This window comes from Larimichthys crocea, chromosome VIII (assembly GCF_000972845.2).
Source record: "Larimichthys crocea isolate SSNF chromosome VIII, L_crocea_2.0, whole genome shotgun sequence".
In the NCBI taxonomy this organism is placed as follows: Eukaryota; Metazoa; Chordata; class Actinopteri; family Sciaenidae; genus Larimichthys; species Larimichthys crocea.
The window spans coordinates 30,409,911-30,481,386 of record NC_040018.1 but is presented as its reverse complement, the minus strand read 5'-3'; the positions used below and the strand labels follow the sequence as shown (position 1 = coordinate 30,481,386).

The window sequence follows — 71,476 nt, the reverse complement described above, 5'->3', positions numbered from 1 at the left end:
GGGTGGTGGTGTTGCTTTTTTCGGGGGCCGTGCCCAGCTAAGCCCGGTAGACTAAGGCCCTGCCACCAGACACTCGCCGCCAAGTTCCACGTCCAGGCCTGCCGCCAGAAGTGGATCCTAGTTTCCTTAATCTAGGCAAGGTGCTCCAGCTTCTTTCAGCCTGATTCATAAATTTATGGTGAATCACATTCAGTTCGATCCCTCCCCTGGGACCAATGTGGGAGACCCTACCAGGGACTATTGTCCTGGACAACACAGATCCAAGGATCCAAACCACCACTTTGGTGTTCAAAGTGCCATATAAAGGAAATAAACTTGAAATGGTGTGCACACAGCTCATTTTCAAGCAAAGAGCAACGTACTCTGGATGATAACTGGCTCCATGAATTATCTTGAGTCATGACAGTCCCATATACAGTGACCTGTACAGCTACAGTGTCTGTGTACCCACGATAGTTTACTGGACTGGCATGACTCAGCTGGGGTTGGCTACCTAATCTAGGAATCTTCATGCTGATCTGTGCTCTTAGCTTTTGTTTGTTAACAAGATATAATCTCTGCATATGAGAAAGGAAGCCATGAGTGAAGCAGATGCAACAAAATCACAAGCAGTGAAGTCGCAATACTGAATCAAAAATATTACAACATAATCCCAATTAAATATTTTACTATTAAATAGTGAAACCTCCACAGAGCGCTTGGCTTGAGGAGCTTCCAGGAACAGATGGTCAGTAGAAAGTGTTTGTTTTGTATGGAGAGTCCATGAGTTCGTGTGTGTTTTTTGAAGATGTTTGCATTCCTCGATCGCTGAACATGAACTTGGGTTCAGTCCCCTTCGGTTTAACCACACTCACTAACACCCACAGACCATCCTGGAGTTCAGGGACCTCCTGGAGGTATGCATGGGACTAAAGATGATGTGGAAGATGATGGATCTGTTCTAAAAACTCACACATGAGCATTGATGCCAAAAACAGTCCAAACATGTTGACTTTTCCTGCTCGAGTTTAGCTGGTTTGTCAACAGGAGGTTTTCAGATTCATTCAACATTTCTGTTCCCACCACCACAAGTGTAATCAAGCTGTAAAAATCAACATACTCAATTTTTCCTCTCTACTCTATAATATATATATACGAAGCTGTCATCATATGCAGTTAGTTTATGATGGCAAAGGGCCAAAGTGCCTAATAAATGACAGAATGACAAATTAATTCAGCGTTGCTGCTCCCTGTAAACTTCACAGCTGATGCGTTTCAGACAGAATTCACTAACTCGCTTGTACAGATGTGGAACAGCTGTTTTAGAGGTGAAACGCTGGTTTTACAGTAAGCAGCGAGGATCGAGGTGTTCTGGGAAATACAGCCATCATGCCACAAAGATCACCTACCAGCACCTCGAAATCTCAGTACTTAATACAGTACATCTTGTTTGTCTGTTTCTTGGCTCGGAAGTCTGGGACATAATGTTTGTACACTTCTGGTTTTGGTAGGGATTGATCAAATGAGATATAATGTGTTAAACAGTGAGCTTTAGACTGGCTGGAAGGTTGTGGTGGGTACCAAAACTCTGCATTAGACTTGCCCTGAGACCAAAGTATTAAAGACCGTAGTACATTATGTTTCTGCTGTCAGTATTGGAGAGTTTAAGACATTTATCTATGATGCATTTGCCCCATTTCCAATCCAGAATTGAGATTTACTGAAGCCTGTATAACTTTAAGCCTTAATATAATGTGAACAGGTGAGTTGTATATAAATTCACCCTCAGTACAGTTGTCATGAACGGGGAAATTAGCTACAGAGACCAAAACTGTTTTTTGTACCAGGCTGTAAACATCATCACAATTCTGTTTCTGTCTCATGAACGCTGGCTCCTGGTTTCATTTCCATTTAGTCCATTAAACATCTGAAGACATCCAAAAGCTACAGGATGGGCTTTGATCCAAAACAGGGCAGCAGACCGTCAGGCCTGAGCGCCAGAGAACAGGAGGACCGTTGAACAAGGGGAAAAGAGATGGAAGGAATGAAGCAGTAAAAGACTGAAAGACAAGAGAGAGTGAAGCCGGTGACGAGTCGAGTGTAGCTCATCAGAAACGTGGAATAAAGACAGACGTTTATGAGCAGACACAGCAGGGCAGCGAGGAAGAGGAGGAGGAATGATAGCACAACAACCCTGAGCATCTTCTGATGTGGTTTCTGTAACACGGCAACAAAACTCAGCCTGGAGGCCATGTGGAGCTGGTTTGTCAGGCTCATTTAAATGTGTGCACAAAATACAGATGCAGATAAACACACCGGCAGCAGAATGGATCACATCCACAACAGAGTCCTCCTACACCTCCACACCGCTTTGCATTGGAGTGCCGAGGCGTGGCTCTCTCACCACAAAGACTTAAAGCCCGGTCATTTCATCCCGTCAGGCTGCATTTTAAAGAAATAATCTGTCCTTTGAGTATCAAACACACCCAGACGTCTGATCAACGCTCACATCTCCAGAGTTCAGGTCGTTTTAAGTTGAGCCGTTGTTGGAAACTGTTTGGAAAAGAGCGGGAACTTTCAAAAGTGACTGAATGAACCTGTCTGCTCCGGTATATCATGGACGTACTTCAACCAATCAGATCAAGTGGTCAAAGTCTTACCGAAGACTGAAAACATCGAGAAAAGTCGCTCTTTGCTCTTTTTTTTTATTAAATAGCTCCTCTTAGGACGCCGATTGGTCCGTAGCCACTCCAACACATAGCTTGAAACCTTGTGAGTCTTGAATGCTTTCAAGATCTAACTTTGCAAGCTGGAAAAACAATTGAGCCAATCGGAGCTCCTGTAACAACTCTCAGATCTGCCTTTAATTCTAATAAAAGTACATGTTTAGCATGTTCACACGCTTATTTTAGCAAACTAACGGTGCCTCTTTAAAAAGGTCTTTGAGGGCGAGTCAGTCCTGCAGGTATTTGGTCAGAAACCAAAGATCTGATGATCTCCAACGACATTTCATGGCAATCTAATTGAATATAGAGATGTCCAGTCTGGACCAAACTGGTGGAGCAGCAGGTGGGAGATGGAGCCATGCTGCTAACATGGTTTCTTGCCATAACTCTGCAGGGCTCCAAGTTAAGAAGCTGTAAATTCACGTCTGATTTTGCAGACGTGAAACATTCAGAGAAAGATTTCCAATGTTTCTTTGCATCTGTTGTGTTTTTGCATTGAGTTTTAAAGACGTTCAGAGCTGAAGATCCTCAGTCCAAACTACCACAGCAAAGACGGTCACTTCTGTTCCCAACACAACTCTGAATTCTCCAACACGAGCAGATTCAGTCGTTTCCTCAATGCAAAGTACGATTCACTGTTTCTGTCTGAAACAAGCAGACGTGGATCAGACACATGGAGTCTGTTTAAATACACCATACAGAGATATCTGTGTCTAAATCAGGATGATGGTAGAGAGAGACAGGAGGAGATTCTGGTTGTTGGTTTATAGAGAAATGGGTCAAGCCAGTGAGGAGGAGGGGGAGGTCCAGACCTCATAAGCTCCACTGGAAAACTCACGGTCATTAATCTGATTAATGTACACCAACAGTTTCCCTGCGGCCGGGCTGCTACGCATGGAGCATGTGGAGGCCGACATGAGTATTAGAGTCTGTAAGCTGCTCTGCTGCTGTACGTCTGCATTCCTGCAGAGTTTGTGTAGGTCCACATCAGGCCGGCCCGAGGCTTCAAACATCTATAAACAGAAGCTTTTTTTTTTTTTACTCCAGCTGCTGTTAACTCTGCCAACAGCTGGCCTGAGAAACAGCTGTGCTGCACCGGAGTGTGCTGCTGTGCGTCTTCCCCCAAAATGAGAGAGCGACTGTTTGAAGAAAGAAAAGGATAACCGCGCTCGCGGCGATGATTGCTGCTGGCAAAAATAAACCACGTTATGGGTTTTCTCTGAGAGCCACCATCGTGCTGCGTCTTCATAAACAACCATCAGCCTCCTGAAACAGCAGCTGAGCAAAAAAATAAAAGAGTTTGTCCGTGTAAATGTGTTTTAGGATGAATCACTCCTCAACAAGTGGTTTTATTAGCCTTGTTTCCATTTACAACACACCACAGCAGTGTGTGGCTTCACTGCAGCTTCACTAAAATGCCTCCACCTCCTCCTCCACCACCACCTCCTCCACCTCCACCACCACCACCGCCTCGGTGTCGTCACAAATGTCAAGTTAGTCCACACATGCTGAGTGAAGAATGTAAGAAGGAAGAAGTCCGCGCTGACACTAAACAATGCACTGCTCACAAGGAGTGTAACTTTATATGGAGGTGACACAAAGACTGAAGAATGGATCGCCTCACTTTAACTAAATCTGATCCACTGACAGTACAAAGAACGGACGACGTATCCGTGACCCGCGAGTTTCTGATCGTCATGAAGTCCAGAGAGTGAAATGAAAAGTCTTCCTTTCACACTTTGAGCTCTCGGACTGCAGAGACCCGGTTAGCGTGAAGATTAAAGGAATAGTTCAGTCCACAGGTTGATATGTGCTGTCCGGGCTCAGAGCCGGAACCGACATATCACTGAGTTTCATTCAGATTACATTTTAACCAGTGACAGACTCAGTATCATTTCGCCTCTTTGCAGAAGCTCAGCTGTGTGCACACACCACCATACGATGAGGAGACACACGCACAGCTTGCATTAACCTAAAATCAGTCACTCTTTAATATCAGCAGACAGACGTGAGAGATAAAACATGTGAACACTCAGGTTTCTGATCCTTAAATTGGAGTTTGTGTCCAACCAAAGCGTGTGAAGAAAACAAAGCGCTCAGACATTCAGCATGCTGCAGTGCAGCTCTACCTAAAGACTGCTTGTTGAGTTCTGCAGATTTTTATACCTCAGACGGGAAAAATAACTAACTGTTATCATGATTACATCAAACTGTGTTGGCTGCTATAACAACAACGCCGACACTCACACTTTCTGTTTGTTAGACGCATGTTGGCTGAGTCACAGTGGAAACAGACTCATGTCACTAGAACCTGTTCTACGTATGTTTACTTCCATGGAAGTGAATCAGAAATGTTTGTCTGACGTGCCTTTGCACACTGCAGGTATGGACGGGTCGGCCTCAGTGTAAACTGTACGTAAAGGTGATGGACTCTCCACCCGGTCTACGTCTGACAGGACAAAAAAAACTCCCGACTTCCCCCAGACTAAACACCAAAACCTGAAATCTTAAACGTGCAGTGTTCAGGTGTGTTGACGGGTAATTAGCCTGAGAATCCTCTTACGTCTTCGGTCTGATCTAAGGCTCAGTTTGGAAGTATGTTTTTAGACTTCAGGAGATCTCATCTGGCTCGAATCAAGATACTGAGAGGATTATATGAAGCTGCAGGCGAAACATCTGTGTTAAATGTTATAAGACGACAGAAGCACAATAAGCATCATTATGAACAGTACATATGAAACACAGTGCAGCAGAGCAGAGCCCAGCGTGCCGGCAGAACTTACCTTATCAGAGACGAAAATAGAGACGGACAGAGGTCCAAACAGAAGACAGCCTTTGTCTCCTGGCGCCTGAGAGACAGAGATGGACAGACGGAGAAAGAGGAAGATCCCTCAGCAGCAGACGGACAGCAAACAAAAAAAGACACAGAGACAGGTTTAGTTAGCCGGACGAGCAGCATGCGGTTAGATGGACAGCGTTCACTCGAGCTGGGACGAGCCAGCCGCCCCGTTATAAGGCCCGGCGGAGGCTGGAAGGTGGCTGCAAGGTGGCACATTCTGGGCGTCGTGGTGAAATGTCTCACGTGGAGCCTGCAGTGAAAAGTCTAATGAAACAGTCAGAGAGCAGCGGCCCCGGGAAGAGGAGGTCACCGCAGGTAGCTCACACCTCTAAATTTGAGCTGAGACGAGAGTGTAACGTACCTTAAAATAATAATATCATTTAACTAACTTTAGATCATGTTTAAAGACTTATCACGATGTTTTTCCACCTTATAGACACTCAGAACATCTCAGTAATGAATGCTTTTATTTTGAAGGTTTATTACAGATTAGTATGAAATCAAAGAAATAAAATAAATACTATTATATAGGCTGCATATGTCCTTTATTCTAAGATAAAAAGATGAATAATCGTCTTTTTAACATGTTTTTTTAGCACAGTTAATGCAAAAATTATAAAAATACAATATTTAAATTGTTTAATTTGTTTTTATTCAGGTATTTAAAGCTTTTTGAAGTTTGGTCACAGATGTATGGAAGATTTAAAATGCCTAGAATCAAAGAAATAAGATAAATACTATTATATAGGCTGCAAATGTCCTTTATTCCTTTGCTTAATTTGTTTGTTTTTTTTAGGTATTTAAAGCTTTTTGAAGTTTTTTTATAGAAGATTTAAAATGCCTAAATAAAAACAAATGATAAAAAGTGTTACATAGGCTGTATATTTCCGATAAAAAGGTAAATAATTGTAATAATTGTTGGAATAATTGAAATTATGGCACATTAAATGAATTCGTTAAAATAGAAATGGATGTTACAATTCACGTTTAATTGTTTTTCTTTGTCTGATTTGTTTTTATTCAGGTATTTATCTTTAATTTAAGTTATGTAACAGATTATTATGGAAGATTTAAACTGACTAAAAACAAACAAACCAAAGGAACGGGATGAAAAGATAAATAATTGTCCTTTTAACATGTTATGCATTTAATTACGGCACAGTTAATTCACATTTAATTGTTTTTCTTTGTTTGATTTGAACGTTTAAAGCTTCCATAGTTTAAGTCTCCATCAGTCTCCACCTACATCTACACTTACACCATGATGAGGTAACTTTAACAGTAACTGTGAGGACTCCACCCACAACAAAGGAACTTAAATCAACATTAAATCATCCAACAGGGAAGCTGCTCTTTTGTTTTTTAATTTATGGCTTTAGAAATATTCAGGTTATGTTTGTAGGATCAAAAGCTCCACCACAGATTAAACATGCTGATGCATGATGATGATGATGATGATGATGATTGGATAACCGTCCTCAGTTTTGAATTTTGAACGTTTCTTTACTGGTTCGAACCAAACGAGGCGTTACATAACCAAAGCACAAACGAGCTGCTTCATGTCGTGAGGTTAGATATTAGTGAGAGTTGCAGATGAAGCGTGGCACAAAGACAGAGACCTGTTCAAGAAAACCAAAAGCAGCCGCTCGCCTTCATCATTCATACAAATATATATAGATATTATTTAAGGAGCAGCTTTGGCCAACAGTTACAGAATCACATGCTGAAAATAAGAAAATAAAACCAAATATTAGGAGAAGGTCTGCTCTGAGATACTGTTTGTTGTCGTGATGGACCGCTCTCAGATTATCATGAAGTATAAAGTTCAGACGGGGAATTAAACATGAAGTCTGTTGAGTTAAACCTGTTTTTAAGATGCAGCTCTTCAGACTTCCACTTCTGTTTGAGTTTGAACTTCACAGATGCAGACGGAGGTTTCCACGTGACGATAACTTACAGGAAAGGCATCGAATGGTCACGTCTGAGAAACTGGAACCACCGAATGTTTCGTTTACATCTTGAAAAACTTAAAATCTAAATAGATGTTGAGTAATTGTTCGCTTCATTAATCATTACAGCCCCGTTTTCCTTCGTAGAAATCTGAATAGAAGCCCTGTTGAGGATTCATGCAGTCGTGCTGGAGTCTAAATGTGAGCAGCAGAGGAAGCTTCAGGTTCTGGTTCTGGTTCTGGTTCTGGGTTTTTTTTTTAGCATTGCCTACGACGTGCACAGCCGATGCCAAGCCGGGCTGCACAGGCTGCAGAGCTGGGTGTAGAGCTTTGGAGGGAAGCTGGCGGCGTGGAGGCGTTTTAAGGCCCAGCGTGGCCTCAGTGATGTGGTCATGGTTAAAGATGAGCTGGGGAGAACAGCTGTGTGTGTGTGTGTGTGTGTGTGTGTGTGTGTGTGTGTGGGAACAAGGCTGAGTTGTCCTTTTCTTTCAGCCTCTCTCTGTGATCTGCTTTCGTTTTGTCTTCTGTCCTCGCCTCGCCTCCGTCACATGTCCTGCTGTCAGTTACCCGCCGAGCCTCGGGCTGTCAGACGTTACAGCGGTGAGATCATCGCTCACGAGTGCGAGTGTGAAACTTTGACTTAATTGCTGAAGACTTGCAATTACATGCGAGTCACGGCTCGGAGATCCTGAAGATCAAATGTCACCGCGTTGCTTCGTCAGACTTCAGTTATCATACAGATATGATCATAACGAAGGAGATAAAGACGCTAATTATTAATGTTTATGACTTATCAGAGATCCTTATTAATAATATCAGCGACTGCTTTATTTTCTTCATTCATTCTCTGAACGTACAGTTCAATTTCTTTAATCGTTCAGGACTGTAAAATGTCACAATCGTGTCTGAGTACACAGGTAATAATTAATAATTAATACTAATGTTGGCTGACAGATTATCACAGAGTATAAAGTTCAGTCTGACCTGCAGCTCTTCACGTTTTTCACGCCTGGTGTGACTTAATTTTTAAATAATGAGGCACGAGCCAATCAGAGGGGAGCTGACAGGCCGGCGAGGCGGGAGTTAACGGTCCGTGTTGACATATTTCACGTTTCCATGAAATTCCACTTGCATGGCTGGATTCAGAGCCTGAAGCTGGGGGAAGTTTCTACCTGCCTGCCTGCCACGCCTCCATCGATACTAAGGACGTCACGTGATCCCATGAAACCTTCACAGGTTGTTTAGTGAAGAACGTGCATCAGAAAATGATTTATACTTTAGATTTATTCTCCTTTTCCATGGTGCCGTTCAGCTCTGCACGCTCTGCAGGAGCTGCTTCAAACCTACAAATGTTTCCTGGAAATTAAAACGACGTCGCCATAATTATGTGACGCCACAAACATGGAAAATTAAAAACACGTCAGATGGATTTTTAAGTTCTTGAACATGGAACATTTTCCCTTACAGCTCTGACGTAGACTGGCAAACATCCTCGCTCTGCAGCGACGTACTTTAACGTAACTTTAAGCAGCTATATAAAACCCGCTGGTTGTTTATTACGTGGACGTACTCAGCATCAGATCATTTCCAGCAACGGTACGTCAGTATAAATAATGGACGTAGCTTCCAGAAGCTATCGCACAAGTCTTTTAAACCTGCATTCTTTCTAATGCCCAGCAGATCCATTGGCTACAACAATAAGATCTGATTATATAGAACCTTATGGAGAAATGAGCCGACCTCTCGGTTGATTTATGACCTCAGTAAACAGTTTTCACGTGAGTTTATGGGCCCGATCTCTAGTTTGAAGTCTCCTCCCACACAGCATGATGTTCATTTAGTAAATTATGGTTCAATTTAGAGTAAAACAGCAGGGTTTATTTCTACTGAGTCAAAACCAACTCTTGGTAACTGGCTCCAAAAAAACAAGATGGTGACGTCTAAAACACCAAATTTAGTTAAGTTTAGCTGTAATACAGGAACATTTTTAAGCAGACAGGTTTTCCTCCGAACCCTCAAGCTCCACCTTCTTGTCCAAATATGGTCACTTCCGGCTCCAAAAAACCAAGATGACAGCGTCAAAAAAACACCAAATTTGAGGCTTCCAAGCGGTTGTCAACAAAGTAACGTCTGATAGATTTTAGTCCCACATTTAGCTCTAATACAAGAACATTTTTAAACAGACAGGTCGCCATATTTTCCTCCAAACCCTCAAGCTCCACCTTCTTGTCCAAATATGGCATGTATGTCCAAATATGGTCACTTCTGGCTCCAAAAACCAAAACCCAAAACAAAGCCCCAAATTTGAGGCTTCAAAATGGTTAACCACAAAATAATGTGTGATGGATTTTAGTTACAGTTTAGCTGTAATACAAGAACGTCTTTATGCAGGCGGGTCACCGTGTTTCCTCAAAAGCTCCACCCTCTCGTCCAAATATGGTCACTTCTGGCTCCAAAAAACCCAACATGGCTGCATCCAAAACTTTCTCTAGCCCCCTACTGGTGAAAAATAACTTACTGCAGCTTTAAAGTCACACTGTAAAGATTTATATACCATAATAAAACATATGCAGAATCTTTAACAAGTTTTAGGTAACTAATGTTGAATATTGGTGAATTTAACTGATGCCGCATTGATTAAAACTTATTAAAATATTATATATATTGTTGGATTGTGGTGTATTCATGTGTATTAATACATGTTGTGTGTAAAACAGCATCACGGACATGTGCTGGCTGCAGACAGGTGAGCTCTCTTACCTGTTTTCTCTCCGACCTGGAGGAACACACCACAATAAAAACCAGCCCGGACCCTGCTGGAGCTGCAGCCGCTCTCCTCTGCTCTCACACGGACAGATTAAGTCTCAGGGGTCGGTTAAAAAACAAAAGCAGTCCTCGTTTAAAGCTCCACAAACTGCGACATCTTTAAGTTCACTCCGCCGCCAGCCGTCGGTCCCCCTCGGCCATTTGAAGCCCCTCACTCCTCGCAGATGTATCCGCCTCTCGGAGGCTTTTCTCGGGTAGATAAAGTTTTATTTCCCGGTGAAGCTGGTTGGAATAAAAACGTGTTATTCTCCGGCTGTTGGATAATAAGTGTCTTCCCCCTCCGATGCCTGCTGGCGTCTCCGTGTAATCAGATGCTGCTCACCACAATATCCATTCATCCTATTACAGGTTAACCCTTCACTGCCCGGCACGGCCCGGCACGGCTCTGCGCTGCGTTCAGGGCGCGGCGGAGAAACAAGCACCGGACTGTAAACAATAAAAAGTTACAGCTGTACATTGTAAATAAATAAATATTATGGATATTAAAACACAGTTATATTTATAGGATAAATTGGCTGTGAATTTATTTTAAAATAATATTTTACAAGCCAGTTAATCTTATAAATGAGCTTATAAGAGAATGTGAAGTGAAATCTGATTTATTTTAATTTTTAAACTTATTGCTTTACACTGTATTTACATTCTTTTACTTTTGACTGATTCAATTGCACTGTCCTATTGTAACCTGTTTTTAATGTCGTATTCTTGTAATTTGATACTTTTATGATTCTCCTTGTTTGTTTCTGTTATTTGCTGTCTACTTTTATTTATTGTAACGTGTCCTTGGGTGACAGAAAGGCGCCTATGAAATAAAATGTATTATTATTATTGTCATTATTATTATTATTGCCATTCTTTTTTACTTATACTGCAGTTTCTCAGTTTAAGTTAAAGTTCTTATCTTATCTAGAAGACGAACTATAGTTAGGATATATTTAGGTAATATGTGTGTGTGTATATTATAGATATATAATATATATAATATATATATATATATCTATATAGATATATAATTATAATATATATATATATAGTTAAAGATATATTCAAAGAAACATAAGTAATCTTTTACCAGCAAAAATAACAGCAGTTATTTTAAGTTGCAGTCTTTAAATCTTACAAAAGTGTCATCTATAAAGTTATTTCATGAAAAGAGGAAGTTTGTTTACCATGAATATTATTAAATCATTCTGGACTGGACTGAATTAAAAACTGTCAAACAGTAAAACTGTGTTCCTGGAGGTCCCATTTACACACACACACACACACACACACACACACACGCGTTAAAAAACACGTCATGATCTTGTGAAAATAAAGTATAAAAATATTAATTTATTTATTTCCAATAGAGCTCTTCACATCACTTTACTTTACAAACAGCGCCATCCTCAGGACGCCGGCGTACTCACAACAACACGGTGCGACTGGAGAACATGTTTGATTAGGTGAAGCAGAGTTAGTGAAATGACCTGAACTGATTTGAAGCATGTTTGGATATAAAGAAGCGGGTTGTTTTTTAAAGAAAGTCACATTAAAGCAGTTTCATCTCGTCAGTCTCTGCTGACAGCTGGACCTGTTAACAGTTTCAAAGATGATCTCTCTTCACGTGTGTTCCTCTAAGACCTTTCAGCAGGACTAAAGACAGGAGAGTCCATGTTGTTGGACGTCATCTCAGCATCGTCACCGCTCCTCGGCAAGCAGCGATCTGAAGTTCTTCAGTTCTCTGACGCTCGTGGAAATCCTGTGGGACATTTCACGAAGAGGTTCTGTAAATACAGCTCCTTAAATCTGACATAAACGTGTGATCATACACGCTGACAGACTGTCTCACCTTCCGAAGGCGTTGAGCAGGGAGACGATCTCCTGCCGGCTGAGCTGGAAACTGGGTCGCTGCTGGCTGGACGTGGGCAGAGCTTCAATCTGTCGCTCTGAGAACAAAATCTTGAGGGATGTTCCTAACCCCTGAGTCTGATGACGAGAGCGAGACAATACATATAATGACTGCATCACTTAACATGCACGCACAGATCACACAGCAAACTGTTGAATTAATGTTCTCGCCTGCAGTTTCCCCCACAGGCGACACTTGAAGCAGCCCACGCAGTCCATGATCCTGGAGATGTTGAGGAAGGCCAGTCTGACGTCCTCCTGACAGCGCAGAACACAACACACTCGTGAAATGTGATCAAACTGGATTATGGACCAGAGCATGCTCTCAGAGTTTATCAATATTCACGTTTCACTGCAGATTCAATATCTGTTTTACAAATCCAAGTAGAAGATGAAATCTACATTTGGCTCCAAAACACTTTATTAAATATGAATTCTGCATTTTTTTTGTAGCTATAAAAAGAATTAAAGTCAGTATTTGTATGACAGGTGAGGTAGATAATGACTGAACTCTAATTAGAGGGTGAGCTCGTCTTTCAGTTGCTTCTCTGTCTCTTGTTTTGTGGATCAAAGTGTGTTCGTGCAGTTTAAAGGCTGCCAACCTTCAGTTTGGCTGCTTCCTTCTCATCCCCGGCAAACAGAGACGTCTCATCGAAGTGCAGCGGGAACGACCTGCACGAAGAGAGGAAGGTCAATAAATACGACGACTAACGAGACATTTTAATGACATAATCTATATGCTGTTCCCTCTACAAGTGTCTTTATGAAGTGAACTGTTAAGCAAAGACTTCACAGTGTATACATCTATACATAAACCTGCTAGCAGCCCTGTTCTGGTTCACCATCAACTCTTAGACTGACCTGGCCAGCTCCAGGATGTCCAGCAGCAGCTCTTTGTGTTTCCGGTCCTCCTCGGGTCTGCCGGTGTACAGCTGGAAGGACGGCTGCTGGAAGACGGGCAGAGCTTTGGCCAGCGCTCGCAGCTCGATCAGGTACACGAAGTAAAGATTACGGAGCCTCTTGGGACCCTCGCCGGCCGTCAGCTCCGAATCAAAGCGCTGTCTGAACTCGGACACGTTGTGACCCCACTTCTTCTGAAACCAGCTGTCTGCAGGGCGGAAGGGGTTAATAAAGAGAGGGTCAGGGATGGGATCAGCCACAGGACGGGAAGAGCAGGCAGGAAACTGCTAGCCTGACTCTATCCAAAGCTCAGCAGGTAAACTGAGGTGACTTTAACTTGACTTCAGACAGAAACAAAGGCGAGTGTCTGAGTGTGTCTCACCGTCCAGCAGGTATCTGGCGCTCAGGTGTATGTTGATGCTGGAGTGAAGGCCGGAGATGAGGCGGTAGAAAGCTCTCTTCTCTACACACTGACCTGAGACACACAAACACAGAGTTAACACTCCTGTGCTCTCAATGCTGAGCCGACGTGACAGATAAAAAACTGAAGCGAGGCCTCAGCTCACCTTCCAGCCAGCTGTAGAACGTCTTCGCTGTAATGAAGAAAGTGAAACAGTCAGTCTGGATGAAGCGAGTCACATCAGCGTGATGATCAGTAAAGACCTCCTACCTTCACCTCCTGAGACGCTTTGGAACGGGTTGGGATATAGTGGTCGTTTGACAGTATACGGTCTGTGAGGGCCGACAAAAGGAGGAGTAAAGGAGGAGTAAAGGAGGAGTAAAGAAGGAGCAGGTTTACAGAGATGACAGTCTGACAGCTTTAGTAACTGATTACCATTCCTGTCCAATGAAAACCTCACACTGTATCTCCAGACTGAGTGATCTGAATGTTTGTGATGAACTGAAGGTTTAAGATAAATAAAGTCTCTCTTGAATTATCTGGAAAAATTGTCACAAAGTTTTTTGACTTTTTTTTAGAGATTTGTGGTTCTCACATATAATGATCTTATAGACCGTGATGCACTGCTGTAGATTAACTCTGTAGATTTATATGGCACCTTTCATGCAGAGCATGCATGCATCGCAGAGCAGAATAAAGACAGATAACTGTTTTAAGCAACAGGACAGCTGCATCAAAATTAAAAACTAAAACCAAAATAACAAACATAAAAAATTGCAACAATAAAACAGATAAATTGCTAAAACTAAATAAAACCTGTGAGGAAAATAAGCACAGGAGATAAAAACTAAAACAGGAAATGATCAGGAAGTAAAAGCCAGATTAAACCAGCCAATAGTGAAGAAAGTAAGTGAGCTCATGTTTTTTAATATAAAATTAGAATCTGCAAAGAAGTTAGTAAGTATTAAATATAGTGGAGTAAAATGTAGAATAAGTACAAAGCAGAAAATGTCAATTTATAAATAATCTTATAATTCTACTTAAATGAGGTTTTGAGTATCTGAATTTTTCTGACCTGTCAGACGCATTAATAACTACAGTGAGTTATGTTGTCATGTTAATGGATGATGCTAAAGCCACACTGGCTCCAAAGTGAAACATTTTCATACATATTTGATGCATGTGTTTTAAAGTTTAGATCTGTTATTGCTTCATAATGTGTGTGTTTACTTGAAGCAGTTCTCCTCATAGATGCTGTTCCAGATCTGCCAGGCCTCTGGTCCTTTGTAACCCGTGTAGCGCTCTGGGTTCAGCAGCAGGTCCACATACTGGGAGTCTGGTGACTCCTCGTCTGGGAAACAAGCCACACTTTTTAACAACATCCTGATCCAAAACAAACACATGTAAAAGGTGGAGGAAGGTGGATGTGAAGCGTTCATTCAGTAGTTTTATCGAACATTTACCGTCGACCACGCAGAAGCGCTCGGCCTCGTCATCGTGTTTGCTCCAGTTCAGCAGAGCCTCTCTGGTCTCCTCACTGGAAGTGAACACAGAGAAACTCACCACGTGCTGCACGTGTCGTCCCACTGCGTGGGTGCAGCCATAAAAATGATATTAATAACTCATCGGCTTATCTCTAGACTGTCTCCTGTTGAAGTTTTGGAGTCATTAGTTGATTAAATTTGTGTTAAATCCACATCAGTCTAGTTTCAGAGATAAACATAGTTAATGACACTGTTTCTGCTGTTGACTAAAGGAAATTGTGGTGACATGGTGCTACAGAGGCCACCTGATACTGGTCCTGATCAGAAGTCCTGTAAATGGTCTCAGGACGGTTCAAGTGATGCTAATGCTCAAAGTTCTGGTGGAAAACACTTGGAACTTTTTCTATCACACAATAAAACTTGCACATTTTTACCTATAGGTCAGTTTAAAACTGTGATTACAAACAACTTTTCTGTGTTCTCACTGTCTGCTTGTTTGTTTCCTTCTGAACATAAGTAAAGATGAGGAATCTAAATGTAAATATTGTTTAATGTTTAATAAACAACTATTTTTTTTATGCTCTATTTTTGTAACGTGCATGTACCTATCTATATTTATAAATAAATAACTATTGTCTGTCATCAGGTCAATGGTCAGGTAGGATGTTCAAACTTTTTACTCACAGCTGAGTCATAATATCATTTGAAGGTGTTGTCACATCTCTACATATTAACCAATATTAACTTTATTTGACCCTGCATGTTTCATAGAATCAGTGTGTGTGTATTGTGTTTCATGTTTTCACATTGATCTTTTCTTATATTGATTGACAAGACTCACCTTAAAGAGACATCTACAGCTCCGAGATGCTTCGCCTGCTCACAGTCATCCAGCTGCTCGTTTGCTTCTGCTGAATACTGAATACATAAACACACACACACATTTATAATTAAATAAACTTAATTTTCTCTCATGTCTGTGTCCAGATTCTCAGCAGGTGTCAGACCCCCCTGTGGCTGACAAACCCCAAACAGCCTTAAGCTGACCCTGAAGGACTCACCTTGTTGTGGGAGGGTGATCGGATCCCCTCTGGCACCTCATTCTGTGAACACACAGAGTTTTTAGTGTGAGTAAACAGTGTAAATGAAGAGGATTGGTTTATTTGCAGCAGGTAGAAGAGAGGAGGAACTCACAGGAGAGCAGGGCATCACAGCACAGTCCCTCAGACCACAGTGACTGTTCGCCGTCCAGAACGGACACGGCTTGTTCAGGTTCACCTGCGGAGGATCAACGAAGGATCCACAAAGTCTGGTTAACGTGTGTGTAAATAATGGTGTGTGTGTGCTGTCCATCTGTTCATTTACCTTGTAGAACCTGAAATAGTCGGACTCCAGAAGAGTTTGAAGTTTTGGGAAAAGCTGGTTGTTGTTAAAGCTGTCGATGGTCTCCACATCACAAGTGCAGTCGTCCAGGTCTCCTGTCACCTGAGTTAGATGGAATATTTATTAACATATTCATTAACGTTTAAACTTCATCTAAAAACTGGATGGTTTGTTGCGTCACTTCCAGTCAGAGGTGGTATTTTCCTGCACACTGATTGCACCGCAGCCTGACAACAGTAAAAAAAAAGAAAGTTGCAATAATGTAAGAGGTTTGCAATTAAAGCATGTATCCGCACATTTTTACCGTGTTTATTTTTGGAACAAAGCAACTTTAATTTGACATTTTAACACAACACATGGTGCTCGAGCAGGTGGATGTCTTCGAATATGTGTCAGTAAGTAAATAACAGCATGTTGAAACCAATAATCACACCCGAGGTCGTGCTGCGGGTGTGCCAATATTCAGTATAACAGCACGACCTCGGCTGTGCCGATATTCAGTATAACAGCACGACCTCGGCTGTGCCGATATTCAGTATAACAGCACGACCTCGGCTGTGCCGATATTCAGTATAACAGCACGACCTCGGCTGTGCCGATATTCAGTATAACAGCACGACCTCGGCTGTGCCGATATTCAGTATAACAGCACGACCTCGGCTGTGCCGATATTCAGTATAACAGCACGACCTCGGCTGTGCCGATACTCAGTATAACAGCACGACCTCGGCTGTGCCGATATTCAGTATAACAGCACGACCTCGGCTGTGCCGATATTCAGTATAACAGCACGACCTCGGGTGTGCCGATATTCAGTATAACAGCACGACCTCGGCTGTGCCGATATTCAGTATAACAGCACGACCTCGGCTGTGCCGATATTCAGTATAACAGCACGACCTCGGCTGTGCCGATATTCAGTATAACAGCACGACCTCGGCTGTGCCGATACTCAGTATAACAGCACGACCTCGGCTGTGCCGATATTCAGTATAACAGCACGACCTCGGCTGTGCCGATATTCAGTATAACAGCACGACCTCGGCTGTGCCGATATTCAGTATAACAGCACGACCTCGGCTGTGCCGATACTCAGTATAACAGCACGACCTCGGCTGTGATTATTGGTTTTATACGACAATTCTACAACCTCTACATCTGTTTGTTTATTTAGTCATTCATTTGGCTCCTCCAGCTTTCAGTAGCTCCACATTTGGACTGGGATTGCAACACATTTACATTTCCTGAGCTACTACACAGTTTACTACAGCTGCTTTGTACCACGTATGAACCAGTAAAATAGGAGTCTGCTGCTGACAGATACGATGTAAATATCTGTCTTTTTCTTGCCTTGAGGTTCTGATAAAATCTTAATATTATCAGCAGGTTTTTAGACTCTCTTCAGGACCAAACAGGAAACAGGAAATTGAGCTGATAAAACAGACACACAGATATCTTAATTCGGCATGTATCTGATCCACTAAGCAGCTCTTATTTAGAGAGAAATCAGTTGATCTTTCTTTATCTCTTGCACAGCAGGGAGCTTTAGTTTACTTTAAACTGCTAACATGTTTATTTTAGAACGTTCTATCAGCGCTACAGAAACATTAAAGTAACTGTCAAGTGTGATATGGTTACCTGACTGTTAGTTATTGGTTTGATTAAGGTTACTCTTACTACTATTATAGTCATCTGAACATGTGCTTAGTCCCAGTGCTGTTATTGTCTATATCGGCACTCCTGGACTCCTTGTCCAATCAGATGACTCGGTCTGAACTACCTGTTGTATAATATTATATAGCTTATATTGTCTTATCCTATGAAATTGAGTTAGTTACTTTGGTAACAGCTGATAAAATAGACACACACAGATATCTTAATTCGGCATGTATCTGATCCACTAAGCAGCTCTTATTTTAGAGAGAAATCTTTCTTTATCTCTTGCACAGCAGGGAGCTTTAGTTTACTTCAAACTGCTAATATGTTTATTTCGGAACGTTCTGTCAACGCTACAGAAACATTAAAGTAACTGTCAAGTGTGATACGGTTACCTGACTGTTAGTTATTGGTTTGATTAAGGTTACTCTTACTACTATTATAGTCATCTGAACATCTGTTAGGCGGAGTGATACATGTGCTTAGTCCCAGTGCTGTTATTGTCTATATCGGCACTCCTGGACTCCTTGTCCAATCAGATGACTCGGTCTGAACTACCTGTTGTATTATATTATATAGCTTATATTGTCTTATCCTATGAGTGACAGTCGCTCACCTGACAGAAGCACCTGCTGTCTGCAGACCCGAACATCTGGAGGAGGAGCAGGAGGAAGACCACCAGCTCCATGACGACCTCTTCTTCTTCTCCTCTGTTTGTAGATTATAAGAACACACACTGTCTTCCTACGTGTGTGTGTGTGAGGAGTGTGTACGTGTGTGTGAGGACGGCTTCACCCTGCTCTCTGTGGGCGGTGATCTGAAGTGAGCAATGCTTCCTTCCTCATATTTTGCTTCCTGTCGTTGCAGATCCGCGACGTGTGATACGTGACCAGCTGATCAGCTGCGCACGTGCTCACATGCAAACACATGTTGCACATAAATAAATCTTTATTATATATATATTTATTTTAATTCTTATGAACTGGAAGTGTTTTTTTCCCTTCCTGTTCGCTCACAAAACAATCCGACTGCAACATTCAGGATGTCCAGAACAGACTTTCAGCTCTCAGAGGGCTGTAACAGACTTTATATCATCTAAAATAAATGTCCACAAACATATTTTAAATGTAGTGTTTTATATATGTTTTATACTTTTTAACAAATACATGTTTTCACACTTATATATGGAATTATTCCACAGCAGGATAATGTGTCATTTTATTAAAATAAGTTCAATAAATGTGTACAAACGTGCTGCAAAGCAAACTCTGATTTCTGCTGTTTTAAGATGTTTCAATGTTTTATGTGTTTATGTGCAGTTTAAAGTCTCTGTGATGTAATAACACCAGATAGACACACGGTGGCGCTAATACACTTATTTGCGTTTATACTTTTAAAGGGACATTCAGATCAAATGAACTCATACAGTGAATACATATGTGTTTTAGGGAGTGTAGTGTAGTTTTTACAAACAAGCAGGGGTGATTTTATATCAGTAAAAACACTAATATTATATACAACATAGCAGATAATGTGTCGATATGATGAGTCAGGAGTTTAAAATCAAGAAAATACCCCATAAAATAAAGATATGACTGACATTATTATCACAGGGGATATTTTACCAGTTTGCAACAATAACAGGAAATGAAATAAATGATGTTATACACACATATGTACAAATAAAGTAAACTAAATAAATGCAAATAAAGATCTACTAATGGCAGGACGTGTCACATTATACAGGAGAGACATGGAGAGAGCAGATAAACTCTTAAAATAACAGATAAGAAGTTGGCAGTGATGGAATTTGATTTCTTTTTAAAATATGTGCATTGGACCTCAGTGTGCAGAACCTTCCTTTGTCCATATCTGGACATTAAAATGTGAAAGATTTTTATTTATTTCAATTATCATCCATAAAATAAGTGTTGCACACACTGAAGTAGAAAATAAAGGTTCTCTACAGAACATCTCTGTTATATCTGCACCTTTATTGGAGACAGTAGTGTGTAATATAGAGAACTAAAACTGAAAATAAAAGTAAAAGTAAATAAATAAATGTCTAAAGTGAAACAAAAAGTTGTGAGAACATGGAAAGGCGTGAGTCACTATTGAGTGAAAGAGCAGTTTACTGATCCATGAAACATCCACTGTGACTTTCTTTTCTCCAACAGAGACTTTCTTTCATTGGTTAACCCGTTTCCTCTGAGATATTTTGGTCATTCTGAGATCTTGTTTTGATTTTGAAGATGTTTATATGTGAGTGAAGAACAAGAATAAGAGGGACAGCGGGGAAGCTCATTGACTTGCATTAGAAGTCATTGAAAGATGATTTTGTGTGTGAAAGAAATCAACCCAGGACTGATACTGAGCGTGTTATCTCGGTATAATTAAGTAAAAATGAATTACAATTTCTGTATTAGATTTTTAGAACAAAGTTCAGAAGTACAAATATACTTAACGAAATATAACTAAAATAAATGAATTATGCATATGCAGCATTTAAAGTGATCCAGCTGGTTCTTATGAGCTCATTCAAATCTTAAAATGACTCAATTTGTCATCTACAGAGTAACTCATACAGCCAACAGTAAAACTGTCAACATTACCCTCTGAAAGGTATTCAGAGATGCCAGATTATAAAATACTTCATTACAAATAATACTTAAAGTAAGTGGTAAGTACCATCAGGCACTGCTTGTATAATGACTCCTTTTAGAGTTTATTATTATTATTATATATATAAATATTATAGGATTATTATTACTCAATGTTTTAATGTAGCTGATAGTGGTGGAGCTCTTTATTCATATATCTGTATATTCCATACAGTATACATATAAACAGTATATAAAGAAGTTTGAATTAATTCAACTTCAAACTTCTACAGCAGTAAAATGCAACATTTACATCCATACAGAAGTACGAAAACATCAGATATACTTTTACTGGAAAAGTACTTTCATTTGTGATCTTTGTGGGTGATATAATACTACTTATATATAAATTATAACAGAGGTTAAGTCCAGTTCCAGTCTGTACTCTTTATAATATTCATCTCAGAGACACACCAACAGGTCCCACCATGAGCAAGTACTCTGCGACAGTGGCAAGGAAAAACTTCCTTTATTTACTAGTTGATTTACTTGTGATGTAGTTTTTTTTTTTTTACAGTGTGGTATTAGTACTTTTACTTAAGTAAAAGATATAAACAAATGTAGTTGAGTAAAAAAGTAGCACAGAATATAAATAATGAAGTTAAAGTACCTCACAGAGTCTTTTTAACACAAACTGTGGAAACATTTGTGTGTGTGTGTGTGTGTGTGTGTGTGTGTGTGTGTGTGTGTGTCTCTATTTTGGTGCTTCCTCGCGCTGCCAAGCCCCTGACGTAATGCTCCACTGTTAATGATTAGCATGTGGAAACGAGCAGCGCGAGCCTCCCTGCGTCAAGGTGAGCGAAACATAGGCAGGGAATGGTCCGGCCCTGCCTCAAAATAAAACAAAAACGTATATATATAGATAAATCATATAAGATGTATTTATTATATATATTTTCAAATACAAATAATTTTAAATGACACCCATTCTCTAAGTTCTACTCACGATATTTTACAAAAAATAATAATGTAAATATTGTGATAAGTGGTGTGGTGCTTCTGCTTTGTGCTACAGAACAGTGTATATACATGATATTTGTTCTCAGGGCTCTCTTGTAAAAGAAATCTTGATCCTAATGAGACAACCTGAAGAATACAACTGCATTATTATTATCTAATGTCACATGAAATGAGCTTTGCAGTGGTTGATGGTAATGCCACAGCTGTATTTAGTAGCAGAGAAGTGTCATGATAGATCATTATTATAGGTGGTCATAGTTGGTCATGGTCATGTTTGACCATATTTAACCATATTTATTTTAGCATATAGCATATATGCACTATTGTCTTATTCTTATTCTGTCGACAAATGTTATTGTTGTATATATTTATGAATAGATGTACATAGGTATTTATGTTTACATGTCGAATGTATTGCAGTTTTAAGCTGTTTTTAGGTCCCTTCTTATAGTTACTCTGTCTACAAATGCTATTGTTCTGTGTTACATTGATACTATTTTATATATATTCTATACTATATATTACACTATTCATATTGTCTATTTCACTGTACAATACATCTCGCTGCTACATATCATTTTTCTTGACCTGCTACATTTCTGTAAATAAGTCACACTTCTATTCTGTTTCTGTTTCTTTTTATATTTTACTCTATTTTGTATTTCATATACTTTATATTTATACTGTTATTCTGTTTATCCATCCATCTATCCAGCCATCTTTCCATCCATCCATATTTCCATCCACCCATCTTTCCAGCCACCCATCTTTCCATCCATCCATCCATCCATCTTTCCAGCCACCCATCCATCCATCCATCCATCCATCCATCCATCCATCCATCCATATTTCCATCCACCTATCTTTCCAGCCACCCATCTTTCCATCCATCCATTCATCCATCCATCCATCCATCCATCTTTCCATCCATCCATCCATCTTTCCATCATCCATCCATCCATCCATCCATCTTTCCATCCATCCATCCATCCATCCATCCATCCATCCATCCATCCATCCACCCATCTTTCCATCCATCTTTCCATCCATCCATCCAACTGTCCATCTTTCCATCATCTATCTTTCCATCCATCCATCCATCCATCCATCATCTATCTTTCATCCATCCATCCATCCATCCATCCATCATCTATCTTTCCATCCATCCATCCATCCATCCATCATCTATCTTTCCATCCATCCATCCATCTTTCCATCATCCATCTTTCCATCCATCCATCCATCCATCCATCCATCCATCCATCCATCCATCCATCCATCTTTCCAGCCACCCATCTTTCCATCCATCCATCCATCCATCCATCCATCCATACACCCATCTTTCCATCTATCTTTCCATCCATCTTTCATCCATCTTTCATCCATCCATCCATCCATCCATCCATCCATCCATCCATCCAAAATGTTTTTTTTTATAGTGAGGGAAAGTCTCTGACTTTTATTCTGAAAGCTCGGAAACAGGAAGTTACGCAGCGCATTCCGCCCGGCTTGACCGTGCTGAGCAGAGAGAGAGAGAGAGAGAGAGAGCCGAGCCGAGCCGAGCCGAGCTCCGTCCGCCGAGGAAAAGTTAGTCAAGATGGCAAACCCCACAGACCCGGAGTGAAGGGGCACCGCTCCCCGGACAGAAAGCAAGAAAGACGGACACAGAGAGAGAGAGAGAGAGGTCAGCCTGTCGGCGATGCAGCGGTAAGAGCCGTTTGTCCGATAATACAAACACTCCAACTGAAGTTTAAAAAAATAATCAAACTTCATGTTGAATTATTATTATTATTATTATTTTAAAAAAACTAGTTAGCTCGCTTTTTTTGCTTCTTTCATGTTGAGTCAAAGCCAACGGCCAACCGTTAACCAACCGTTAACTGACCGTTAACTGCCGTTAAAGTCACGACGAAAGTTCTAGATGGAGAAAAAAAAAAGGGCGGCAGAAATAAGAGACGTGTTTATTATATTTATTCGGTTTTCTTTTGTACACACACACACATACACACACACTCTCACACACACACACACACACACGTACGTGTGTGTGTGAGAGTGTGTGTGTGTGTGCGTGTGTGTGTGAGTGTGTGTGTGTGCGCTGATGAAGCAAAGTGACAGTTTTAGACAGCGGGCTAACGCTCGGAACGACGCCGAGAAGAGCGCGCCTCTCCCGGCTTCACTTCGTGTGTGTGCTCGCTCGGTTAAAAACTCCTGTACTCGGGTGTTACTCGGCTTTTTTCGGAGTAACCTGTCATTAAAAAGACGGGGAATTAAACTAGGGTGGTGTTGGTGGTCGGTGCTAACGTCTGTCCCCTTTTTTTAATATATATTTTTAACCAACTGCTCGTCGTCGTCGTCGCCGTCGTCGGTGCTGTTAAACCCGGCGTTGGAAAATTCCTGGATGCGGAGCTACTACCGACAGCTGTATTTTTAGGGAATGGGTGGATACCAAAAAAAAAAAAATTTATTTTCGTCTCGGGCGGTGAATGCCACAAGCCTATGCAGCATAAGGAGGACCTATAAATGCATGTATGAGTTGTTTGAAGCAACAGGGAGGGACACTGTCGCATTTCTTTTCTGCATGAATATATATATATATATTTATATAATATAATAACTTGTGACATGCTCTCCCTTTGCAGGCTTAAGAGGGATTCCCTGAAGAAAAAGAGATGCAAGTGAAGCTGATGTGACACAGAGAGAGAGAGAGTGCTGGAAGAAGGCTGACTCATCAAATATCAATTCCTCCGGGAGCCGCTAAGCAGCAGAGAGCCGGCAGCTCATATCACCTAATGCCAAGCTAGAAGTACACACACACACACACACATAACACACACACACACGATAAGAAGCAGGATTGTGTCCCGCGAAGAATGGCATCACAGAGTTCGACCTGAACCTCGACGACTGACTCCAGCATCAACAACCCTCCATCAGTTCGCTTCTCCGCCGCTGTTGCCGCTGCCACCACAGAGTCAGACCCGCCGCCGCCATCTACCGCCTTCGCAGACCATGATGTTTCGTGATCAGGTGGGCGTGCTGGCCAGCTGGTTCAAAGGGTGGAACGAGTGCGAGCAGACGGTCGCTCTGCTGTCCCTGCTGAAGAGGGTGAGCCGGACCCAGGCCCGCTTCCTGCAGCTGTGCCTGGAGCACTCCCTCGCCGAGTGCACCGAGCTGCAGGTCCTGGAGGCGGAGGCCAACAACCCAGGTAAGGGCACGATCAGAAGAGAGCTCGCTCTGGGAGGATGGAGCTGTTTTTGAGTTTTTACGACTTTCATTGTTGTCGCCGTAGCTCGTGTCACATTACTGCTGCTCCAGGCATCAGAAGACCTCATCCTGGTCTTCTCGTGAGGGCGGCAAAGTGTGAAACAATCCGCTTACACTTCACATTCTCCAGTAAACACAGATTTCCCTGAACGTTTAGAGGATGGAGCTGTGTTATCGTGTCTTCTACGCCTCAGTAGTTGTAGTTCGAGTCGCATGCTGATCAGAAAGAGCGACACGGCGATAACATTCACAGATCTTACTACTTATCTCTCTCTCATTCAAAAAAAAATCCTGTGTTTTCCCACAGGAGCTTTGGTCCTTGACCCTGGAACACACACACACACACACACACACACAGGCTCCATACGAGCTTCCTGTCCAAAACATTCCTGCGGATCCATCAATAGTAACAAATCGCTGAATCACTGATGTTATGAAACGGTGCAAAGTGTTGTGCTGAGCTGTGGCCAGTCAGTGAAGTGACTGTGGAAGGAGGTGGAGGTTGTGTATAGTGTTAGCTCAGCTGGAGATGTCAGTCAGTCAGTCAGTGTGCCAGCCTATAGCGCTGGAGCTGGAGCTGGAGCTGGAGCTGGAGCGCTCCCCGGGTTGGTATCGCGCCAAAGGCACCCAAGGGGGGTTCTGGCTGGGTTTTGTTGCATCAGACTGCAGCGTGGCCATGGAAACAAAAACCCTGGCAACCAACCGGCTCATGAAAAATAGAAAGAAGCGCTGCCGCCGCTGCTGCTGCTGCTGCTGCTGCTGCTGCTGCTGCTGCTGCTGCTGCTGCTGGGATGGAGAGCAGGCGTCTGTGTGTACCTATGGCAACATCTGCATGCAGTAACACATGTGATGGGTGACATAATGGCCCTGCCCTGCAGTGACACACACACACACACACACACACACACACACACATGACATCGAGTTTCCATCATGGTTTACAATGGGCAGTGCCGCTCTTTGTTGTTTAATGTGAGACATCAAAGCTCAGTATATGAAGTTTACCAGAGTCAGCCTGCTTCATACTGTCAGATCAAAGCACAGTGATGACACAGGGAGGCGGTGGAGGGCGGAGGGTGGTGGTGGAGGGTGGGACAGGATGGGGGTGATGTCTTCTCATGACTCAACAACAGCTTTCTGTCCGTGTCACAGTCAGATCTCACTCTCAGTCTGTGTGATTTCCCCCAACGAGTGTGACAGACTCTTGATTTCACATTTAAGGTGGAGATGAAGCCTGTGGGTGGAGCAGGTGACAGGTTGGACATGCGGGCAGTTTCATGAGGGACACAGATGACACATTAAGATCTGAACTCCACCTCACGGTGTCCTGATTCTGATGATCTGCAGATCATTTAACGTTGAAAGATCAATGTGTTGCAGCACATCAGCAAACCTTCATGCCGTAAATGACGTGTCATCTTATCAGGCGTGTTTTCTTGTTGCTGGACACTCGGCACATCCTGTGACCTGACTTTATTTAAGACGATGAACCCGGACTCGCTTCTATAACCTATAAATAAGTTTTGAACTGTTTATACCGAAGTGGCTTCACCATAAATCCGATCATCGTTCGGTCTCGCTCAGCGTCACAGCTCGTGTTGTTTTCAGGAAGAATCTCCTCCAACACGACGATAACGGAGAAATGAAGCGATGACAGCGCGCTGTCTGTCTGTGTCATCAGGTCTGTGAGGTAACTGTGTGTTTTACAGTCATGAATGTTAGTCCTGACTCTACAAACTGTGTTTGGTAATCCCCCTATGAAAGTAAAGTCATCACAGTTCACGTCAGCTCGTCCTGATTTCTGTCTGTTGCTCCATGTTGAACTTTCCCGCCATGTCAAAGGAAACTGGTTATTCGAGAAGAGTCAAACAGTTCAGTTTCTGTGCTGGTGCTTTCACCTTCTTTTATTTCTACCTGTGGTGGGAGGGAGAGATAGTCCTCCATATGTTTTTGTCTGAGCATGAGTCGTGCTCGTGAGCCCGATACGAGGTGTCTTCCATGGCGTTACAACAACCTTTGCGAGGTTTATGTCTTCTCATATACTGTATGCTGGCCTCAGACATTCAGGGGATTCAGTCTTTACTACAGGAGCATTTAAGATGCCCACAGTATATGGAGAAGACTCTTTTGTCACATACGGTACAGCTGTTTTATCTATTTATTTCTTTAACACCCTCTGTCCTCAGACCCTCGGTTCAGGTGAGGATTTAGTGGTTTGGTCACATGACTTGTGTTTCTTGTTGCAGTGTTTTATTAAGCTTTAAAATATTCTTAATCCACGAGTCAACTAAGCAGACACACGATAATGAAGTAAGGATAGTTTCACGTGTCCATTTCATGTGTCCATGTTCTGTCTTTGTTGGCTCTGAACACTTGGTGCAGTGTCCCGTTCTGTCCCGGTGGGAGACTTTAACGAGCCCTCTGTACCTCCACGTCACATCTTTGGGCCACGCCCTCGACGTTTCTCCCACCTGTGTTGGCTCATGGTCGCTTCCCGTCTACGACAGGCCCCGCTGATCCCGCCTCGCTTCGCTGAATCAGCCGGGCCCGTCGTCGACGTCACACGGCCACGCTGCTGAAGAGAGCGAGATTGAAGAAGGTTGTCTGGTGACGTGATCCCTCTGGTATGTTGTGGTGGCTTGTGTTTGAGTGCGTATGTGCCAGAATGAGGCAGATCTATCGAGTCTGCTGTTTGACCGAGCCCAGGCTGGTCTGTCGATCACGGAGGATTCCTTCAGAGGAGTGTACCAATTAACTTCTAACATAATTAGTTCTCGCCTCGTGAAACGCTCTGCCACATCTCACCACATCAGAGTCTGTCCTCAGATTTAACACATCCAGCACACAGCTCTGATTTCAACAGAAAATCCATTTTAAAGCCGCTTCAACTTTGACTAAGTGAGAGATTTTCTGAAACACAGCGGGATCAGTCACACCGAGACCGAATCATGACGACGCACGCCGCATTAATCACAGCACGCGAGCTCCAACAGGACGAGTTGAGCACGTTAGTGTGTCGCTCACCGCACATCCTGTTTGTAACAGACCTGTCTCCCTCGTCTGGGTCTGAAAGGAGTGTTTACTGCAGACTGACTGACTGTCTGTTGTCGGGTGTACGTCTACTATTGGTGGAGCCGACCACCAACACTCATGGTGGAGGAAAGAAACTAGCACGGCCGTAAGAGACAGCAAACGGCAGTTTTGTGGTAATATTAGGTTGTTTTCATTCTTAAATCTGAGGCAGGTGGAGGTGGCTGACACAGCGTTGTAAGTGCAGCCTGAGCCGGTGCCGGCTGTTAAAGGGTTAACATGCAGCTGGAAGTCTCGGGGCCGAGTGGAAAAGCGCAACTATTTGGAAAGCGGTGTACAAATGAATGGAATCCTCAGTGACCTACTTCTGCGAGCGGCTGAGAGGCCGCCTTGTTTTGGGACTGATGCGACTTTATTTGAGACGCAGCCGCAGTCAAAGGGGGCCACTATCTGCCCGAGACACGGGACACACGAGTTATGTTCATTGTAGTTCTTCATGTTATTTTTAGATTGAGGGTTTGAGCACAGATGATAAACGCAGCGTTTACTGAGCCGAGCAGACCGAACCCTGAGTCAACAGGAGAGATGCCGTCCAGAATCACCCTGACCAGATCAGCTCACACGTTCTGTCTCCTTCTTCTTCTTCTGTGGTTTGTAGCCTGCAGCGTTTCACTTGTAGTTATTAAGGAATGTAACTTCCTGTTTTTCCTCCCCCCCCCCCTTCACGGAGAACAAAACTTCTTTTGAGACAATCCCAAGAGGGACAATATCGGATCGAGTTGAGAGGACATGAATAGCGAGCAGAGTACAGTCTGAAGGACGACACACACACACACACACACACACAGGGTGCAGGGTTAGTCTAAGGGGTGGGGTCAGGACAGGACAGTGGGCCTGGTGTTCTGAATGACTAACTTCATTTTGGCGTGGCGTGCGTGGTGGACTGCTGACCTGGCTCGGCTCGACGGCTGTTTGAGCTGGAAGGAGGCGGGCGGGGATTCGATATGTACGAGCAGCTGTGCTGAAGGTGACGGAGACGGAGCTGTGTGTGTGTGTGTGTGTGTGTGTGTGTGTGTGTGTGTGTGTGTGTGTGTGTGTTCGCCATGAGCGTCAGCAGTCGGTGTTTCATTCAGAACTCGTCTGGTTCAGTTTGTTGTTCTGAATCTGTTCAGCTCGGACACTTTTTGTTACACATGAATATAAAGACACTGTGTGTTTGTGTGTGTGTGTGTGTGTGTGTGGTTGACTAATATAGACTTTTACCAGTCGACACCAATGACAGTATAAAGAATGGACAGAGCATGAGTGACGTGGACCTGAGGCGAGCTGAATGAAGCCCGGTCCCTCAAACAAGTCACCTGTAACAGCCCCCACCTGTCAATCAAAGCGTCCATGCTCTTAACCCTGCATAACTTTAAGCCTTAATATAATGTGAACAGGTGAGTTGTATATAAATTCACCCTCAGTACAGTTGTCATGAACGGGGAAATTAGCTACAGAGACCAAAACTGTTTTTTGTACCAGGCTGTAAACATGTTTATTTCTGCTGTAACATGGGGACTTATGGAGACTGACTCACTGCTGGAGCCAGCTTCAACTAGTTACTTAAAATTCTTTGTGGAAAATGAATGAATGATTTATTTTGCAGACGTCCTGATATGACTTCATTCATCAGGATTATGTGTTGTCGATTAAAAGCTCTCGTCACCTGTTCCACATTTTAATATCAATGTTCATAAAAGCTGTTATCAGATTAAAATAAGAAGACTTTGTTTGGGATCATGTCGGGATTTAACGACACCAGCTCCTCAGACATGTCAGGATTATACAAAGGGTGGAGGTGGAGGTGGAGGTGGAGGGGTTTGAATCTAGGTCAGACTTCCAGCTTTTCATCGGAGCTGCCGGGGTTGCTTTGTGTCTTATATCGTGCAGAGAGAGAGAGAGGAAGCATTCTTGTGTGTTCGTCTGCGTGCAGGATGACTGACACAGAGGGAAAGTCTGCGTCGTGCGATGGCGAGTGTTACTCAGTGAATTCCTGCCTAAACTAGGTCCGATCCAAAACCTGGGCTAGAAATCAGCATTCCCGGCCGAGGCGGTAAACGGTTCCGGCGTTTGGGGGATACTGTCTAGGAATGCGGGCACGTCGGAGCGCACACTTTGAGTCAGGCGCTCAGGCGAGAGTTGGACGGGGGCTTTTCCAGCGTGGGGGGAAAAAGACACAGTGGAAAAGGAAAACTGATTCCACCTTCAGTGGAGCTAAGGTCTCCTGAGTACACCGCGGTATGGACGAGGGGAGGGAGGGAGGCTGGTTGGAGGGACGGGTGGGGCGGAGAAGGGAAAAGATGAAGACTCAGAGAATACTGGTGCCATTTACAGCTGAAAGTCATTCAGCACTCTCTGCCTGGGCTCGCTCTCCCCACCACTTGTATGTTTTAAATATTCTCTTATTTTATGGTGTCAGAGCGAGCTTGACATGACGAGTCATCCTGACCAACACCCTTTAAAAGAAAACGTGTTTTTGTGCTTCAGACGAGCACCAGGCGCCCGTTCAGTCTTCCAGCACAGCAGGTCGAGAGTGCGGTGAAGTGACGTGATCCGATTTTTTTGACTTGTCAACAATCCACTGTCTCTTTCTGTCAAAGAGGGAGAGACGGAGAGAAAACTGGTGTCTCCGTCCAAACTATTTCATCGCACCCACGCATGAGCAAACAGTTTATTTCTGGAAGTTGACGGCGTGTTCTGTGAACTCGTACTGAACCTCAGGAATGGGGACAGACGACCTGCCAAAAAAACGACCAGAGGGGAAATAAAGCTCGTCTTTTCCCCTCTCCGCCTCTACGGCAAAGACTTTTTTATTTTCAGCTCATGCTTCCAGGTGTGTGTGTGTGTGTGTGTGTGTGTGTGTGTGTGTGTGTGTGTGTGTGTGTCCATGCTGATGGAAGCTACTCGAAGCCTCAGACATGTCAGGATCTCGATGTAATCTCTGGAAGAAGGCAGACAAGGTTTCACTGCAACCAAGTCTCACCCAACGATCTTACAGCTCCGATCTTCCCCAGAAAGCCGGATTACTGCAGCATGTGCGTATCTGTGTGTGTTTACACCCGGCCTCCAACTAAAACACACACTATCATCACTTCTGATAGACTATCGCACTAACATTAGACAGAATACATCTTCAGCCGGCGTTCTGAGTCTGAAGGCAGCGAAGACAAACATTTTCTATTTATTTTGAAGCCTGAAACATTAAACGGTTGCTCCTGAGCCACAGAAACAAAACGCAAACGGTTGCCGAGTATTTAAATATAAAAAAACCACACACCTCACACTTGAAGGAACGTTATAGGAGAGCTCGACAACTCTGATCTGAGCATGCAGCTGTGAACACCCCCACGGTGTTGTCGTTGTTGGTTTGTCCCAGTCTGAATCTACAATGAGAGGCTCCAATCAGATCCGTCGCTCTTCATCCAGCACCGTCCAGTGTTGCTCCATCTTAAACACTCAACACTCCACAAACATTTAACGTGCTGAAGCAACAGCCCTGTCCGTAACCCTAGCATGGTTTATCAGCTAACATTACGGAGGATCGTTGACGAAACCAAAATCTGACGAAACACACCTTGAGAGCTTTCCAGGAAGACATTTTAACTTGTGCACGTTCTGAGACGTTCGCCCTGACCAGTCAGAGATTATTTGGCTCTCTCGTCACCAAAACAAGCTGCATGTCAGCCAGATGCCAGTGACAGTCAACACCCTCATGAATTCTGTGGTTAGAAGCCCGAGTACAAATATAAAGTGAGGTTGAAAACACGTCTTCATTTATATCCTCCGTTAGTAACAAGAGCAAACATAACAGATGTGTGTGTGTGTGAGAGAGAGAGAGGGTGAGAACAGGTGAGGTATACCAGTCTGTCTCATAGATGACCAGTCAGTCCTGTCCTGACCAGACCAGACATACAGACATATCATGTTTCCCCATATAGCCCTGCAGACCCTGGGCCCAGCCCTGTCCCCACCCAGCTCTCAGGCAGCTGTGCTCTGTGTCTCCACACTGCGCTTCTTGTGTTCAACAGGACTGTTGAAGCTCGCAGGCGGTCCGGTCCCAACTGCACAGACGAGACGGCACATAAAATAACACGGAACGAGGAAGACGCCGCCCGTTAGACTGAACTCTGTCACCCAGTCATTTATCTAATAATCGAGCTGTTGAGGCTCAGGACAGAAGAAGAAGAAGAAGAAGTTGAGTTGCTGTTACAGAAAGTAGACGGACATTTTTAGTTGCCAGCCCACGGCAGCAGAGCCAAAACCTTAATGTGTGACACTGCGAGAGTGTCCGCCGTGTCCCCGCCTGTCCTCTGTGTCCTCACATGAATGGGCGCTGACAGCAGAGACCCAGCAAGGCGCCGTTCGGTTGGTCCACACACTGTTGGCTGCGGCAGATGGAGTGACATCAGCAGCACCGGCCGGTGAGAGAAAGAGAGAGCCCCATGGCAACGGTTGCCGTGGCGGCCATACAACAGGGGTCTTTGAATGCCCGGTGGGTGGAAATGACCTCATCTCAACCGGACTGCTCCAGGAAGCTGTGTCCAGGGTCGGCTTCCAGACTCAGCAAGGTGCTCGCTTCAAGGCTTCGAGTCTGCGTGGAACTTATCAATCATACCTAAGTCTAAACTCGACTTTAAGACTCGTTTAAGACCGAGGAGAACTCATTTAGAGGTCTTAGGTTTGAATTTACATCACACCAGTTTACGACCACACATAAACAGTGTGTGTACACCAGGCCTGAAGACACAGCCACACACAGAAACAAAGAATCAAGTCGATTCTTCTGATTAACTGTGTTGTGTATATATAAATACTAACTAACACATAAACCAGAAAAATGACCAAATTTGAGGAAGTCAACAGAGTCTGGTGGGTTTGAAGTCACGTGACAGAGACGTGTCCAGTGGCGTTTCGAAGCCATGCAACAATTCTCTTTAGTTAACCGGTTAGATGAGCACGCACTCGTCTCACATTTAAAAAGCGTCCCACCTCCCCCCAAACAGGAGCGCTTTCCGTACACGGTTCAGGTCCAAACCCACAGCTCAGCTAACAATGAATGAGTCCTTACGTCAACAGAAAACTCTCGGGAAGCAAACAGAAGTCTTCAGTCTGAGAACAAAAATAAACCCGAGTGAAGCCTTGTGCGTCTAATATCCGAGCTCAGTGATTCTCCGACATCTCCTGAAGTCCGTCCCGCGTGCTCCATGCAGTAATGAAGTTAGAGGATGGAGGTGGAGGATAATCCGATTCTGTAGAACGGTAGAAACTATGAATTACAAAGTTCTTGGCGCGTTGCCTGGGCATGTTGGCGAGCTCGCCGATCAGTCTCGAGAGTAGAGGCGCCGTTTCTGGTCTAAAAGTCCGGCAGAGATATTTCCTGAGCCGGCTGGTGACCTGCTGCCATCTTCATCCAACCGCTGAACGTCGAGCGGAGCTGTCGTGGCCTCGGGCTGGTGTGCTCTCCTGTTTTTATGAATGGGCCTGTGTGTGTGTGTGTGTGTGTGTGTGTGTGTGTGTGTCCACTCACATGGTGCCGGATGCTGAAGCTTTACATCCCCCAGGCTGTGGACAGGCCCAGGAGGATGCTGGGTAAACCCGTCTGCCTCACAGCTCGCAGACGCACACTCCACATTCCACACGACACTTGAACATACAACATACATCACAAGCTGCAGCAAAATGCACACACACACACACACACACACACACACACACACACACAGTGGAAGACTCTGAGCGGGCTGACGTGGTCGAACCAGTTGGTTAAGCGCCGCGTGTGTCGGTAGCATTAGCTGCAGATCTGTCCATGAGTCAAAATGTTTCTGATTCACATGCAGCAGATTTTTTTATTCTTAAACGTTAACGGGTCCCAAACGTTTGCTCTTTAATTTGATGTCATGTTGGAAAAGACTTCCAAACTCCGCCGGGCAGGAAACCAAACGTTTGTCTCGTAAAACAAATCTGTCGCCCCGCAGCAGCTTTCCAGCGGCGTGGGTGAATAAATCAAGTGACTGTTGTGATGGAAGGAACGTGGACAATGTTGATGTCGGGATTTATTGCAAGCCAGGCGAGCGTTATTTGAATTTTATTTAGAATTTTTGAGATTAGAAAGAAAATGAGTGAAATCCTCGTTGGTGTAAAAGGTTAAAACCACTTCGTTATTTCATCACGTAGTGACGCCCACGACACGACACGCCTCCCGTGAACAGTCTGGAGGTGACAGACACGCAGACCCTCGTGTGTTAAATTCTACGTGTAGTTTCGTCGTGTACTCTTTTAGCTTTCTGGTTCAATAAATAAATGATTTTTAAAAAATGTGTCCGTAACTCTGCGCCTAACCTCCGCTGGCTAAAAGGACGAGGCTGAACAAAGGATTACTTCAACAGAGCTGTGTGTGTTTGAGCAGTCAGCAGTCAATCAGACCTGCATGTTCGTTACCGTGTCGGTAACTTTGAAACTTTCACTTCTTTCAGACTTTTACTGACTCGTTGTTATCGTTGTTAATTGGCAGACCGCAGCACTGAACTCATTTACAAAGACACATCCCTACCAGGCTCACAAATGTACCGGAAACAATTACCAAACCACACCACCAGTGCACTGCTGCAGTGTGTGTGTGTGTGTGTGTGTGTGTGTGTGTGTGTGTTCTCTGTCTTCCCAGCAGGTACGGAAATAAACCTTCCTTCTTCCACAAAGGAAAATAATTCTCATTCTTGTCTGAGGAAGGAAGGCAGGGGGCTCTGAGCAGAGCGGGAGGCAGACGGACAGAGACATGGAGAGGCAGAGCGAGCCGACGGGCCCCTGACTGCCATTTCCTTAAATAGAGTTGTGGGCTTCTCTGGTCCAGCCCTGGCAGAGCTGAGGCTCACATTCCCAGCATAGCTGCGACTGCCACATTCAGAGCCTTCCCAACACTGGAGCGCCGCTACGTACGCTTCCACAGGTAGACTGCAGATCCCCACCACCACTAGCACCACCCTGCTTCCTCCAGATCCTCCAACCAGCAGTTACTACTGCAGCAGGGGAGAAGAGGGGATGTTGATGAAAGACTGGAGAGGAAGTGGGAAGGGATGGGGGGTTGGAGTGAAGGATAGCAAAGGATTGTTCTCCATTCATACAGCAGCTAGGAAACCTCCCCCACTGCTGGGAAAAAGATGAGACAATAAAGAAGCGTCATCTGGCCTCTTCACTCCCCAGAACACACATTAAGGATGTCGTGTCTGCAAGTAGTCCTGAACCACGGGAGCACCTGTAGTTTTATTCACGCTGACTTCAAATGTAAACTCCAGTTATGGCAGAAACAATAGAATTCTTCCCGTGAGCGTAAAGTAAGATCGTCTCTGCTCCCTCTGTTACACAGGAAGTATTGTCTGTTTTGGTTTTTGTTCAAGTTTTTTGAGACAGTTCAGTGAGGCTCCTGCTTTATACAATAAATATAAGGCAACATATATATGCATATATACAGTGTAACTCTTTACGGCGATTACAGATTGAAAGGAAACGACAAGATCTCATCCCACGCATCGTTATCAGTCACACATTTGAGGATGTTCTCAGCCATGCGAGTCCAACCAAGTTCACACTTGTTGTGAATATTTACTTCTGCTTTTTGTGGCTCCAGCTGATGAGAACCGCTCAAAGGTTCCAGCGAGTTCTTGCACACGCAGTGTCTCACCTGTAGGTGTGTGTAGAAATCCTGGTTTGTTGTACTGTGCTGACCTCTCAGTGACTCGAATGTTCTCGTAAAGATCGCAGGCTCCTGTTTCCTGTGGTAATAACTCTGTTATCTCCCGGTGTTGTTTTTAAGTGGATGAGTGTTCTCGAGTTTGTGTTGTCGTTTAATCTTTGTAATTTACTGCTACTGTTGTTGGGTGACGTCCACGTGAAGTGCTGAGGTGTACACAGGCCTGCAGCGTAAGACTTCTTAAGATGTGGTGCACAAATCCATCGATAGCCTTCACTGTGGTCTGTGACGGAGGTTTGTGTTGACGCAGCGGCAGAGTTTGAAGTTGTCGACTTGGCTGACCCGGTTCTGAGCAGGCTGGACGTGGAGCGTGTACAGCAGCCGCCATGATGCTTTTCCTTTTCCTGTGGAAGGGAGACACGCACGCACACAGCTCATCGTCAGGCAGGTGCTTCCCACTTTAGAAGTACACACACACACACACACACACACACACACACACACACACACACACACACACACACACACTCATCTTGGCGGCTGTTTAAAACATTACCCAGTATAAATAAATAAGCACGCAAGCGGAAAAGACCTACTTTACACCTACTGTACAGCAGCACTGCTGCACACACACACACACACACACACACACACACACACACACACAATGTGAAAGCCAGATGAGAGCTGTGCTTTATATAATCTTGTATAAACTGAGCAGGTGTCCTGACTGTAATGATGTAAGGCTGCTATGAAAAGGTGTCCCTCTTCCTGTTTTATCTCAGCTCACATGAATCTGTGTGTGTGTGTGTGTGTGTGTGTTGAAGGAGACGCTGACTGACGTCTCTCTGATTTCATTCAGGATAAGTTTCCTCCCGTGACCCGAACGCGGGAGGCGCCGCGCTCGTCTTCACGTCAGAGATGATGTTTGTCGTGTTTTCTGAGTGTGTCCTGGTTTCCATGACGAGAGAGCAAAGCTCGGACTGACCAATAAAAACAGCTCATCATGTCATTGTTTCTTATTTCGTTATGTTTTCGCTCTGCCACCATACACACAGAGACGCAGTGAACCAAACAGTCTGTTTCCTTTTCTTAGCGCTGATATAATGTTTTCACACCTACGATGATCAGACGTTTGTTTGTTTGTTTTACAGAGTGCATGCTGGGAAATGAGCGCCAGCCACCGGCCAAATGCTGCTAAAATATGAAACCAAGAATATTTAAGATCGGACACACACGTCAGTGTATCGATTCATTAGAATGACACATGCACCAGTTAATGAGTCATTTATCCGGGTTAGTGTTTAAAGGTCCAGTGCGTCAGATTTAGGAGTGGAATACACTATATCAGTATTTAATCACCTGAAAATACGAATTGTGTGTTTGTTGTCTCAAAATGAGTTCTTTATATCGACAGTGAGAGCGGGTCCTCTCCCACGTAGTCCGCCTCCTTGAACTGCAATTTTTCTACAGTAGCCCAGAACAGACAAACCAAAAACTGGCAGAGAGGGTGAGGCGTGTGTATTCATTTGGTTGCAGTGTGTAACTTAAAACAAAGTTTGCTGTTGAGTGGTGAGTCGAACTGAACATCTGTCAGTGGATGGTAGATGACATTAGAGATTTTTTCCTGGGCTTTTATTTTGAAGTGACAGGAAGAGAGAGAGAGACACAGACAGACAGACAGAGGTTGGAATCGAACCCACGGGCCACTGGGACAAGGACAGGTCCATGGGGTGCATGCTCCACCAGGTGAGCTACCTGGGCACTCACTTCCTAAAGTCCATTTCCACCCTGCAGTCTGAATGTATCTGTTCAAATGTGACGACCTGGACTGTAGATGTAAAGAGGACGACCATAATAAACCACAATAACATATATAAAGCAGAACACAGGTGAAGCTGTCGACCTGTACTTTTGACAGAAACCAGATTTTTAGGAAATCAGCTGCACGCGTGTGCTGTCACTCACGGACGTGTGTCAGTCATGTTTGTCTAAGCCGTCCATTGTCCAAACATCAGGTGAGAGCGGCGTGTGAGCGAGGTAAATCACCTGCTGACTGCTTCCTGACAGCTTCACTGCCTGCTTCCTCTCAGCCAGCTTCACCTGTCTCACACGTTGACTGACACGTCCAGATCTCCTCTGTCTCACCAGCCCGCTCATCAAACTTTAAATACTTACAGCTCAGAACATTCAGCTGATCTCAGCAGAATAATTCACACACTAGTTAAAAATGTTTGTCCTGCTTGTATTTAGTCTGATGTGTCGATGTGGCTGAATGTCGCCTCCCTTTAAGACGTTTTGGGAAAAGTCTAAAGTGGGTCAGTTCTGTGTCAGTAGGTCAGACTGACTCTTTGGTGTTCTCCGTCATGTTTCTTGCTCGTGTGATTGTTTATTTTACTCTCTCTCTCTTCCTCCTCCTCCTCCTCCTCCGGTTGAAACCTGTTGACACTGCTGAACTTTTTGTCTCTCGTATCCTCCCCCTTTCTTTCCCTCCCCCGTCCGTCCACACAGGGCCCCAAAGCTTGTGTTAGGGCCTGTGGGAGCCTGCCTACACTTCTTGTCAGGACATGGACTCGTCCTCCCTCCCTCTCCGTCTCCCTCCTGGGTGGGGCGATGCAGTGTATAGCATTAGATCATATATTTTGTGAACCACACCTCTCTCTCGCTCTGGCTTCAGTTTTCCCCAGTTCATGGCTGCACTAAACTCTCATATCTGATGTTTCGTCCTTCCTCGTGCTCCAACGTCTCTCTCCATCATTTGATGCTGCTCCATCATAGCAGCATCTTTCTTTCTGAAAAAACAACCTGTGACACGTTTAATAACGGATTCAGAAAGTTTGTTTTTGCATTTTTCAGTGATGTGTTTGTGCTGTGTTTAGCAGATGTCATGGATAGTCTTCATCAGGGCGATGCTGCCCGGCGTCACGCTGCCCTCCGTTTCTGTCAGTTTGAAAAGTTTACAGCCGACCTGCTGATACTCGTGTTGCAGAGATTTGACTGAGGACTTGAATCACTGACTTTTAGAGGGCAGTCATATCTCTTTACCGTGTATACACACCGTCTTTTCTTACTTTGACTCTGTTTGTTCTTTCTCGTCGCCTTCTGTCTTTGCTTTCTATCACTTTCTTTGTTTTTCTTTGTCAGTTTAGACTTTTCTCTTTCACTTTCTTTGTTTTTCTTTGTCAGTTTAGACTTTTCTCTTTCACTTTCTTTGTTTTTCTGTCAGTTTAGACTTTTCTCTTTCACTTTCTTTGCTTTTCTTTGTCAGTTTGGACTTTTCTCTTTCACTTTCTTTGTTTTTCTGTCAGTTTAGACTTTTCTCTTTCACTTTCTTTGTCAGTTTAGACTTTTCTCTTTCACTTTCTTAGTTTTTCTGTCAGTTTAGACTTTTCTCTTTCACTTTCTTTGTTTTTCTGTCAGTTTAGACTTTTCTCTTTCACTTTCTTTGTTTTTCTGTCAGTTTAGACTTTTCTCTTTCACTTTCTTTGTTTTTCTTTGTCAGTTTAGACTTTTCTCTTTCACTTTCTTTGTTTTTCTGTCAGTTTAGACTTTTCTCTTTCACTTTCTTTGTTTTTCTTTGTCAGTTTAGACTTTTCTCTTTCACTTTCTTTGTTTTTCTGTCAGTTTAGACTTTTCTCTTTCACTTTCTTTGTTTTTCTTTGTCAGTTTAGACTTTTCTCTTTCACTTTCTTTGTTTTTCTGTCAGTTTAGACTTTTCTCTTTCACTTTCTTTGTTTTTCTTTGTCAGTTTAGACTTTTCTCTTTCACTTTCTTTGTTTTTCTGTCAGTTTAGACTTTTCTCTTTCACTTTCTTTGTTTTTCTTTGTCAGTTTAGACTTTTCTCTTTCACTTTCTTTGTTTTTCTGTCAGTTTAGACTTTTCTCTTTCACTTTCTTTGTTTTTCTTTGTCAGTTTAGACTTTTCTCTTTCACTTTCTTTGTTTTTCTGTCAGTTTAGACTTTTCTCTTTCACTTTCTTTGTTTTTCTTTGTCAGTTTAGACTTTTCTCTTTCACTTTCTTTGTTTTTCTGTCAGTTTAGACTTTTCTCTTTCACTTTCTTTGTTTTTCTTTGTCAGTTTAGACTTTTCTCTTTCACTTTCTTTGTTTTTCTGTCAGTTTAGACTTTTCTCTTTCACTTTCTTTGTTTTTCTTTGTCAGTTTAGACTTTTCTCTTTCACTTTCTTTGTTTTTCTGTCAGTTTAGACTTTTCTCTTTCACTTTCTTTGTTTTTCTTTGTCAGTTTAGACTTTTCTCTTTCACTTTCTTTGTTTTTCTGTCAGTTTAGACTTTTCTCTTTCACTTTCTTTGTTTTTCTTTGTCAGTTTAGACTTTTCTCTTTCACTTAATTTGTTTTTCCGTCAGTTTAGACTTTTCTCTTTCACTTTCTTTGTTTTTCTTTGTCAGTTTAGACTTTTCTCTTTCACTTTCTTTGTTTTTCTGTCAGTTTAGACTTTTCTCTTTCAGTTACTTTGTTTTACCTCCTTTTTTTCATTTTTGTCCTCATTCGTCTTTATTTGTATTTGTTCTTTCACTCTCTCACTTCGTTCTACTGCTGGAGGACAGACTTCATCCCCCCTCCGGTCTATATGAAGATGCTCCTAGAAAGTGTTACAACACGTTTGTGTTTCAGCTCTTCGGCTGTCGCACTCTGAGCAAGGCCACTGATGCCTGAGGAAGTGTTTGGTCTTGACTCAGCAACAAGTAATAATTAGTAATAAGGTAGAATAGCACTAAAACTTCACATGGTCCAGCTCTGGCAGGTACTTGATGGTCCAAGAGATCCTTGACGATCTGTCACTGCACATGAACCACATAACTCAGGAATCACTCACGTATCACTGACACTGAAACACTGAAATCAGTTTAATAATGCAGATATCTTGTATTAAATCACTTGGTAAACACAGTGAGTGTATTAACTCTGTATAAACTCCACAAACATCTGCTGACCTCACAGCATCAAGCCGAGTCCTCTTCCTCTGAACAGTGTCGGGAGATTTGTGCCGTTATATAATATAATGAAACTTTACTTATCGTGAGTCACAGTCCTTTAGTCTTTGTTCTTCTTATACTGGTGGAATTGAGGTGTAAGGTGTGAAACCTGTTGTTTCAGTCTCTGCAGTGTCACGATGTCGATGTTAACCACTCGTTTGCCGTGTCGGTGTTTTGCGTAAACGAGAGGACGTTTTGATGTTGTGGCTCATTACATGTGCTGTGGGACAGAGCCGTTTTACTGAGTGTTAAACAGAGCGTCAGTACAGAGCTGTGTGTGTGTGTGTGTGTCGGCTGTGGATCCGTTAGGAATCACTGCATTCTTCAGCAGCAGGCTCTGTGGTATGCCAGCACATTCCCCACTGCTGAGCTGGAGAATCCACTCGGAAAGCAGGAGCGGGAACTTTTCCTTTCTACCCCCTCCCACCTCGCACTCCACCCATCTACTACTCTCTGTCTTAACTCTCTTCTCCTCTCTCTACCCGGCCCAAATCTCCCTTTTCTTCTTCCACAACTTCTTCTACGTCGTCCAAACTGTTGGAACCGCAGCCTTGTTTTATGAACTCTTATCATTCCTCCCCTCCTGCCGTCTCTCCCTCTCTTAGTGTTTTTCAGCTCGCTCGTCTTAGCCTCTTTGTCAGCTCCTCTCTTGAATTAACCCCCCCGCCCTGTGTTCTGTCGGTCAGCTCTCTCTCGCTGTCCTCGGGTCGGTAAAGGGAACACGCCGTGTCGGACGTTGGTGTTGAATCAACAACAGCTATAGTGAGTTGGCGGCGGTGGGACAAAGTGAGCTGGCCTCATGTTTGTTTTGCTAACAGGAGGAGCACAGGACAGGGGTTTAAAGGACACACACACACACACACACACACACACACACACACACACAGACTCGTGAGGATTTTCCATGGACGACGTTCATTCTCTAACCCGAACTGTCCTCGTCACACCTCAGCTGAAAGTGAGCCAACCAACCTGACAACATTTATTTACTCTTTATTACTATAATAATACTGCTATTATGACTGATTACAGTGAATACATTAAACTGAACACACACACACACACACACACACACACAGACACACACACACAGGTTTGTAGCTGGGTAGTTGTAGTAGGTGTGAGTTGGGGTCAAGTGTACGTACACACCTTTCCAGACACACACTGTCTCGCCTCGTTTACATACTTTGTCTCCCTGTGACACACACACACACACACACACGGACAAAGCTGGTGTGTCATTGTCCGTGTGTGTGTGTGTGTGTGTGTGTGTGTGTCCCTTTGCTAACCACTAATATGGTCCTATCTGTTGTGCTAGCTGCCGTGTTGTGGCTTTGTGCTGTTGACCCGTCTATATTTAGAAACCAGAGGAATCATGTGTCTAACAAACACTCTCCACAAGTGTGTGTGTGTGTGTGTGTGTGTGTCTCCATCGGGGTGTGCTTGTGTTTGCACATAACCAATGTGTAACAAATGAGCTAAAACAATCACATTGTTTCCACCTCTGTCACTCGTGTCTTGTGATCGCGGTCGGATGTGAAGAGGACGCTCTCGCTCTCTCTGCAGCTCAGGGTCAGCGAGCGTCGACTGATCCTCACATTCACACGGAGTTCAAAGAGGCTACTGTGTGACAGTGAACACACACGTCTCGTGACATAGGACAGTAATTTAGAGTTAAAGGTCACTTCTTCTTTTCTTCTTCTTCCACATTTCATCATTTAAAATGGAGCCGATCAGTGTTTGTCAAACCTTTTAAACTGCGTACCACTTCGCTCTCCAGGTACCAACATCGTGACATAGGGTAAAATCCAGCAGCGCTGAATCCTGAATCCTGAACAGAGCAGAACTCCTGACCTGCACTTCACTGTCTGATGTTTCCTGTTTCGACCCGTTCCTTTCACCTCTGCCGACTATCTCTGCGCCACGTTTTAGCTGGGGACTCACTGTGAATGTATATATTTAATATATTGCAGTATGTTGATGGTATAATCCGTCCATCCGTTATCTGTGACCTCTTCTCCTCGTCAGGGTCGCCGTGGGGCTGCAGCCTATCCCAGCTGACTTTGGGCGAGAGGCGGGGTTTGATAGTACGATATGTTTTTTTGATTGTTTATTTAATTAATAAAATGATTTCAGAGATTCCAGAGAGTGCCACTTAGGTTGCAAAAGTTGGAAACTTTCCATGGGAATTAACTGGAATTTACAAAATTTAAGGTTGGCCCTTTAACAGTGAACGTAAATATAGTTGGTGAAAATATATTTTAGCATCATCTCGACTAAAACAACCAGATTTCATGCAGGTCCACTTAAATGTCTGCTGTCACATGCACACAGCACACTGCTTACTGCGGGGCTGTTGAGGCCACGCCCTCTACCTGCACAGGTGATTTCTGTACCTGGACCACACTTTAGAGCCCAGAGCACACAGAGACTGTTGAAGACACACATGTGAGCTGGTGGACTACATAATATTGTTCAATAAAAAAGTTCTACTTACAAATAAATCTGTTGAAATGTTTTTTAATTGTTTAATACTCCCCAGCGTAACTTCCCATTCTAAAGTTTCTGGAAATTTACCAGAAACTTTACACCCCTTAAACTTTCCTCCAATATTTTCTGTGTGATAAATGAAAAACCCAGTGAAATACAAGCAGCTGTGATGATCAGGTGATTTATTCAGCTGTCTGCTTTGCTCATCCACATTTTAAACAGTAATAGATTACTTTTAAGTTCATGTTACAGTGTGATGTTAATGTTTTATTTTATTCTCTTGACTTCCTTTGCTCCAGTTTGACTTCAGAGTCAGAGGACGAGAGGGAACACGTAGCTGGACCTGTGTTATATTGATAGATATTGCTGAGCAAGTCGTTTGAACATTTAGGGAAACATGAGTCACGCCTCTCACTCTCAGTTCAGCAGCGCCTCGTAGTTTAAGTGTACAGTGAGCAGCTGACTTCCCCCTCTGTCTGCCTGCCTGCCTTTGTGTTTCTGCTGAAGCGTCCTCGATGCTGAGAAACTCTCCAGGTTGTGGAGGAGCGGCGGGTGATGGGACGTGGACAGAGGGAGAATTCTCCTCGGAGAGGCAGGACTGTGCTGAAAGCAGCCGCCTTGTCTCAGAGTGTCAGAGGGCGGCGAGAGGGCAGCGAGAGGGCAGCATGGCACCGAGTTCACCAGCAGAGAAACGCTGCGTCAGCTCCCAAACAAATGACTCTCTCTGTCTGAGGTTTCACTGTTTGCGTACGTCTGACTTTCTTTTTCACCGTTTCTCAATGATGCTGATGTGATTCATCAGTTCCCAGCATGCCCCCTGTCTCTCTGCCTGGCATGAAAGAACAAGCCAAACACCCTTTGTCTCATTGAATAAAACCTCACTCTGGTTTGATTGTTTAGTCTGTTGAGGGTCTGCGTGTTAAAGGTCCAGTGTGGAGGATTTGTAGGAGTGTTTGAACTGGAGACACACAGACCAACACCACGCTGTGTAAATCAGAAATCCTCCACCTCAGCCTGTGGAGCTGCATGTCGTCTGACTTCAGACCAGAGCAGATGCCGATCACTGCGATCTGACAGCATGTTGCTTCACAGTGTGGACTCGATCTCCTCCAATAGTCGATTTAAGAAGAAGCAGCGAGCGGAAGTCCAAATCTGTGCATTTAAAAAAACGTTGTGTCGACATGAGACAGTTTGTGAAATAAATGAGTCAGAACACCAACGACGTGCTGACGAATGCTTCCTGAAACAGAAATATGATTGGATTGTTTTTTATTTGATTCCACAGTCAGTTGTTGAAGACATACAGACATCAGAGAGAGAACGTTTTCTCTGACTGGACATGTTTGAATTTTAGGTGAATCCCGGCCCTGCGCAGACACGAAGGTGAAGTGAACAAAAAGTAACTTTAATGGCCGAAAACATCAGAAAACTGAAACTCTAAATCCAAAACTAGTCGAACAAACTAAACCTATAACAGAGAACGAGAGGAGGAAACACGGGGAGGAGGTGAGACTAACGAGGGACAGGAGAAACCAATCAGGGAGGAAGACAGTCTCAACAAAGGCAGGAAGTAACGATACACAGGACACAGCAGAAAAGACTTCATTCATTCACTGTGACGCTCGTAGAGTTTAATAACAGGGCTCTTCTCAGCATGCAAGCTCACTGATTCACACCCCGCTGAGCCAACAGCACCAAATGCAGTCACCGTGAGTCAGAGGCTGCGAGGAAACGAGGAGGAAACAGTGTTTGACTGCTCCTCTGCTCCTCTTTACGTCAGACAGACGAGGTTAGGAGAGAAAGAAGGACTGAGCCTGACGTGTCCTCATCCTGTCTTGTTACTGTGTCTCCGTCCCTCTGGGATCATTCGTGTGCTCTGTAGTGTTTCTCTAGGCCGTGGGCATCGTGGGTCTCTCAGTCAGACCTTTGTCCAGCGCTAAAACAAAGTGTGGAGATAGATATAGTTGACCTTTGAACCCGTGCAGGGTACTATGACTGTGACCTCTCTCGGCGTGGCGACAGATGCTTCGTGTTTGCCCGCTGTGAGGGGAACTTCTTCGAGACAAACTCCTTGACCTTTTGACCTCGGAGCGAGAGGTCGATGAAGCCTGAAGTAGCTTCCTGAGGGGAAGACTCTTTGAATCTTCATGTCAGCTGTACGTCCTCCTCATCTCTGCGGGGAACTACAGCTACATCTGAGGTTTGAGGGGATACTTTTCTGCAGTTTGTTGTCAGAAATGTTGAGCTCAAACAGCCACGATCCGGGCCTGAGGTGTTCTAGAGACCAGTGCAGGACAGAGTCCAGACAAATGTGCTATAAACAGGTAATGATGTCGAGTTTTGACATATTCTGCCTGAAACATTTGATCTGCCGTTAGTTAATGAGTCCAGGACAACAAGTGATGATGAGTCAGGTCTTTTTATGGTCAACAAAACTTTTTTATAGACTGCCAAACAAAAGTTCAGAACATTTCACCGTCCAGAGTTGAAGCGATGTTTAAAAGTTGGCAGCGTGTCGCGGCGCTGCTTCTGTTGGAGCGTTCATCAGAGTTTCTGTGTTAACGTTTTCCAGTCCTCTTCAGAATTAAACGAGTTTTAATCACGGAACAGTTCGTGTTCTCGGACGGTCCGAGGCTCGCCTCACTCAGAGGAACCAAGCATTACATCATCCCTGGAGCAGAGTGGAGTAACTCCCCGGCTCCCCTCGCACACCTCCTCGCTCCCTCCGTTTAGTTCACCCTCTCCTCCTCCTCCTCCTCCTCCTCCACCTCCATGTAGTCTAATACCAAACCTGGCTGTTCAATCTTCAATCAGTCAGACTTTATTTGTACATGTAAAGTTTCCTCTTAAATACATGAGCACTCTGCCGTCTGCAGATCTTCAGGTTGTTCCTCAGACCACAGTGAGACGTGTTCTGACGTTAGGAAGACCTGAAGGTCCTCGAGGGTTCACAGGTTCAAAGTAAATCTGATAAATAGGTTTGACTAAGACCATGAAGAGATTCATAAACCAGTAAAAGAATGTTAAAATCAGAGGTAGCTCTTTGTATCAGCTGACTCTTCAAGGTGACACACACACACACACACACACACACCTGAATTCTCATAAAATGTCTGAACTTCAAATGAGAAGGCAAACAGTGAGAATATTTGTTTTTATGATATAAGATAGATGTACTGTTCTCATCTACATGAAACTGAAATAAACAAATAAAACCATCAAAATGACATCACAGGTAACTTCACAGGTAATATCACAGGTAACAGTCTAGCCACAGGTAATATGTGCTTAAATTAAACAAATATAACATTTACATAACATTTTAATTCTTCAGATTCATAAACTAATAAAATATAAATATTCACCGGCAACGCCACGAGAACAGAAAACAGATGGATGAGTTAACGCGTCCACATGACGACCAGGAGTTAGAATCCAACAGAAAGTTACCAAAATAAAAGCTACAACTTCAAAATAAAATTTCTTTTAACATCTTTTAATCTATGTTACATCACAACATGACGACTCAGTCAGGTTCACATCTTCTAGACAGACACACACACACACACACACACACACACACACACATACACATGCTGTGAGCAGAAAGCCATTGGATTGTGTAAAAGTGTGTGAGTTCCACGTTGTGCGTAGGCTCAAGTCTGAATGATTTAATCCCAGCGTGCTGGTCATCTTTCACAGATTAAATGAATGAACCGTGTTTGGAGGCTTCGGGGGGTCTGCGCTCTTCATCCGCCTGCTCAGAGCTGCAGCTGTCCGCTCGACAGGGCGGGCGGAGCTGTACATCACCACCGAGCTCGCCGTGACATTGGGATATCTTTGGACGGCAGCACATGTATTTTCTAGTTTCACCTCATACGTCGGATTTAGAGACGAGATCCGCGGGGTTAAGAATGACCGCCGTGGTCAAACTCAACACACACACACACACACACCAAACATCTCCCAAGCAGGAAGTGAAGCCGGCCCCGCGTCCTGTCTCTATTTGCGTGGCTTTCCAAAGCCGTCGCCCTGACCAGTTGGTATCTATAGCGCTGGTCCAAGACGATAGGAATGGGCTCCTAGCGGCCCACTTACTCGGACAACAATAGAGCTCCATGACCTCCAGGTTATGTATAGAGCTGCACAGCCGCCATCAGCAGCCTGCACAGCTGGGTGTTCACAGAAAAATAGAAGGATGACAGTGCAGCGGGTCTGACATCATCTGGCTGTCTTCTATTTTTAATCATGCATGTGTTCACCAGTCTGTCCATCAGTTACAATCGTCCTCTGCTACCGCCGTGGATATCGTGCAGCAGAATTCTGCCAAGTTTTCGATCGGTTAGGTTGACCACGATTGGCTGGCAGCTTAATGAGATGCTAAACTTTGAATTCATGCAGTCACACAAACGACTTTTTAAGCTCTGAACATTGAAATAAACGATGTCTTTCCTCCTCCACAGGGGTGATCAGCCAATGGCAGGGTGAGTCTAAGGAGCGCGTCATCTCGCTCGTCCTCACCCACCTCCCGCTGCTCAAACCGGGCAACGTCGAAGCCAAGGGCGAGTACATGCGCCTGCTGCCACGCATCCTGGCCCACACCATCGAGCACGGCCACCACCTGGAGGAGTCCCGCCAGCTCCTGTCCTACGCCCTCATCCACCCGGCCACGTCCCTGGACGACCGAGCCACCCTGGCGCTCTGGCTAAACCACCTGGAGGAGAGAGCCACCGCCCGGGGAGACTCGCTGGAGAGGCCTCCTCCTTCCGGGCAGCACCACCACCACCACCAGTCCACGCCTCCATCCACCCTCACCTCATCGGTATCTTCCTCCTCCACCAACACCTCCTCATCAGGCAACATCTACTCCCTGCATCACCACCAGCGCTACGGCTCGGACGATCGCCTCAATGGGTGGCAGAGCTCCAGGGACTCGGGGCTGGGCGGAGGCTGGCATCAGCAGCAGCAGGGCTGTGAGAACGGGCACCTCCTGCTCTACCCGTCATCCTCTGTGCCGGCAACCATCAACACGGTTGGAATTGGCGGAGGCGGTAACACCAGTAAGTGAAGTCTCCTCTGTCCTGTGTGACTCGTACACAACGACATTTGTATTGCTTCTTCTTATTCTCCATCTTATTACGACATTTCTTATTTTAAACAATTCATTTACTGCTAATCCAAACGTCAGGTGTCAGACGGGTCGGCAGCATTTGATTTACAGCCTCACTGCAAACTGATCAATGGGCTATAAACTTCATCGGATCATTAAAGTTGTCCGTGAAGAGTTAAATCATCCGACCGAAGCCTTGAAATGAGATCGACCTCCCAAAACATTTTTTAAAATGAAGTGCAAAGATTTAACGTAGCTGAATTAAGAGCCAAGATAAAGAAGGATAGTTCTTGAAATACGTCACCCACACTGAGCGTCTCTTCAGTCCAGGTCTCGTCTATCCTCTTTCCATCGGTTTATTTTCTTTGATGAAGCCGCTTCACATTATTTCACATCGTGTTTCCCGACTCTTTCCTTCGTCCGTCTGAGGAGCCTCTTCTGCTTTTTTGTTGTGTTGGGCCGTTGATTTTGGCTACACACACCTGACGCTGATTCAAGAGTGCTAACCACCCTGTCAGTTTTTTTACTTTGATTACTTTATTTTGTCAGAATTTCAACCCAGACCGACTCGTGTATTTCAAAGTACCGCTCGACTATCTGAGAACACCTCCAGTGATTACAGCCCACCGACTCCGAGCCGGCCTGATGATGACAGCCTCTCTGTCTGCCCCCAGGCTCCGCTTCACACCGGGGTCTCTAAACTTGACCCAAAAAAACAGCAGGCAGCTGTAGCTGTGCTTGATTGGACAATAATAAAAAAACCAAACATCTGTATGGGACTTGGCAGCACAACAAAAGTAATGCAGGTTTCATTATAAGTCCATTAAAAAGACACACCCTGAACAGACTCATCGTCAGGCCGACACAGCAGCTCACAGAGGCTGCGTGAGGTGCAGGACAACACACAGAGAGGGCAGGGCTGCTGAAATTGAACATAACTATGGTCAGAGCAGGATATTTCCAGACAAGAATGTAAGGGCTCTGTGTTTTTTTTTTTCTTTCTGGGAGATGAAAGAAACAGCTGAGGGTTTATAAATACAGACACATTTAAAGCTCCGCTCGCTGCTCCAAGAAAGATCCTCTTGTATTTTTGACTGCTTGCAGCTTCAGTCCCACACAAAAGACCTCAGGATTTCACAACTGATGAACTACAGTAACCCCGGCCCGCTCGGACACCGCGAGCGGATGATGAACACACCGGAGCACATACACGCTGAGCTCATCCGGCCGTGATGGCGATCACAGGAGTATAATTGTCCGACCACATCAACCTGTGCGCTGTGCACTGACACCACATCCTGTCGACCCCCCTCAGCCCATACTGCCAGCCTCAGTCCAAGCCACAGCAGCACATACCACCCATCCTTTCCCTTGTAAGGCAGCCTTTGTGGGAGACTGTATTTAGGGAAAATGGCTAATATTTAGGGACTGGAACTTGTAATGTTAGCTGGGCACCTATTTTAAACGGGGCCCATGAAGTCCTATACATAGCGCCAACAGTAAGAGGACCGCATATAGGAGGAGGAGGAGAGAGACTCGGAGTATTGGTGGCAGCTTAGCCCGTCAGAGCGGCGACACAAAAAGCTCTTTGGCTCTTCACCTTTTCATTCAGTTTACCTCCAACAAGTCTGCGACGTTAGAGCCGCTTCCGCTGGCTTTAAAGTCCGAAGACGGGCAGATTTATTCCAGGTGCAGAGAGTGATATTTGTTAAAGTTAAGTCTTCAAACCAACAAGAAAGAGAAGGAAAGGAGAGATGAACAGGAGAGTGTACGTACCTGAAGAATCAAACATTAGTTTCAGATCCGATTAATACAGTTCCAGTCCACGACAACACGATGAGTTCAGATAATACGGAGACTGATGCATCTTCATCCTTCAGACTCTGAGTAATGACACCAACATTAGGACTGATCATCACCATCATCCAGTCAGGTGTTCCAGTTGTTGATATGAACGCAGACACACCGTGGTCTGCAGGAAAGATGAGACCTGCTTGGATATTGTTTCATGTTCGCCTCATTCTTCACTGTAGTGCTGCTGTAATCAGTTTAATATTGTAACGAGATAAGAAGAACCTGATCGATGACACGCTGATGTCAGAGCAGCTCAGGTCAGGTAGCTGTACAGTGTAACACAGCGCTGTGATTCCTCCAGTCTGGGCCTGACCGGTCTTGTTGTCGTTCCGTAGTCCTGACGAGTGGAGGTGGCAGCCAGCAGCACAGTCCCCTGAAGCGCTCCGTGTCCCTCACCCCTCCCATGAGCGGCCCCAGTAACCAGCCGCTGGGTCACGGCTGGTTGTCCCAGGAGGACCTCCGCACCGCCAGAGGCCCAGCCCCAGACCACGCGCCGCTCTCACCCCAGAGCAGCATCGCCTCCTCGGGCAGCGGAGGCAGCGAGCACCTGGAGGAGGCTGGTTTAGGAGGAGGGTCAGGTCTGCATCGCAGCTCCTTCCATGAGGAGGGCAGCGGCATGAGAGGTGGGTACGAAGCCCAGCGCACAGTCAGTGGTACCAGTCAGTGTTATTAATGATCATGATCAATGTTCACACGGCTGAACACGAGCCACAGGTTCAGAGCTTTCCCTCAGTCAGCAGCGCTGCTAAACAACTGTCCACTACTGTCCATTAATTAAATTATGATTTAATTCATGAATTCATTCAACAATGAAATAATGTTTATGCAAGTCTTCTTTCTTTCTCCTTCGTCTTTGTCTCTTTTGTCTTCGTCTTCCTCCTCGTCTCCTTTGTCTTTGTTTCTTTCGTCTTTGTCTCTTTCGTCTTCGTCTCTTTTGTCTTTGTCTCTTCCTCCTCGTCTGTCTTTCGTCTCTGTCTCATTCTTTGTCTTTGTCTTCATCATTGTCTTTGTACTTCTTCGTCCTGTGTTCTGGCCTAAGTTTCAGGCAGACGGTTCAGGTCCAGCGAGCAGTGAATCAGATCATAGGAGACAAATCTTCTCTTAATTTGATGTGAATATTTTATTATTAGTATCAACCTTTGTGTTTTAAACAGGCTGTGAGGAGGAGCTGAAGGTTTTTCTTGTTGTTCAGTGTTTGATGACGTTCTGTGGTGATTCAGGAGGAATAAAACAAACTTTAACCCGTCCTGTGCTGGGTTCAGACTATCGGCAGAGAAACCTGCCTCAGGCATTCAGCTGGAGGCTTTGGCAACTTGTTGATCCGGTCAGGGCAGTTTGTCAGGGGGGGGGAGCAGAGACCAGGACTGCCGACCCCGCTGACCTCACTCTGACTGAGGCTATCGCTGTTTGTAAAAGAAGAAGCAGCACAAACATTTCATGTCGTCATCCAGCTGAACAGGAAACACTGCTAACAATCCTCATCGAGGACGAGATATCGTTTCCTTTTGACTTCAGAGGAAAAAAAACAAGTTTTCAGCTGCCAGAAAAGACTCTGCTGAGCCGAGTGTCGAGTGTCAGGTGGAGGAATAAAGTTTACAGAGTTTACGGAGCAGTGACCTCTGCAGGCTTCATGTAGGTGCATCTGCATAACATGAGCCATTGTTCAGCTGAACACCAACAGTGTGTGTTAGTTACTGGAAGGTTGAGGTCCGCCTGAGTAATGAGCCTTTATTACATGCGGCACAAAGAGGATCAGTGGTTGTACAGTCAAGTCCCCGTCTGAGCTCGAGTGAGTGTGTGCGTACAGAAAAACATGAAGTCTGTGTTTGTTTGTTCTTTATGAGTTCGTACCAACAACCAAACCAACAAATTAGAGCTGCAGCTGACACTCAACATTAGTGAGCACTTTAACATTTCCAGTAAGTCAACGTCAAACCGAACACATGATCAGTCACAATGTGATTAGTTCATCCGTCCTCCAGCAGCAGCTCGACTCTCGAAACGCCTGTGAACGTTCAGGTTGATTTAACGTCGAACACACCTGTATGTTTAACATGGGAATGTGTTTACTGTGTGTTTGTGTTACAAATGTTGTGATCATCAGGGTGTGTGAGCAAACACTGAGGCACCAACGTCACTTAATCTGGACTGATGTTAAGAATGAAATCCAAAGACCTCTTTTACTTTCACTCTTCTCTCCGATTCATATTATTCTTTTTATAATTTATGTATTTACATTTTTGTATTTATTCTGTGTTATATATTTCTACTGTGTGTGTGTGTGTGTGTGTGTGTGTGTGTGTGTGTGTGGTCTGCCCCACAGATGTCCCCGCGTGGCTGAAGAGTCTCCGTCTTCATAAGTACGCCGCTCTCTTCTCCACGATGACCTACGACGAGATGCTGTCGCTGACTGAAGATCAGCTAGAGGCACAGGTGCGCACACACACACACACACACACACACGTCAGTCCTAGTTTCAAAGACAAAGTCAGCGCTCGCTGTGTTCGTACTCGGACACGTTGAAGAGTCTCCTCTGAAACGGAGGATGCAGCTAAAATTAACCCGGCTCACCGGGAAGCCGTGGACTTCCTCCAGGTGCTGCTGAGTCTTTCTCTGTCAGGAGGACAAAGACGCGTCCTCTGTGAGACAGATTCAACACACCGCTATCAGATCCATCTGTAAATATCTGGACTGTCTGTGTGTCAGGTCTTCACTGTGAGAAGTTTTATCAGCCGCAACTAAATGTAATTAGCTGGAATCAGTTTTAGTCTTTCCAAGCGGAGATGATCTGTTTTCACTGTGAGCGTCCTGCTGTTACAGTTTCCTGAAAAAAAAAAAGAAGCAGCTGCTCCTCGGCTCCGTGTGTTTTTATCTCCGAGAACAGAGATGCGTGTTGTGATGATAAAAGCAATGTTTGACACAAAACTCTCTCTCTCCAACAGAAGGTCACTAAAGGAGCCAGGCACAAGATTGTCATCAGTATACTGAAGCTCAAAGAGAGGCAGAATCTGCTGCGCAGCCTGGAAAAGGTCAGACTGACGACGCGCCGCGTCTCCTCCTCTTCACCATCACACACAAAACATCCTCACAAAGCTTCACGTAAAGCCGATTGAGCTGTAACCTCAGCGGACGCCACCTCACTGAAGTTTGGCCGTTCCCAGTCGGTGTTATGTATCTGAGATGGCAGCTAAGGGAACACCTAATCCAGGAAGGAGAGTTTTGGGCTCCAAATTTAAACCCTCCTCTTCCTCCCCCCCTCTCTCTCACCCCCTCACCCGTCCATTCAGCCTTTAAAGCAAGACAATGGCGCTCAAGGGCACACCGCAGGGAGAGACTTCTTGAGCCATCTAAATTCAGACTTAACCTTTTCACCAACGCTTCATTTTAAAATTTGTTCACGCCGCAGTGTGTCAGGCCGCGGAAACGGGACACCTGTTGCTTGGTATTTTGGGTTTACACAGACGCGTGTACGGCAGCAGCAGCTCTGCGAGAAGCGGGAGGGAGGGAGGCTGATATGATGCACACGGACACGAGTAGTGAAAGGAAACTGCATGTATGTATTTTTGGTATTAGTTTATTCTCTGCTGTATCACATGGCAGTGTCTTCAGGGAGCCGTCACGCAATGCTTCTCACAAGTACAGTCAAGTAAACCCTTCCTCCTTTCACCTCCCATCATTTACCTCCACCAGGATGTGTTGGAGGGCAGTAATCTCCGCGCCCCGCTGCAGGAGCTCCACCAGATGATCATGACGCCTATTAAGGCTTTCAGCGGCGGCGAGGAGGCCTCGATGCAGCGCCACCTGCTGAGCCCCGAGGGCAAGAACGCCGCGCCCGGCTCCCACCTGAGCAGCGGCGGAGGGGAGGCCGAGTCGGGCACAAGCGTCATCGCCGAAGGGGATTTACCCAGCCAGTTCACTCGCGTCATGGGAAAAGGTGAGCTGCTTCTCAGTTGAGGTTGTTTCCTCGGACGCAGAGAGGTTTCTGTCTTCATGTTTCCATCTCTGCCTCCACCTCCTCAGTTTGCACCCAGCTGCTGGTGTCGAGGTCGGACGAGGACAACATCAGCTCCTACCTACAACTCATCGACAAGTGTCTTATCCACGAGGTACCCACTCCCTCTGGAATACATGCGTACAGGATGTTTAGAGCTGATAATGTCACTCATCATGTTACAGTATAAATGTGCATCGTGCTTTAGATTCATTGACACAATGCAGCTGAACATCCTCAGCCATGCTGCTCAGCGGTCATACTTCATTTCATCCCTGATTCGTACTCCTTGTTCTCCCCTCCCTCCTCCTCACTCCCCGCCAGTCCTTCACTGAGACGCAGAAGAAGAGGCTGTTGTCATGGAAACAACAGGTCCAGAGGCTGTTCCGATCCATTCCGAGGAAAACCCTCCTTGACATAGCAGGGTACCGACCGCAGAGGAGGTAAACACACACAGACAAACAGCAGCTTAGATCCATGAAGGAAACATTAAACTGTGATAAACAACCAGAGACAAGACGACAGAAACAATCAGCTCGAGTACATTTACGTGTTCGTCTCGTCTTTCTCCGTACAGCCGCTTCGGCCAGTCCAACTCTCTCCCCACGGCTAGCTGTGTCGGGAGCAGCGTTTCGGCCAGGAGGAGCCTCCGTCAGTTCCAGATGCCCTCCAGGAGCTTGCCAGGTGCCAGGCCGGGCCTGCTGGGCAGCGGCGGGTTGCTGGGACCGACGCCACGCAGCTCCAGCAGCACACCCACCGGCCCCAAGCAGGGGAGACAGGTGAGTCCACCCAGTACAGGAGTACAGGGTTAAGCCATCACAGGTATGATGGATGCATGAATATGCAGTGTGTGGAGGTATGAGGGCTGAGGGGGGCTGCTGGGCAGGTGTGTCAAACCATAAGGAATGAAATTTTTTATTTCTCTGAATAACTTTTCTCTAACTAATAACTTCATCGATGCTGGTGCTCGCTCACTCTCATTCACTGTCTGTGTCACTCAACACAAACCAAATTAAACTTCCTCATGTTTCTTTTTTTCAGTCAGACTCAGATTTAGAAGCATCTTCATGAAACAGACAAAGTCAGAACACGACAGGTCGAGTATCAGAGTTTAGACAGTCTCAGTTTCAGAGACATTTCAGACGGACTGTTGAAGTTTGACCAGTCTGAGCGTCTGATTGGCCACTGCAGCGCGACGTCGGGCTGCGTTTTTCCAAAAGTTGGATCCAGCTGAACACAAAACAAATGACCCACAACTCAAATAAATGGAAAAACCTGTGTCTGCGGCTCAAACTGATTTCCAACAGAGCTTCTGATCATCTCGTGTCAGCTGACGGTCACAGTGGTCAGATGAGGATGCAGCGTTGAGAGTATTTCTTAGTTAAAGTTGTGTAACAGAAAAGCTCCCGGTGTTCTCGTGTGTCTGTGCTGACTGCAGCGCTGGATGGTGTTCGTGACTTTAGAGAGGAACATTTTGAAAAGTGTAATAATACATTCCAGGATGTTTACAATAACCGGGGCAGCAGAATTCCTCCTTCAGCACGTATTCTGCCTGAAATAGACTTTTTATTCCACGACAAAAAAATGCGGGGTGAGGAAGAGGAGCAGCGGCGGCGGCGGTGACGGTGTTTGGCGAATGAAGTGAGGTGGATGGAACTCTAAGGCAGGTCACCCCACATACCAGAGGCTCTGCGTCAGTGCCGAACACTGAAACAGGAGGAGCCGTGGAGCTGTTTCAGGCCCGTCCTGGCACACTTTGGTGTGGGCTGACCCAGTTCATTGGGAACCTCTCTCTCTCTGTCTCTCTGTGTCTCTTTCTCTCTGTGTCTCTCGCTCTCATCCCTTACAATGGGAGGAAATACCTCAGTTCCTCCTCCTCACGCTGGACCTTCTTGTGTGGGACTGTCGTGTGGATGTGTAGAGAGAGAAGAGAAGGAGGGAGGGAGGGAGGGAAATATGTGAGTCATAGGTTGGGAGAGCTAGCTGTGGTGTTGGAGGAGGAGGAGGAGGGGCAATGAGAGAGCGAGGAAGAGTTTGTATGAGAGAGAGAGTGAGAGAGCCAGTCAGAGGCAGTGAGAACAGTGCACAGGCATTTCCTGTTTTTCCCCTGGCCCGTGGCACTGCAGGGCCGCAGGGGGGTGGGGGCCGGGGGAGAGAGGTGAGGAGGGGCGTGTGGTGGTGTTGGGGGTGGTGTTGGGGGTATAATAGGCAGGTTACAGTGAGGAATTCATGTGGTGAGCGTCTGAGACTGTCATTAGGTGTGGGCCAGACGTTCAGACAGGAGCGTGGGGGGCTGAGGACGTCGAAGGAGCCGCGGCCTTGATCTCACAGCCGACTTATTTTTACACACGTTTCATAACCGGCTTTGATCAGTGAAAGTTGTGGCAACGTGTGAAACGCACTGATGAAAGGAAGAGGAGGATACATGAGCTTGAAATTAGCACGTCAGATTATATTAAGTCTGCAGTTAGAGCATGTTGGTGCACTGACGATGTCGGTTACTAATACAAATAAAAGGCCAGCGGCAGCATGAGCTCAAACTATGTTGGGTTTTACTTCAAATCAGACAAAAAGTCTGAAAAAAGAATTTGGTAGCAGCGTCCGATAACTTCAACATACTAAAAGTTTTACAGATCTGTGAATAACTCAGAAACACTTTATGATTTGATGAAAAGTGTCAGAATATTTTTTTTTTCAACCAATCAGCTGAAGGTAGCTATGACGTATTCTAACCGATCAAAGGACTGTCACCTTATAAGCACGTTACACGCAGGCTTATGATCGCCGAGCTTCTGGTGAATCCATTGATACCAAACACACAGTGTTCCGTGTTCGTTACATTTTGTTTAGAAGCCCAAACGTTAAAGAAGTGAACCTGATGACATTATGTGAACACGTGATTTCCACCTTTCCACAGCAGCAGATATGAAACAGGATAAACAACAATAACAATGATGCTATTTAAAGGTTTGGTTCCATTCAGAGTCAGAGTGCTGCCGTGCTGCATGTTCTGCTGCGCTGAATGGAACAGAACCTTGATCAGTATCAGCGCTGACGCCTGTGTTGACCCCACGTCAAAACGGCAGCACGGTGTTGGCTGTATGAAAGTGTTTATATGTGTTGGTGTGACTGCAAACTGCGGCCAGCAGCTCAGAGTGAGAGAAGAAGCAGCAGACCGGAGATGGTTGAACTTAAATAAACTTTCATAAAGTTATTTGTTGAAGTTATAAGTACGCATTCAATCAGTATCAGCTGGGCTCTAATAAACAGAACTGAATGTAAATTCAGGCGCTGACGTCGTGACACTGCGTGTTTATTAGGTGGACTTAATGACTTTATTTCCTCCTCAGGGTCTGTGGTTCGCGAACCCCGGAGGAAGCAACAGCATGCCCAGCCGGACCCACAGCTCCGTGCAGAGGACCCGGTCCCTGCCAGTTCACACCACGCCACAAACCATGGTCATGTTCCAACAAGCCGGTAAGAAACACACACACACACACAGACACACACTTTGTCTTTAGCTATAAATGACTTCCCTGACTGTCTGTCTGTACAGACTGAATGTATTTTATCATCAGGTTCTTGAGCTGTTAAACCGTGGTTGTTGTTGTTGTTGTTGAGTCTGTCTACCAATCAGAGGATGTGTTCCTAACGCGTTGACCAATCAGAGGCAGCTCTGATCTCCATCATATTGCACGTCGGAATAACAGCCGCCTTTTTTTTCTTTGTTGTTGACACAAAACTTCCCTCCAGCCACTTGAAACTGAGCCGAGCGTGACAAAACATTCAATAAAACTCTGTCCGAAAAGGAGAGACGGGCAGAAATATGTGACATCACACTGTGAGTTAATGAAACATGGAGACAAATCCAGAGATGATGAAGGATCGAAGGACAGTTTGTCCAGTTTACATTCTGCTGATTTATTTAGTTTTTTATGTGGACTACAGTAAGTTTGTCTGGCAACTAAAACATTTCATCCACTCGTCCTTTGGATGATTCAGTATTCACAGTGTGCAGAGACAGTTTAGTTCTTCTGTCGCTTCACCTTTGACACACAAACCACCCTGGATAAAAGTCTTCTCTTTCGTGCCGAAAAACCTGTTTACACAGGAGCGGTTCATTGTTTCCCCTTTTGAGAAAAAAATCATTTCTGAGCTGCCAATCCTCAAACCCGAACCCTCCCATCGAGGAACGCTCGCTCACAACACACGGGCCCGAAGTCACGGTAACCATCGGCGCCAGGCAGAGTGACCTTTAGTAGCCTCTGCTGACTGGACCTTGTCCCACAGGAACAGTGGACAGTAATAGGACAAGCTGGGACTTCCTCCACACACACACACACACACACACACACACACACACACACAGCAGAAACGTCCTCTTTTTAGAATGAAGAGGAAAAACAGATTTATAAAAAGCAGGAGGGAGGGAGGGGGGAGGCTGCATGTGAGAGAGGAAGAGATAGAGGCAGGGAGGGAGGAGAGAGTCCGAGGAGTCTCACAATGAGACTCTTTGTGCAGCGTACACTTTCCTTTCCTTTCCTTTCCTTTCCTTTCCTTTCCTTTCCTTTCCTTGCTCCTCCCTCTCTTCTCCTTCCCCGTCCCTCTATCCCTCCTTCTTTGACAAACTCTGCAGAGTCATGCACACATAGCAGTCACCCTCCAGGGTGGGTACAGCTGGGCCTCAGCCAGAGAAACTGATTTGAAAGGCTACACCTCCCCTCTCCTCCTTCATTTCTCCTCCTCCTCTCTCCTCCTCCTCTCTCCCCTCTCCTCCTCCTCTCTCCACCTTCCTCTCTCCTTCTCCTCTCTCCTCCTCCTCTCTCCTCTCTCCCCTCTCCCCCTAGCCTCCTCTCATCTCTCCTCCTCTCTCCCCTCTCCTCCTCCTCTCTCCTCTCTCCCCTCTCCTCCTCTCATCTCTCCTCCTCTCTCCTCTCTTCTCCTCCCCTCTCCTCCTCTCATCTCTCCTCCTCTCTCCTCTCTCGTCTCTCCCCTCTCGTCTCTCCCCTCTCCTCCTCTTTCCTCTCTTCTCTCCTCCTCTCTCCTCTCTTCTCTCCTCCTCTCCTCTCCTCTCTCCTCCTCCCCTCTCTTCCTCTCTCCTCTCTCCTCCTCTCTCCTCTCTTCTCTCCTCCTCTCTCCTCTCTTCTCTCCTCCTCTCCTCTCCTCCTCCTCCTCTGTCTCTGTGTATATATGCAATCTGTCTTTCTCAGCAGATGGATAAGGAGTCGTATTAAGTGAGACACAGCAGAGAAAAAGACGGCATGAAGGAACAAGTGTGTGTGTGTGTGTGTGTGTGTGTGTGTGTGTGTGTGTGTGTGTGTGTGTGCAGGGGGTGGAGGGGTGTGTCTGGTGGAGGGGTGGAGGGTGTTGGAGGCTATAAATAGCCACAGTGTGGACTCCTGGGCCTAACTCAGCTTTTCTCTGCGGCCACAAGAGATTTTCACTTGAAGACACAGCTGAGGTCGAAATGGCTGGACGTGGTTGCTAGGCTGTGCTGTGGCCCAAATACACCCTCCCACCTCCACCCGCCCTCCCAACACACACACACACACATACTCCTCCCCTCCCCTCCAACCTCGACCCAACCCTCCACACACAGAGCTGCCTCCACCCCGCTGACTCCAACAACAGCCGACAGCGACGAGCGCCTGAGAGCTGCTGTGCCGAGTCTTCATTCATGAGGAGCGTTCGTTAATGTTCAGTTGTAACAACATCGTTAATATTCTATTATTTTAACATTATCACGATCTTAACGATGTCAGAGTGACGTCTGCTGGATTAACGATGTGAGAACTTTAGCCAAAGATTATTCCCAGTCTGAATTCATCTGCCAGTTATTTTCATAATTAATGGATTCATTATTTAACGTCATGCTCCGCACACAGGCTCAGTGTCAAGTCTTCAAACAGAGAGATCACACGTGAGAACTGGAACCTGCATCCTCTCTTCATCGCTGAGCTCGACACGTTTCCAAACAGAAACTCTTGAACGCATCAGGCAGTATTTTTAGCTTTGTTCATCAGGACGAGGATCACACGTCTGCATCATTAGACTCTGATTGACCAAAGAAAAGATGTTTTGTTCCATCATGTGTGTAGTGGCGATAGAAGGAGGAGAGCGCTGGATAACGGAGTCAGACGGATGCACGCGTGTCCGTGTCAGACTTTAACCTGGATCATAGTCACGGCTCCTGGTCGCCACTCTGACGGTGGCCCAGGGTTCGAGTCTGACCTGTGACCATGTTATCCCTCCCCTCTCCACTTTCCTGCCAGTCTTCAGCTGTCACTTTTAAATAAAGTTTCAAAAAAGCCCCAAAAATATCTTTTTCATCAGACCGCGATGAGGAGTTTAGTTTACCGCCTCACCTGTGCAGGTGGTGAGATGATGCTGGCATATCGATGGTGACTCAGGTGTCTCAGGTGTCTTAAATCATACGATGTGTACGTACGAGTTCCTACAACTCACATGTTCTGTTTTTTACTTCTCTAATATGATTAAAGCTGGCAGGGTAAGGTAAAGTTCAGGTTAATGTATAAATAGAAGAAGTCCAGAACAGAACGGGGGTCAGGGACGGGTCGGAGAGGCGACATTTAGATCGGGGAACTGCTGACTATTAGAAATGAAGAAGACTTATGATGCTATCTTTATCAATGGGGGGTCCGAGACAGCCCATGAGAGAGTGTATAAGAACCAACGGTTAGAGCTCCTCAGGGAGCCTTTTTCTCTGGAACCCCTCTGTGTGTTGCACTGTGAAACGCTTTGATACTTTGAATCCAATCCTCCTTATTGAAGGGTCAAATATTACAGATGGATGCAGATCAAACGAAGAATGAATGGAAAGTTTGTCCCCATTCCAGTCTCACCCTTCACACACACACACACACACACTCTGTCTTGATGTGGCGTGTGCGTCAGCTGGAGTTAACAGCGTGGTCTAATCTGATTATCGAGGCTGCACCGTGGCTGAGTGGACGACATTGTCCCGGTGAACTGATCTGAGTTCTTCGCCGGCTCGTCCGATTGATTTCAAAACGAGTTTAATTATAATCTAAGGTCTCTAATTAAGATGCAGCTTTTCAACACTTAACGAGGAGACCTCATGAAAATCACTTGTAATTTGATTAAATGAAGTTCTGAACGATCATCAGGGCTTCAATATGAATCTTAATTTAATCACTGACGATGCTTCACGTCTGTTTCTGTTGCAGATCTTCAGTTGCCGGTGACAGAGCCAGACATCAACAACCGCCTTGAGTCTCTGTGTCTGAGTATGACAGAGCACGCCTTGGGAGGTAACACACACATTTTAATTGATCCGCAACATGCAGCTGTTCTCTCATCATAACACCGACACCGATCCTCATCCTGTCTCTGATCACATCCAGGATGTTCGAGTGGATCACACACTAATGGCTCAATCATCTCCTCTGCATGTTTGTCATTGTCCAGGTTTCAGTCACAGAGCAGACTGTGTCTGAATTATCTCAGCTGTTCAGTATTAATCCGCTCTGGCTGCCACGCCGCTCTTTGATTTGAATTCTGTTTTTGTGTTTTTTATTTCCTCATTTCGTCCCAACGGATGGAAAACCAGAATAATAAACAGAAACAAGTATCGGCACATTTTTTTAAATCAGGTTTAACCCTTTATAATTTCAGATTTCAATAGGCTGCAAATCAAAGTCAAAGAAGTTACCGTATACGGTAACTCGCCCACCTAGGCTAAAAAAAAAGTTGTGCTTATAAATTTACGTCTTTAATTTAGGGAAAGTTTATTATCACATCATTTTGTGTGCTTAACTTTACATACTCTTGAATGTCGGGCCTCATAATATACACACACATGTTGACACACACAGGTTTAAATGGCTGTTGTGGGTCGGTTTCCACACCTGTGACTTATTGATCATTATTGGTGTCTGTGTATAAACAGCCAACGAGTTTCTCAGCTCTTGGGAAAGATCGCTGCACATTTCATCTAAGGATGCGCTGAAGTTGCTGGCTACTGAGATACTGGTCCAGGAGGCTTTATTTACAGAATGTAATATTCATAATTAAGTTTTTATTGAAGTATAATCACCTGAAAATGAGAATCGGCATGTCACAACACACCACAGAACTCCAACAAGAATAACCGTCTATCCAAGTACGGACGTTAAAATCCAGCAGCGTAGGTCGACTCTGTTACATTCACACATGAATTACATTCCAGTGATCTGATCCTTTCATTTGTTTGATATGTTTTTAATTTATTCAATTAAAAACAGATATTTCAGAGAATCCTCTGAGTACCAGAGCAGGAAGGTCGCGTACCACCAGTTTGAGAACCAATGATCTATAAAATGTAAGAAAATAGTGAAAAATGTTAATTCCAGTTTCTCTTATTTTGTCCACAAACCAAAGATTCGTGATACAAAACACGAAAGTCCACGAAACTTAACAATTAAATGATGATCAAAACATTTCGATTAATCGATTAGTCGACTAATCGTTGCAGCTGTGTATAATAAAGTTTCGATCTTTGAGTTGCAGTCCGCATGCATAGTGTTTATAAACCGCAGCATCATGTTTTAAACTTGCAGACTCAGGCTTATCTGAGTTTCTCTAACTGTGGCGTAACGTTGACATGGCAGCAGGACGCTCGTGCTCTTCCATCCACTCCCTCGGCTTCAGCCGTAAAAGCATCTGTGAAGGCCAGCAGCTGGATCCGACTCAACCAGAACTTCTGTGTCGTGTTTAAAGCCAAAAACAAACTCCACCGCGTCCAAACGTCCTCTATCAGCCAGTCAGCGAGTGAGTCATGTTCATGAGGCTCGGCCACTTCAGCTGATCTTAACACTGATCTTTACGCCGCCCGGCCCGTTCCAACACTCAGTCAATTATCCTGCTGTGTGCACACAGTCTAACGTCTGCAGGCTTTGGCCCATCGATAACTCCAGACTTGTTGGAGCCCTGCGAGGTGTGTTATGTTTGGTTGGTCCAGTCTGGCCAAGTTTGAAATCTGACAGCGATTCTGTCAACAGTCGAAGCGAGTTCAGCTCAAGAGGGAAATAAAATGGGAAGAGCCAGAGTGAGAGGAGAGAGGTTACTCACTCACAAATGTGATTTACATCATAGATATGATCAGCTGTGAGACTTTATGTGGATTTAAACGTTTGAGTCAAAGTAAGAAAGTTCCAGACGAATCAACCCACAAAGCATGAAGACTGAAGAATCTCAGGTATCTGATTGTTCGATCTGTTTCTCAGAAAGCTGACTTCATCTCACAGAAAAGCTCGCTGGAGGAGATTCAAACATTTTTCCGTAGTTTTGTAACACCTAAATATGACTTTCAAACCTCCCTGCGTCACGCCGTACTGAACATGTCTCAGTCGTGTCGCTCGTTTTGGTGACCTCAGCAGAATATTCTCATGTACAGCAGAGTTTAGTCAGTGCCAGCCCCCACCCCCCCATCCCAAAACTCGACTGAGGTGAAGACAGTGGGCCTCAGTGCTCGGCACAGAGCGGCGGACAAGTGCTGCTTTGTGTGTGTGTGTGTGTGTGTGTGTGTGTGTGTGTGTGTGTGTGGAGAGCTGAACGAAGGAGTGCATTTAACTCAAGAAAGTCTGAATCAGTTTTCTGCTTCAACTTAAAATAACGCACAGTCCCGTCCAGTGGTCCATGTTGGATGTCCATGTTGTCTCATCACTGAAGTGTTTCCTGTTTCAGTTACATTCAGTATACAAAGTACAATGTCACATTTACAAACATTTGGCTGGCACTAAACCACCGGGGAAGTTTGAGAAGCATCTCATGACGTCGTTATCGTCCACGTTGAGCCTCTGCCTGTTGTTTGTACTGTAGGAGCTCCACAGCTATAAACGCTCTACCTGTAGAGACACAGGCAGAGACACAGATAGAGACACATTTAGAGACACATAAAGACACAGGTAGAGACACAGGTAGAGACACAAGTAGAGACACAGGTAGAGACACAGGTATAGACACATTTAGAGACACGGGTAGAGACACAGGTAGAGACAGATAAAGCCACGGGTAGAGACACAGGTAGAGACATATTTAGAGACACATTTAGAGACACAGGTAGAGACACATTTAGAGACACGGGTAGAGACACGGGTAGAGACACAGATATAGACATATTTAGAGACACGGGTAGAGACACAGATAAAGCCACGGGTAGAGACACAGGTAGAGACATATTTAGAGACACATTTAGAGACACATTTAGAGACACGGGTAGAGACACAGGTATAGACACAGGTAGAGACACAGGTATAGCCGGTCTGTTGACAGTGTGTTCTCTACAATGGCATGAAGCTGCACTTTCAGTATCATGGTGCAGGATTTATTTTGATGGAATCAAAACATCCACCGCTGCGTAGCCCGATAACATTTTCCTCTTCGAGCCACACCAGAGGCAACAGCTGTCAGACTGTTGTTTTCCTCCGAAAGGCTCCATCAGTATTTTGACAGATGTGTTGTTCTCTCGCCGTGACAGTGTGGGCTCCGACCCCTCGCCGTTCACCACGTCAGAGAGGCTTCAGGCCTTCGCTGACAGCTCACGGCAGTCAGATGAAATGTATTCACATGAGAGAGCATCACAGACAGAGTTAGGAAGGAGACGACAAAGACGAGCAGCTCATTCAGGGTCACAGGAAGGCTGGACACTCTCCCAGCATGCACCAGGAGTTGGGAGGAGTCATGTCTAACTCTTCTCTCTCCTCTCTGCTCCTCTTTAGATGGTGCCGACCGCACATCAACGATATGAGACGAGGACCTGAGTGAGAGCAGTAGGACGGCGCAGGTTCACGAGGCTCTCTCACGATAAGTCACCTCGAGGTCACCAGCCCTCCTGTCCCCTCTCCCTGTAGCCAATGGTAGAGCTCAACCAAAGGATCGGGGTCGGATCCAAGAAACACAAGAAGAGCGCCGCTCATCACACGGCTGACACAAGCTATCACATTGGCACCGTCCATCGGGTCGTTTAAAAAAAAAAACACACACACACACTTCCCGCTCCGCCAGCATGCTCGCAGGCTGGGTGGGTGAGGAGAGAGAGAAACGCATCGAGACACGGCCCGGACAGTGTGTGAACAGCGCCCCCCACACCGAGGAGGCAGTACTGCAGTCCCAGGGAGACGCTGGCCTGTGGATCAGGGCCCGGTGAGACCTGTGTTTGCTCTCCGACACCCTCTCTGGTCCCCCCCCTGCACATCGACCGCAGCTCGTGGCATCTTTTCAAACCCATCTCAGTACCTCAGACCCAGGAAACACACGACGAGACGAGCAGAGCCGGGACGCCGAAGGAAGTTTGGGGATCTCCTTGACTGTTTCTCAGCGAGGACTGAGCGTCCGGCGAGGACGCTCGCAGAGCTCGAGAAGGCCTCTTTACTCAGTATTGGGTGGCAAAAAAAAAAAAGTCATTTATTTGTGTTGTATGTATTTATTGTTTACATAATGATGCTACTTTCAAAGGGTACAGAAACATGTATGAATATCAGGTATGAATCGTGTAATATTCAGTAAAGCCTCGGCCGTCTACCAGCTTTACGTCCCACGAGTAGCCATCACGCTTAGTTTACAACCGACGTGCTTATTCTTTATTTTAGCGGCCGACGACGATGACGAAGCGTCGGCTCGAGCATTTACCAAGAGAGAACGAGAGAGGAGGTGTGAAGAAGAAGAAGAGGAAGAGGAGAGAGATGAGAGGAAGAAGGTGACGATGTGGAGAAAGAAACAGGAAGTAGTTGAAGAAAGATGGAGGCTGAAGTGATGCAGGAAAGGGAAGCGGATGTTTTAAAGGAGAATCAGAGGCAGGACCTTTGACCTTTGAGGGAGATGATGTCATGTCTGATCATTTTTGTGAGTCTGTGGGAGGAAGTCAGAGTCAGTTAGCACGTACTGTATTCACGAAACTTTTCTACACGTCACACGGGAGATTCAAGCGGCTGCATGTTTGCTTTGTAAAGCCGGGTGATGCATGTTCGGACTGAACGTCTTTCTCTGGATGGAGCAGGAGGTCCGTCAATCCATGAAGGGTCGTTTTCCCAGAGATTGTCTCGTTAGTGCTTACCTCCACCTGCTGGCCAGACGCAGTCACGACAGGACTGTGACCCGTGTGACACGGTCCGTCTGCTCTGTCGGCCTACAATGAATTTATTGTTTTTTTTTAAATCTCATGGTTATTCTGTGTCTTAATATTTATCTTCAGTTTGTTGCGTCTGGATCACAGACTTTATAAGAAAAGGGTTCTTTGGAAATAAGCTGGTTAGGAAACTCCCCCTCTGTGCCGCGGCGTGCTGAGAGTCCTGACCCCGAACGGTCGTCATTGAGGGTTATCGATTATTATTATTATTATTATTGTTATTGTTTAGTTTCTTCATTAGTTTGTTGCAATTCTATAGTACTTCCTTTGTATCCTGCACTTGATATGATAATGTGATACACTAAAAATCCAAATGTTCGAGGCTCGAGCGACAGTTTGGAGCAGATGGAAGAGACGAGGCGGCGATGTGGAGACGCCGCTCGGTGACTTTAGATGATTTCTGTTCGTCTGATGGTGGATGTCGGAGTTCAAACACTCACAGATGCAGGACCACGGCAGAGTGTGCGCACGTTTCAGTTCATTTACTGTACTACCTTTAAAACAAACACACTAACAGGCTCAGAGTTGTTTTCTGATGGTGTTAAATCTACGCTCAAAGTCCTCAAAGTCCTCCATCACACACAGGTTTCTAAAAATGGGCTGAATGAAGCCTGGTCCCTCAAACAAGCCACCTGTCAATCAAAGTGTCCACGCTCTTAATCCTGCATAACTTTAAGCCTTAATATAATGTGAACAGGTGAGTTGTATATAAATTCACCCTCAGTACAGTTGTCATGAACGGGGAAATTAGCTACAGAGACCAAAACTGTTTTTTGTACCAGGCTGTAAACATGTTTATTTCTGCTGTGAAGTTGGACATTTGAACATGGGGACTTATGGAGACTGACTCACTTCTGGAGCCAGCCTCAGGTTTTTGAAAAAGTTTGACACCATCAGAGAAACGACCATGAAACACTACAGCGCCACAGCCGTGATGCGTTCAGTGTCAGTAAACATGCAGAGGTTCTGTGTCTGTCTCTGATTGGCTGATTGTGGCTTCACACACACGCACACACACACACACACAGATGAAGTGTGTGTCGCTCTTCATATTTCTGTCTCAGTGTTTCTCGTGTGTGTGTGTGTGAGAGCCAATCAGACGTGGTCAGAGCGGAGATGAAGATGAACGTGACGTGACAGTTTGAGCGTCGCCGCCATGAATCAGAACTTAAAGTAGAAACATTATTTATTCTTTTTGTTTGTTTCATCAGAGGTGACTTTTCTCATTTAGGTGTATTATTATTTAAAGTACCGTATGTATTAACATGTTATGGCTGGTGACCATACGTACATCTCAAACATTAACATAGTTATTGTCGACTTTGACTGTTTTCTCTTTGACTTTTCTTTTTTTGTCGTTGCTGTTGTTGAACTATAATCTCGTTTGTATCTATCGGTGTCATTTTCTTTTTTTTCTTTTTTCATGTGAAGCTTCGCTGTCGGAGCCGGTCCATCGCAGATATCAACATCCACTCACTCACAAAGAAAAGTCTGGAGCTGTCGGCACACAAACATCGGCGTGACGTCGTCGTCGTTGTTGTTGTTGTTGTTTGTTGTTGCTCAGTCCACAAGCCTGACTCTGATCCTGAGCAGGACAGGTTCAAACTGTAGGTAGTCACGTTAAAGGACGAGGCCGAGCTGTCAGTGTGAATCTTTCTTATCGTTAACGGAGCCGAGGAAAAGACCAAAATCTCTCTGACCGACCCGACACCGAAAGCTGTTTAAATAATCCTCAGTCATTTCAAACAAACAGGAGGAAACAGAGTGTTTGTTTGTTGGGGGACTATTTGCAGCGGCGGATGAATCCAGGTTTTAGTGAGCAGCAGTAGATTTTGGTCGTCTCTTTGGATTTGTGGACGATGAGAAAAGTCCGAACGTCTCCAGACTTTTTTTCCTTTTTAAACGTGTTCGACAGCTCGTTCGGTCGACCTGCAGTCAGTCGTGTATTCAAAGGGATTATCTGAATCTAGTATCGTTGCAGTATTTGTATTTACGCTCATATCACTTTGTTTGAAGGCGGTTTGTTGTTGAGATAACCGACTGACGGCTTCAGTAACCTGCGTTTCTGTGATTTTATCTGATGACATAACAAAGTTACACGTTTGTTTTTTAATATTCAGAGTTCAAAACGTCTGTGTGAACTCAAACCTGTGACGGGACGTTTGGAAGGTTTCAGCTCTGAGGTCTGGATCATTACACATCAAACCAAATGCTTTTATTTTGTAAATGCATATCAGCTCTGTCTAACGCCGTGCACACTCTGCAGTATTAACCGTTAGATAACGCCTTGATATTCCCAAAAAACAAACAGAACATTTAATGTACTTTAAGTGGAGACATATATGCTGTTTTATATCTTTTATTTTTGTCATAGGTTCTGCAGTTTAGTCAGTTTCTGTTTTTGTTCTGGGATGCCAAGACTTTTTTTTTTTGTTTTGTTTTGTTTCTGTTTTTGTAAATTCAGCAGCATCCATTCTGTAACGAAGTGTTACCGCTTGACTGTGCGCCTTTTTATTTCATCTAGTTTTATTTTATCAAAGAGCCGATGTCCTGTATTGACTGCAGGCTTACGTATATATTTGACAAAAAAAGAATATTGTATGTTTAATAATAAAAAAACACAAAAAAGACAAAAAATTGCAGAAAAAAAAGAAGAAACGGAGGAAGAAAAAAAGTGTAATTTATATTTTAAAAAAACTTGCATGCACAAGGCTGGGAAAGTCATATTTAGAATAACAAATGGCAGTGCCTTTTTTTTGTACTCGAGACATTCACCCCAAATGTAAAAAAAAAAAAAAAAAGGTTTTATATAAACTTTAATGTTACAGGATGAAACGAGCGACGGCTGCAGGTCATCTCCACCCACAGAGGCTTCGACGTCTGAGACGGGCAGAGAAACTGAATCCTAAATGTGTCCACACATGCTCTGATGATAATCAGTAACACACTCAGAGCTTCATTCATCTTTTGACCTTTAAAAGGTCAGAAAAGGATGAACAGTGTCAAAAAAATGTTCATTAAAGAAGCTGAACATGAAATCTTTCTGTTTTAAGGTGGATCATCGAGTCTGCTTTCAGATTTTCACCTCGCAGCCACGTTCAAGTTTGTTTTGTTTTTTTTAATGAACCTAGACATAATTTGGCAGTTAATTAACTTTGATTAATTAACCTTGATTGCTCAGCTTTAATTAGCAGCTTCCGGTCTGTGAGTCTGAGTTGCAGGTGGAGGTGAGCGGCGTGCACGCGACCTGCAGCCGTCAGCTCCGTCCGTCGTGTCTGTACTCTGTAGGTACTTCTTAATGCTGATATGAAGTTATGAATTATTCTGGTCTGTACAAAAAAAAGTGTGAATGAGAGTGTGTGTGTGTGTGTGTGTGTGTGTGTGTATGACTGTGTGTGTATGACTGTGTGTGTGTGTGTGTGTGTGTGTGTGTGTGTGTGTGTGAGAACATGTTTTCGATGTCTTGCTGTAATTTTGTCGCGACGTACCAGAATGCTGTGACTTGGCATGCCCACGTTATACATAAAAACAAGATGTAACTCCTCCAGTGTGTTTGTGTTTGTGTGTGTGACTGTGTGTGTGTGTGAGAGACTGTGTGTGTGTGTGTGTGTGTGTGGACAGGTTTTAAATGTGGTTTGGAAAAGAGCCTTGAAAGTTTTTATTTATTTATTAAGTTTTTTTAGTTTTTAGCTGAGTGAGTGAAGAGTACTCAGAGAAGGAAAGTAACTAAGTACATTTACTCAAGTACAGTAATAATTAGACACATTTCATGACAGCTTCAGTTACTTTACAAACATATAAAGAGTTTGCAGAGAAAAGAATCTTGAGTTACAGTTACAGTAGTTACAGTTACAGTAGTTACAGTTACAGTAGTCAGTTACAGTAGTTACAGTTACAGTAGTCACAGTTACAGTAGTTAGTTACAGTAGTCACAGTTACAGTTACAGTAGTCACAGTTACAGTAGTCACAGTTACAGTTACAGTTACAGTAGTCACAGTTACAGTAGTTACAGTTACAGTAGTCACAGTTACAGTTACAGTAGTTACAGTTACAGTAGTCACAGTTACAGTAGTCACAGTTACAGTAGTTACAGTTACAGTAGTTACAGTTACAGTAGTCACAGTTACAGTAGTTAGTTACAGTAGTTAGTTACAGTAGTTACAGTTACAGTAGTTACAGTTACAGTAGTCACAGTTACAGTAGTCACAGTTACAGTGGTCACAGTTACAGTGGTCACAGTTACAGTAGTTACAGTTACAGTAGTCACAGTTACAGTAGTTAGTTACAGTAATCACAGTTACAGTAGTCACAGTTACAGTAGTTTATATCAAATAATCCAAAATCTTGTTTTTACTTCGATTGAGTCACAGAGACATCGAACTGCTTTAATACTTTAAATACATTTTAATTAATTACTCTCATTTGTAACTTTCCTTTAAGGAAAGACACCATCAAGGTGCATTGTGGGAAGTGTAGGATTCAGTGTTCTTGGATTTAAAAAATCAGAATCAGTTTTTACAATATCTTCTAAAACAGTCGACCAGTGTTTCTCAAAATCATTGACAATGTTCATCAAAATAATTTGTGAGAATTAAAAAATAAAACAAACAAAAATGATGCATGATACTAACAGAACATGACCGGCCGAGGAATGAATGCAAGTTATTCAAAGTGAAGCAGGTTGTCACAGTTAATAAGGTGAAATAAAAAGTTAATAAAATAAAGTTATTTTAGGCCAGACTTAAAATATGAATCACTCATTAAATGTGCAAGTATATGACTGATAATAAGAGTTCACAGAATATTAGAATACAACAGTCCCAGATAAACGAAGGCTTCATGTGAACTGTGACAGAAAATCACTGATGGAGTCACATCAGTGAAGACACCAGAACCAGAGAGCCGAACCAGAACATCTGCAGGACCAGAGAGGCCACCACAAGGAGAGCAACAGGGACCCCTAGTGGACAGGTGGAGGGGTCGTCACACAGACGCTGTGAGTAATCCACATGTACACTTGATGGAGCTGAAGAGCTGAAGCAGACTCATGAAGTGACGTTCAGAGATCATCATGTTTTTATTATATACGAGCAGTGGAGGGTGCCAAAGAGACTTTAATGATGAAAAACAACCATTTCTAATCGTTGGTAATTAATTTATCTGACAGGATCAGTCACAGCTGATCACTTCGACAGTGATTTTATGTATTCATGCT

The 71,476-nt window shown here is 44.5% G+C and overlaps 3 protein-coding genes across 8 annotated transcripts in view; 1 reads left to right on the top strand and 2 right to left on the bottom strand.

The window, feature by feature from the left end:
• The window catches only part of pacsin3 (protein kinase C and casein kinase substrate in neurons 3), a 34,413-nt gene extending 23,729 nt beyond the window's left edge, over positions 1-10,684 (bottom strand). The window contains 2 exon segments of the mRNA XM_027281503.1: positions 5,489-5,554; positions 10,254-10,684. The gene's annotated coding sequence lies outside the window, so the exon portion shown is untranslated.
• Positions 10,685-11,850: 1,166 nt separating this feature from the next.
• Positions 11,851-18,970, bottom strand: ero1a (endoplasmic reticulum oxidoreductase 1 alpha). Its single transcript, XM_019271984.2, has 15 exons — positions 18,652-18,970; positions 16,362-16,481; positions 16,191-16,274; positions 16,058-16,099; positions 15,838-15,914; positions 14,976-15,049; positions 14,743-14,863; positions 13,783-13,844; positions 13,679-13,705; positions 13,495-13,587; positions 13,074-13,320; positions 12,815-12,884; positions 12,384-12,470; positions 12,154-12,290; positions 11,851-12,063 (listed from the first exon to the last, which is right to left on the bottom strand). The coding sequence occupies exons 1-15, from the start codon at positions 18,721-18,723 to the stop codon at positions 12,003-12,005; spliced, it is 1,374 nt and encodes a 457-aa protein (XP_019127529.2). The 5' UTR covers positions 18,724-18,970; the 3' UTR covers positions 11,851-12,002.
• A 4,162-nt stretch (positions 18,971-23,132) lies between these two features.
• Positions 23,133-65,665, top strand: samd4a (sterile alpha motif domain containing 4A). Of its 6 annotated transcripts, none has more exons than XM_027281482.1 (13): positions 23,133-23,362; positions 24,298-24,863; positions 47,624-48,220; positions 50,460-50,747; positions 52,448-52,557; positions 53,070-53,153; positions 53,815-54,058; positions 54,145-54,230; positions 54,440-54,558; positions 54,693-54,894; positions 57,466-57,592; positions 61,324-61,407; positions 61,501-61,815. In XM_027281482.1, the coding sequence occupies exons 2-13, from the start codon at positions 24,668-24,670 to the stop codon at positions 61,644-61,646; spliced, it is 2,283 nt and encodes a 760-aa protein (XP_027137283.1). In that variant the 5' UTR covers positions 23,133-23,362; positions 24,298-24,667; the 3' UTR covers positions 61,647-61,815. The 6 variants fall into 6 exon arrangements, with proteins under 6 accessions (XP_027137283.1, XP_027137285.1, XP_027137281.1 ...); XM_027281480.1 differs by having other exon boundaries at positions 23,135-23,362; positions 53,067-53,153; positions 61,501-61,812; XM_027281483.1 differs by lacking the exon at positions 61,501-61,815 and adding an exon at positions 64,855-65,665 and having other exon boundaries at positions 23,138-23,362; positions 53,067-53,153.
• Positions 65,666-71,476: the final 5,811 nt, after the last annotated feature.

Excerpts from the sequence above, each read along its gene's own strand:
- ero1a (XM_019271984.2), bottom strand. The coding sequence starts at position 18,723 with ATGGAGCTGGTGGTCTTCCTCCTGCTCCTCCTCCAGATGTTCGGGTCT. Across the intron at positions 16,482-18,651 it reads ACAGCAGGTGCTTCTGTCAG|GTGACAGGAGACCTGGACGA; the intron begins GTGAGCGACTGT and ends CATCTAACTCAG. Across the intron at positions 12,291-12,383 it reads GCCTGTGGGGGAAACTGCAG|ACTCAGGGGTTAGGAACATC; the intron begins GCGAGAACATTA and ends TCTCGTCATCAG.
- samd4a (XM_027281480.1), top strand. The coding sequence starts at position 24,668 with ATGATGTTTCGTGATCAGGTGGGCGTGCTGGCCAGCTGGTTCAAAGGG. Across the intron at positions 54,895-57,465 it reads GCCCCAAGCAGGGGAGACAG|GGTCTGTGGTTCGCGAACCC; the intron begins GTGAGTCCACCC and ends TTTCCTCCTCAG. Across the intron at positions 57,593-61,323 it reads GGTCATGTTCCAACAAGCCG|ATCTTCAGTTGCCGGTGACA; the intron begins GTAAGAAACACA and ends TTTCTGTTGCAG.